The following is a 70,298-nucleotide window of genomic DNA, read 5'->3' as shown; positions in this document are numbered from 1 at the left end:
AGACCCACCACGAGTCCCTCATCCCCTGCCCTACTTGATCACGGGGAGCTTGAAGAGTCGCTGACGCCGTGTGCAGGCCAGGAGAACGCTTGACCTTATCGCGGAACGGTTTCCCGGGGACAGCTTGCGTTTCCTGGTAAACTCCAGAGGAGAGAAGCTTTGTTAATCGGCAGGGTGGTGGCAGCACATCCGACCCAAGGTGAGGCATCTGGTTCCACACACCCAGGTCAGAATAGCTGTTATAACTGAAGGAGCAGAGACCCCCAGCTCCTTTCCCTGTGGGCCAGAGAGGGATCATCTCTAGGGCAGCCCCCCAGACAGAGCCTCGAACCAGCCCCACCTGCCAACCATCTAGGAGGGAACACCGAATGGCCAAGCAGCACAAAGCACTCATCACATCATGGGCTCCTCCATACCATTTGGGGAGAGGCAGGGCCGAACAAAGCACCGGAAGCTGAGTTGGGGCAGAGACAACTCTGGCCTCGAGAGGGTTAAAAACCCACTCTCTGTCTGTGGCTCCGTTCCAAAGGGTCTCCGTTAACACCAGAGGTCTCCTGATATCTCACTCTCTTTAATAGATTTTTCCCATCGACGTCTCAGTTTATTGACTATCATTTCCTTTTCTGCAGGGGAGCTATTTTCTGGGTCACTGATCCAACCAACTTAAAAGGGGTTGCATTGATTAGGTTTTATTGGTGGTGACTTGCACGGACACTGAGCCGACTTGCTCCTACCTGCTAAGGGCTCCTTTGTTTCCCCATCCCCACTGGTTCTGTTGACTTATGGGGGGAACAAAGTTGCAGCACTCAGTTGCTGGGCTTTAAGGAGTGATGGAGAACTTCTGGCTGCACTGCTTTAAGCTCCCTGCAGCATGGGGGTTAAGGCCCTTAAACACACACACACACACACACACACATACATAGCAGAGCTTGACTAAAGATAGAGGCAAATCCAGAAACTCCTTCATTTTGTGAGCATTTACTGAGACCCCCACTGTGTGGGATCATCATAAAGAACGCCACCTTAGTAACACTGACAGGTTGCAAAACCCTTTTGAATATATTATCTCGCTTCATGCTCACATCTCTGAGAGATCGGTAGAATATGTAGTATCCCTACTTCAAGGAGGAACCAGCAGCTTCTAAAAGAACCTGCCCTAAATCACACAATTAGCTAGTGGCCAACTCAAAAATTGAAACCTTCCCTTGTCTGCCTCCAGAGTCTCCATCCTCCTGGGCTGAGAGCCCAAGAGGGTACCAAGAGGGAGAAGGCAAAATTAATATTTAATGTCAGTATATGATTATTTATGTCTATGCAGTGCATGGGCCACTAATCAACACAGAGGAGAGTGAGGCAAGAGCAGAGCTGGAAAGGCTCCCGCAGTTCCACACCCTCAATTTCCAGGTGAGAAAACATGAGTCCCAAGGATGTAAAATCACGTGCCCAATTCAGACAATGAATTCTTTCATTCATTCGTTTTCCGTGCCAGGTGCTCGTATGTGTTCTCACTAGAGCTTCCGTGGCGAGCAAGCACCTGAGTGCAGAGAAGCAGCCAGTGCCTGTGGGGACACTCATCCATGGAGAGATAGCATCTGTCCAGGCAGCCTTTGATCCTTCTCTATTCTGGGTCACTGATCTAACCCTTTCCCCCACAAACCTTCCCACCCCAGCCTGTGACTGCGAGCAGAGCGGCCCAGTTCCGGCCAGGCTCCCAGGGCACCAAGTCTCCCGACTTGGTCTTGCCCCACATCGGAATGCCCCTCCAGTCCCACCTTCCACCCTCATCTTGTGCTGTTTTAGACTCAGGTAGACCTTGTCTGAAAGGACAGCCGCTACTACCCAGAACCCTTCTGAAAGCCAAGTGCCGTGTGCAAAACAAAAATTGACTGACACGGGACTTCCCTGGCGGTCCAGTGGTTAAGACTCTGCACTTCCAATGCAGGGAGCGCGGGTTTGATCCCTGGTCGGAGAACTAAGATCCCACATGCCATGCGACGAGGCCAAAAAATAAAATATAGAATTGACTGATACAATTCAACTCAGCGAGTGAGGGGCGGGGAGTGTGCCTTTGCCCAGCCATGTACATGTCTGTGTGTTTGCATTTGAGACCTGTGGACTTCATTCAGTTCCCCACCCCCCACTTGTGTGCCTATCCATCCATTCAGGAAGCTTCTATTCACCCAGCATCTCCTCTGAGGCAAGTATTGCCCTGGCATCCAGTGATTCAGAGATGAACAAGACAGGGTCTCTACCCAGGAGTAACTTGTGGCCCAATGTGGGAGAAAAACACATGTGCAAAGAATTACAGCTATGTGTGGTAAGCACCAGAGTCGAGATATTTGCAAGGGAGAGGAGATGGGAAAGCATCTCATAAAACACCACATCTGAGCTGAGTTAAGGACAAATTGGGGTTCACCAAGTGGGCTGAGGGTGAAGGAGGATGTTCCAGGCAGTAGAAAGAAACATGCAGGGGCATGGCGTGCCCTTGGAACTAGAAAAGTCAAGTTCAAGGGAGGGAAAGGGAGTTAAGCAGGGGTGGAGTTATGGGGTCTGCAGCTGAAGGCAGGGACTAGGGGACGTCGGTCCGGAGGAGTCCTAAAGGGTGGTATTGGTGGGAGGACAGGAATGTTCTTCCTCAAATCTGGTCAACGACATCAGCTCTTTTTCACAGAAAGGCCCCAAAGACCAATCCTTTTGGTACAAATGTGAAGCTCCTTCCAACAGAGAGAAGTTCTCTTCCAGCTCTAGCTGGAATCACCATGTTTCAATCTTCTCCATCCCTCCCTCTCTCCTTCAGGCTCCTGTAATGCAAAATCTGTGTTTTGCTCCCTGTGAATGAGAGAATTTAATCATCTGAATTAAATAAATTAAATCAATTTCTTCTCCTAGGCAGGAAGCTCAGCACATCTCAGAGAGAATTCCAGCAAACCCTCCAGAAACAAATAGAGGGCCTGAGATCCACCCACATGAACAATGGCTAAAAGGGTCAGCCAGTTACCAGAAGCCGTTTTCTCTGCATAAACCTGCAGCATTACAAAATCTGGGCATTATAAATAACACATAACGGCTATCCACAGGAGGAATAGCAGCGGTGTGGGCCAAGCACTCACACCAGGGAGATGAGTCCCAGAGCCTCCACGTGCGGCACACGCTAAGTATGCCTATACACACCCCTGCCCAGGTCCCACATCCAAACTCCAAAGGGAGAGGAAAGCTTCTGGGGCCCATTTTTAAGTGGTGCTCACACACACATGTCTCACATACTCACACTCACAATCACACCCACCCACACTTGCACACACACTACATACTCTCACATATATACTCACACATTTTCTGTGCTCCAGGGAATCAAGACCAGCACCTTATATGTTAAGGTGAAAGGTGCGTATGGGCTGGTGAACTCCGGTCTCATCAGTAGTGTCCTTCTCTGCCCCAGCAGAGCAATAAGGCTTGGGTGACATCAACAATGCCTTCCCGTTCCAGCAACTAGACTTACCGAAATTTCGCTGTTTTTCCCAAGATGCTTTTGGAGCTATTTTCTGTACAGTTTATTGGAGTAGAACATCTGCCCAGAAACGTGCCCAGGTCATAAGTATAGGTTCGATGGCTTTTCACAAAGGTCATCCTCAGATCAAGAGGCAGAACATTTCCCGAACCCCAGAGGTCCCCACATGCCTCCTGCCCAGGGTAACCACTCTCCTGGCTTCTAACAGCACAGATTAGCTTTGCCAGCTTTTGAACTTTACGTAACTGGAATCAGAAGTTCACTTTGATGCCCCCTAATGGCATATCCACATCAAGAAATTCATCACACTGATGCCATTGGACAAAAGAAGCCTAGGAAACAGGAGCGCAGAGTAGCGTTTGTCACTTCGTTTAGACTAAGGATGACCAAGGGCTTTGAAGGGTAAAAATGCGCTCCATGGATGCAAGGCGTTCTCTGATTCAGCAGGCAAAACTAGCCACCCTGACTGAAGCCAGACTTCTTGCTGCAAGTAGCGGGCCCTGGAAAAGGGGACGTAGATACCACCAGACTCTTCCCTCTTTGAGCATTTTTCTAAGTGGGTTGAAACCACCGCCCTGAATGGGGACTCAGGAGATCTGGGTCGGTGTCCCAGCTCTGCCACTAACTCCGCAGTGACCCTGGGAAGCCACTTTGCCTCTCCACATCTCTGCTTTCTCGCCGTACAGTGGGGGTAAGAACGGTAATAGCTAAACTTTCTTGAGCATTCGCTATGTGCCAAGCCCTGCTCCAGCTCACTCACTGCTCTAGTCCAGGGCTCAGTAAACTACCGCCCGTGGGCCAAATCCGCCCTCGCTCCCCACACCTGTTTGTGTACAGCCTGCAAGCTAAGAATCATTCTCACATTTTTAAATGGTTTGGAAAAAAAAGCAAAAGAATGATATTTTGTGACACATGAAAATCATATGATACTTCAATTTAAGTGTCCATAAATAAAGTTTTATTTGAACACAGCCATGCACATTCATTTATATCTATGACTGCTTCTGGAGTAGCTGTGACCAAGACCTTATGGGCTACAAAGCTGAAAGTATTTACTATCTGCCTTTTTACATAAAAAGTTTGCTGAGGGAATTCCCTGGTGGTCTAGTGGTTAGGACTCGGTGCTTTCACTACCGGGGCCCAGGTTCAATCCCTGGTCCGGGAACTAAGATCCCACAAGCCGCATGGCCCCGACAAAAAAAAAAAAAAAACAAATGAAAAATGTTTGCTGAGCCCTGCTCCACACCCTCACCTTGGACCTTCTTTTTATCATCCATGTAACAGATAAGGAAGCTGAGATCCAGAGAGGTTAAGAAACCTGCTGGGGGGCTCAGCTGGGAGTGGGAGGTCTGGGCTAAGTGCAGATGGGCTGGCCCCAGTCAACCCACCCCGGGGATCTGCCCACCATATGAGGTCTTCTCAGGCAGTGGGCATGATGGTGTCACTTGGCAAACAGCAGAGACGGATAGAAACATGAGACAGGTGCCTCACTGAGCCCCTGGCAGGCGTCGGTGACTGATTCTACACTCACCCCTCAGATCAAAATGCCCCGACACCCCACACATCCCACATCCAGCCCAAAGACCTCCTGGTTAATTAACTAGTGATTTTCTACAAACTTCTACCTCAGAGGCAGAGGGTTAAGTTAACCATACTCTCCATTCATGACCTATTTTCGTAATTAGTCTTTTCAGGACCCTATTCTTGGTTTCATTCATTCATTCTCTTTTATCCCCATTGCCTATGTCCAAATGATAGTGGCTATCTTTCTGTTTGCTGAGTTCTTGCAGGATGGGCAGTGTTGTTTCACGTGCATGCAGGGTTTTATTTACATAAATGGTATTGTGTCATATCTCCATGTTTCCTACTTTTTTCCCTGGGCAACATTTTTTGCTCTGTACTCCCTGTTGAGGGATAACATGTATACAGCAAAGTATGTGTGCTTAAGTCTAAAACTCAGTTTTTTATCTATGAATACAACCTGTGTAATCACCACCTAGATCAAAAGATAACACATTTCCAGTACCCTAGAAAGCTTCCCCTGTGCCTCTTTCCCGTTAATAAACTCTTCCCTTCCCCCTCCTGCTGCCAGGGGTGACCACTACTCCAGCTTCTGTCACCACCCAGTTAGTTAGCTTGTTCTTTTTTTTTTTTTTTTTTTTTTTTTTGCGGTACGCGGGCCTCTCACTGCTGTGGCTTCTCCCGTTGCGGAGCACAGGCTCCGGACGCACAGGCTCAGCGGCCATGGCTCACGGGCCCAGCCGTTCCGCGGCATGTGGGATCCTCCCGGACCGGGGCACGAACCCGTGTCCCCTGCATCCGCAGGCGGACTCTCAACCGCTGCGCCACCAGGGAAGCCCCATAGTTAGCTTGTTCTTGAACTTCATCTAAATTGAATCATACAGTGGGACCTCTTTCACGTCTTTCATGTCTTGCTTCTTTTGTTCAACTTGTCTGGGAGATCCCTCCACGTGATCCGGGTAGCAGTCATGTGTTCTTTTTTACTCCTAAGTTTTCAAGATCTAGCCACGTGGTTCTGGGTGCATGCGGTCTGTTACTTCTTGCTGCTGCTCCGTGGCACATCCAGCCCTTTTTACCCTTCCACTGTTCCAACAAAGGACACACAGGGTGCCTCAGGGATCATCCTCACGGATGTCCCCTTATGAAGCTGTGTGAACATTTCGCTGGGATGAATACCTAGGAGCAAAACTGCTGGCACAGGGTCTGGGCAGGCTGAATGTGACAAGTTGTACCAAAGCAGAAGGAGCCGGGAGAAGCAAGAGCTGCTCTGGTGATCCTCCCCTGACCCCATTCTCCCCTCCCCCATTCCTCTCCAGGAAAAGCTTTCAGCCCCTCCTCTGTGTCTTCTTGCAGGACCCAGCTGAGCATCTCGCTTCCTGAGTATTGCTGCCTCCGCAGCAGCCTGCACCATCCTGCTACATTATAACAAGACGCTAATCAATGAACTGCTAACTCTATTGCAATAAAGGAGGGAGCCTAACCTTATATAATTCTTTTTAATTGTTTTCTCACATTACAAGGGTTTTTTTTTTTTTTTTTGCTAAACTTATTCTGCCATAAGTTATGTCATTTAATTTCTCAAAGTGCTAATAATTTAATTGCTTCCTTCCTGCTCACAAAGTGCCTATACTCTTCTCCCTCCCCGGCACGGAGATTATAAAATGGAGTTGGCAGGAATACCTAAGAGGGGAGTCTTTTTGGTGGTAGGATTTGATGAGAAGCAGCTTTCTCAGAAGTCAGTGTGTGGGGCTGGGAACCTGGCTGCAGAAGGGGCCCAGCCAAGCCTCCTGGCTAGCTAGCTCCGGGGAGTTTATGATAATCCCAAGGGAGGGGAGAAAGGGAAGGAGCTGAGATTAGAGGGGCAGCGTGAGGTGAGAGAGCACCGAGCGCAGAGTGCGTCCCTGTCCCGGAAGGCTGTCAAGGAAGCTGGGGTCCATCTACAGCAGGAGGGATTTAGATCAGACTCAGGGATGGTCCTGACAATCAGGACTCTTGAGATGCTGGCTGGACCCAGGGCAGGGTGCCGAGGTGACATCTGGTGGCAAGAACGAGCATTTATTGAATCCTTAAGGACAGTCTGACACTGTGCTCCCCTATATTGACGCATTCTATCATCACACCAGCTCCCTGGAGTAGGTACTCTTATTGCCGCTGATTTACTGGTGAGGAAACCAAGGGAAAGAGAGATTCACTTGCTCAAGTCCTATAACTTATTGGTAGCAGAGAAAACGAGTAAGGCTCCCTGGCCTGTGCTTTCATCTGCCCTGCAGTAATGCCTCTGCCATCTGTCTGGGTTGGATGGCATTGCATCTTATGTGGCAAGAAGTGGGGGGTATAGGCCTTGGGACAGGATCACAGATGAGCTACTCTTGAGGGTCCCTCCCTCCTTCCGTCCAAGGTCTGATCGGTCAGAACTGCTTTAACACCCCTCCCCCTCCACAAGCCCCTCTAAGAAACTCTAAGGTTGTGCCCAAGTCAGCTGGCATATTCCTTGGGAAATGTCTTTCTGGGGTCTGGGGAGCTGGATAAAATAGAGAAAACAATCCAATTTATTGGGTCCAATTTCCATCAGAAATCTTTTTCATCCTCTCCCCTAACCCCAACTTCAGTTCAATCTTAGCAAGCATTTACCAAAATAAACTTTGCGCCAAAAAAACACACATGTTCTTGAGGTTCCAGAGGCTCAGAAATGAGTCAGGTCCCTGCCCCTGCCCTGAGGAGCCCACCATCTAGTAATGGCATTATGGGGCGGGGCATGGAGAGCACCTATGTGTCCTCAGTGTTTTCATGCAAAAGTCAGAAGGCTCCCTTTCACCAGAGGGAGACTAGGGGTGAAGGTCGATCCTGGAGTTCTGATTTCTTCAAGTCTGTCTCTAATGCCATTTCCTCCATGAAATCTTTCCTGCCACATTTGTTCTCCCAGGGAGCCCCTTACTCTCCTTCAACTTTCTCAACTCAAGTTGCAGAGAACTCTTTTTTTTAGTACTGGAGTAGCGTTGATTTACAACGTTGTGTTAGTTTCGGGTGTACAGCAAAGTGATTCAGTTATACATATACATGTATCTGTTCTTGTTCAGATTCTTTTCGCATATACAGACTATTGAGTGGAGCTCTCTGTGCTATACAGTAGGTCCTTATTGATTATTTTATATAAAATAGTGTGTACCATGTTCACTGCAGCTCTATTTACAACAGCCAGGACATGGAAGCAACCTAAGTGTCCATCGACAGATGAATGGATAAAGAAGATGTGGCACATATATACAGTGGAATATTACTCAGCCATAAAAAAGAATGAAATAATGCCATTTGCAGCAACATGGGTGGACCTAGAGATTATCATACTAAGTGAAGTAAGTCAGACAAAGACATATCATATATCATTTATATGTGGAATCTAAAAAAATTATACAAATGAACTTATTTACAAAACAGAAACAGGCTCTTATTGCCGCTGATTTACTGATGAGGAAACCAAGGGAAAGAGAGATTCACTTGCTCAAGTCCTATAACTTTTTCCACTTTCCACAATCCCTTTCACCGCCCCCCCTAGAATCTTCTAATTTAGCCTCATGCTTACCAGCCTCCTGCTGCTGGTCCTGATATCCCCGAAGCCTGGAATACACTGTCCCCAGCCCCATGCCTGAATCCTACCCCCTTCAATGCCGGCTCCAATGCCACCTCCTCCGAGAAGTCTCCCCTGATCCTCCCAGGGAGCATGTGTCTCTCTGTCCTTGGAACACCCAAGTTCAAGCTGTGGTTAGGACTTTGGCTTCTGAAATCAGAGAAGACTGGATTCATAGGCTGCTGGCTCTGCCCCTTCCCAGCTGGGTGACCTCAGGCAAGTTCCCCCTCCTCACTGAGCTTGTGCGTTCCCATCTATAATAAGGGGATAATGACAGTACCTCTCTTCCGCACAGTGTTTTTGAGAGCATTAAGTGATTTTATACAGGCTTAGAATAGTGCCTGGTACCAAGTAAGTTCTCAATAAATGTTAGCTATTTGTATTTTACTTATAACGTTCTCCCCGTAGCAGAGAATCTTCTCTACCAGAGGGTGAGCTCAACCCACAGAAGGACCCCATGAATATGTGTTGAATGAATGAATGAACAAATGGGGAGGGGCGGGGCCAGCACTGCAGGTGTGAGCTTTCAAAAGAGTTGCTGTCAGTTCTGTTCAAGATGGTCTCCTGGGGTTGACCCGGACAGTGACCCTTCCCCGCTTGGTCCCAAGGAAATGCCACCCAGGCACAAGGTCTTCAGCTCATCTCTGTGATTCTTGGTTGTTCTTCAAGGCAAGTTTCCCAAGTATCTCAGGCTGCCTGGCCTCCTCCATGTGGATGCAGAAGGAAGGTGGGAGCACAAAGCACGCTGGCTGAACCCCTTCTTCATAAGTGGTGGAGGGCGGGTCAGGGCTGACCCCAGTGGCGCCGTGGCTGAGCTCTGCCATGGGAGGAGAAGCTGCCACTTCTCACCCCGTGGGCTAAAGTCCAGAGTCCACAGTGATGGGCAAGGCTGCCCCCTGAGGATTCTCAAACCTGCTTCTCCAACTTGTTCTGAATAAGTCTGCTTTCAGGAAGGTGAGAGCATGATGTATTGGGAGCCCCTCTTCTCCTTGTGCGGGTGTCCCCTTCCCACACCCTGGAGGGGTCTGGGAGGCAGCAGGGAACTGGAGCCACACGGCCATGCCACATGGAAGCAAACCCCAAAGCCCCTGCCTCTTTGTCACCTCTCAGTTCCACTTCCTGGCTCTCCTGACTCAGGGAGGATACACCTCCAAAGGTCCTTCTTAGCCCCCTGGACGGGGTTCCGGCTGGGAAGATGGGTCGTGGGCTGCCTCTGCCCCTGACTTTCCCAGAGATACTTGGTCCCCTCCCTTGGCTGCCCAACCTTCCACGTGGACTCCTACTATCGGTGAATTAGGTCTTCCGTCTACACTTTAGAGCAAGGCTTGGTGGACTTTTTCTGTAAAGGACCAGACAGTAAATATTGTAGGCTTGGTCAGTCATACCGTCTCACTTGCAACTACTCAGTTCTTCCATTGCAGCACAAAAGCAACCAAAGACAACACCTAAACAAATGAGCATGACTATGTCCCAATAAGCTTATTCCTCGAACTTACACTAAAATTTAAATTTCTTATATTTTCCATATGTCATAAAATATTATTTTTCTTTTGATTTTTTTCCAATCATCGAAAAAGGTAAGAACCTTTGGAGCTTAGAGGCCTTACAAAAACAGGCAGTGGGTCCAACTTGGCCCATGGGCCATAGTTTTCAAAGCTTTGCTTTAGAGGTACTGGTCTTTCCGTGTCTCTCGGGAGAGCATCCTCTGGCTGTAAACTCAGCTCCAGGGGCTGTGCAAAGCAGGTAGGTGTCTTTCATTTAGCATCAGCAGACTGTTCCAGGGCCTGGGCTGAGAATCAAAGGGGCACAGAAAAGGAGTGAGGCACCCAGCCTGCCCTCAAGGAACTTCTCATCCAGTAGCGGGGGGCGTGTCCAAGACAAGTCCAAGGAAGATTCTGATACACGGTCAAGGACAATTGGCATCATGAAAGAGACCTTACCTTGTCTGTGAATAAATAAGTTCTCTGCAGAATGTAAATTGGTGCAGCCACTATGGAGAACAGTATGGGGGTTCCTTAAAAACTAAAAATAGAGTTACCATATAATCCATCAATCCCACTCCTGGGCATATATTCAGAGAAAACCATAATTTGAAAAGATACACGTACCCCAATGTTCATTGCAGCACTATTTACAATAGCCAAGGCATGAAAGCAACCTTAATGTCACAGAGCTAGGAAGTAGCAAGGGCGGGGGGAGCGGGCGCGCGGGGGCAGAATTCCCTGGTTGTCCAGTGGTTAGGACTCCACGCTTCTACCGCAAGGGGAGAGAGCTGAGTATGCTCACGCCGACAACGCAGGAGACCAGGTCTCCCTCCAAGAGAGGTGTGCTCTGAGTGTCCTGCAGGATTTGACGGAGGGCCCTCTGCCTGGGAAAGTGGAGAGGAAGCATTTCATCTGGGCCTTGTGAGGTTTCATCCGTAGGGGAGGAAAAAAAGGGTTTCAGGTTGAAGAAGTAGCATTTGCAAAGGCACAGAAGCCCAAAAGAAAATATGTGTCCCAATTCGCAGAGACGTGGATGGATCTAGAGACTGTCATACAGAGTGAAGTAAGTCAGAAAGGGAAAAACAAATATCGTATGTTAACGCATATATGTGGAACCTAGAAAATGGTACAGATGAACCGGTTTGCAGGGCAGAAATAGAGACACAGATGTAGAGCACAAAGGTATGGACACCAAGGGGGGAAAGCGGGGGTGGTGGTGGGATGAACTGGGAGATTGGGATTGACATATATATACTAATATGTATAAAATGGATAACTAATAAGAACCTGCTGTGTACAAAAATAAATAAAATAAAATTCCAAAAAAAAAAACCTGTTAAAAAAAAAAAGAGGGGCTTCCCTGGTGGTGCAGTGGTTGAGAGTCCGCCTGCCAATGCAGGGGATGCGGGTTCGTGCCCCGGTGCGGGAAGATCCCGCCTGCCGTGGAGCGGCTGGGCCCGTGAGCCATGGCCGCTGAGCCTGCGCGTCCGGAGCCTGTGCTCCGCAACGGGAGAGGCCACAGCGGTGAGAGGCCCGCGTACCGCAAAAAAAAAAAAAAAAAAGACAATATGTGTCCCCGGGTTGATGAACTTGGGTATTAAGCGTGGGACTGAGGAGTGTGAACATTGTGGAGACCAGGTTTAGGAGCTGGGATTGCATCCTACAGACAATTGGGAGTCACAGGGCAGGGTGGAGTTGGGAGGGCTCATTCTGAAGAAATTACTGCAGCCTTCTGACTTCTTGGAAATAAGAAGTGAAGCAGTGACTATTATAACTTGTGTATGTACACACACACACACACACACACACACACACACACACAAGGACCCACGATCCCCCTTCCTCTGATCTCCTGCCTCTTAACTGGATCCCCATTTCTCTGCCAAAGGAGGTGGAACCCCTTGTCCCTGGAAGCATAGCATCCCAACAGCCACTGCAGACTAGACCCTGGGGACCTCAAAGCCTCTTCCCCTAGAATCCAAATGAAACTGGCCACCAATAACCAGTAGATGAGAAAGGTCACTGCCTGTAAACTGGCACACCCAGATCCACGGCCAAGCAGCTGTGGAGGCTTCCCAGGACAGCAGCGTGGAGGAGATGAAGGGGAAATAGGGGAATATCAGCTCATACACTGGGAGCCAGAGAGGCCTAAATGGAGCAGGCCAAGAAGTGAGGGTGCACCGGGGGAAGGGGACAGCCAGAGAGACTTTGCACATACATTTACAGAGAGAGATTGAAAAGGGGCTTGTTCTTGTTAACTCGGCATTTTCTACCCATTATCCCTAGACCTGAGCCAAGGTAGATCTTATTGTCCCCATTGCACATATAAGGAAACTGACGCTCAGAGAGATTAATTGACTCACCCAGATCACAGAGCCAGTCAGAGGCACAACCAGGATATTTGTCTCAAAACCCTTGCCGAGTAATCAGACACAAATTGTGCTTAGGGCAAAACAGAAGCACCAATTTTTTCTTTTTTCCTTTGCAATATTTTGGTATTGGTAATCATGATGAAAATCCAGCCTTGTCTGGATTTCCTCTAATTTATTCTATGGTTTATGTTGTTTTTAATTGTATGGGAGGTGGCGGAGATGGGCAAAACCATCTTAACAGTACATATAACAACCTCTAGAAGTTCTAGTTCAGTTTATTGAACTATTTGTTCTCTGGTGGGGCCAGGCTGTGTCAGGATGAAGTTTCTTTGCCTCTTGGTACTTTCATGCCCCCCCGTGTTCACAAGTCTACGCCATTTGTATAAACAAAGGAGAGGAGATTCAGGTATGTGTGTGAGGTCTGCAATTGTTGTGTATATGTGTATTGTTTGTCTCACCAAGAAGGCACAAGAAATTGAACGTGTCATCTCGGCTGCCTCTAGTAAGGTAAAATGGGTTGCCAGGGGAGAGACTATAAAATTTCACCAGAGAGCATTATACGACTTTTGAATTTTGTACCAAATGCATGTCTTACCTATTCAAATAAATAATGGTTTGCAACATTTACAACCTTGTTTTAAACAAAAACAACATAAAATGTGAATTCAACAGCTTCTGTTTTCAACTCTGCAGACACAACCCTGGGGGTTGTGACACAACGGGGACAAGAAAAACAAAGGTCTGGTTACTACCTTGAGGAGGCAGAGAGAAAATTACAGAGAATCAAACACAATTTAAAATCACACCAAATGATCCTGAGAATAAGAATCCAGCCTGGGAAGCCAGGAAAGCCAGAGGGACAGAACTGGGTAGAGAAGTGGTCGGTACCAACGGGCGAGGTGGGGGCAGGGGCTCCAGAGGCCAAGCCCCTCCCAGCAGGAGTTTGCACGGTGGATCGGGGGAGACATTTAAAGAGAGGAGCACAGCCAGAAGATTCCTGCCCTTGAGATACACCAGTAAGCTAAGAAAGAAGGTGGGGCCATGAAGAACCAGCCCCTCACACATCACTGGAACTTCAGGGGTCCCTTCCCCAATCAAGATTCAGTTTCTTTGTCTATAAAATGAAAGGTTTGGCCCAGAAAGATCTCCAGGTGCCTCGCAGCTCTAATATTCTCTGATTTGATGGCTGCAGCCTCCTGCAAACATGCATAAAATAGATTAGTTTTAGCGGTAGTAAAAACAAAACTGAAAATCAGATTTATCATTTTAATTAAATATACTTTACATTCTCAATTTCTAGGGAGCAAAATGCTTCCCCCTGCATTAGTTTTCCCTTTGTGGGAGACTTTCGTGTCTGATATGCAATTTAAGAAAATGCCGAACTACCCCCTAAGAAGATACACAATTAACAAGACCCTAACAGGTATTAACAGGAAAGTGGGTCTTGTAGGGGGAAAAAAAGAGCATAAAAAGGAAATGTCAGGGAGGGAAGGGTCAGGTGGGTCAGGATATCAGAGGACTGGGGATCAGGCTGGTAAGAACAACATGCTTTTGTCTCTACGGGTCTCTCAGAAGCGGCTGTCCCTGGAGCTGGGTGGAGCTTGAACAGGGAATCAGGAGGTGGGAGTTTGGTCCACTCTCCCATCCCCCCCCACTCCCCACCCTTCGGTGATAGAAGGCCAGTTGCTCTCTGAACTTTAGAGTACTCAACTACAAAATGGAGCTAAAAATACCTGCTTTGAAGAATGCTGGGAAAAGGTAATTAGATAACATATCTGAAAAGTCTTAGGAATACAATAAAATGTAAAGCACGTAAGCACACGTGAAAATATCATATTTTGGAAACTCAGATTGGGATCCAGAATGCCTGGGTCCCATCTGGTGAGGTTCTGTGTCCTCTTTGCATGCTCGCCCTAACATCCTTCCTTTCTGCCATCCTCTCTCCACCCAGGTGCTTGGTCCCCACGGAGTGAAAAGAAAGCAGCACCTTCACCCAGGGCGAGCATCGTTTCCTGGGCTCTGGGTTCCATGGCCCCAGATCATAAATTAACAACTGTGGCTGTAAATTACCGGATAAATCTGGACTGGGGTCGCCAGCAGGGATAGCTGAGAATCAACAGGAAAAGTAAATCTACAACGGCGCTTCCCGAGTTGCGGGGAAGCCCTTAAGATGCCTTAGGGGGAGTCAGAAGAGTTTCTGATTTGAAAAAAAAAAAAAAAAAAAACCACTCAGAAATAAAACCAGGAATCCCCACCACCACCACTATTTCCTCCAAAAAGAGTCCAGGAGAAGTCAAGCCCCCAGGCTTCTGCCAGCTCTGGGTTCCCTGCCTCTGCCTTAGCCAGCTGGGGCATTACTCGTGATGACAAGAGCAAATAATAGACGCTCTCAGAGAACTGGGGAGAGACTAAGTGGAACGAACGGCATTTAATCTTTAAGGAGAGAAATCGCCTCCCCTTGGCAGTGCCCTGCCCATCAGGAGCTACGGCCCCTCATAATTCAAATCCGCACTTAATTAAAAAGGGGATCATCCTGGATTCTGCCCAACTGGCACCAATTCCACTCTCATCCTTCAGCCTGCTGACATTTGTCCATTTGTCTCTCTTTGACAGAAAGGGAAAAAATTCGAAAGGGAAAAAAAGATCCTGTTCCATCCTACAGCTTTCAGGGAGGGCCTGTTCTTGAGCTGGGCTGCTTCGTCTAAAGGCCGAGGGTTGAAATCTAAACTAATAGGGGAAGAGACAGAGCAAGACAAGGAAGACTTGGCATTTGGGAGAGTCCTGAGCGGCTGCAGCAGCAAAGAGGAACAGCTGAAGTCACCAGCACCTTCTAAAAATAAAAGTGACTTTCCTCAGGGGCACACTTTGACCTCCCAGACTCTTCCCAGTGTTAGGCGCAAACTTTCCTCCCATGACAATATCCCAGATGAAAAGAGGACACATTTATTTAGCCTCATTTAAAAATATTGAAATGTTCCTCAGTGGGTGTCTGACCAGTTCTTATACGGTTCCCCAAAAGGTGACTCCCAAAGGAGGAGTCCTAAAATCAGCCCCTCCCAGGGACTGCCCTGGCCCAAGGAGGTCATTGTATCTGTCCCTCTACTCCTGAGAATCTCACACCCAATTGAGGGTCTCTCGGGGAAAGCAGAACCTCCCGTCTCAGATTCCTGACTGTGGCCCCTCTCTGCTGTACGAGATCCCACAAGAGTCAGGCTGTGGTGATCACCTCCTCTTGTTTCTCCCAGGTTTCCTGAGTACATCCCACCCCTACAACACCCAAGGGAAAGAGAGGCCCGGTTTCCACCCATGGCCTCATTTTTAGGCCTTTTCTCCTGAGACAGCTCTCCTCTACCAGGGTGCCCTCCGGAGCTGCACAAGACATCTGCTTTACCCCTACATTTCCTCCAGGCCGACGATGTGCTCCCAGCCAAATGGCTGGAGGGAGGGCCCGCCCCCTTTTCTGTGGGGCTCTCGAGAGGTCTCCCACTAAGTAGAAGGTGGAGAGAACAAGGGGAGCAATTGCTCCACCCCCTCCCAAGCAGAGTCTCCAAAAGTGCTCTTTCCAACCACTTTTAAGATCATATATGTTGACAAAATGTTTGTAAAGACATCTAGGATAAAAGACATTAGGGCAGTGGTTCTTAACCTGGGGAGATGGGGGATCATAGACCCATCTGTGATGGTTCCAATAAAAGCTCTGGACCCTCTCCTCAGCCAAATGCATACACGCCTGCACACACTGACGCAGACAGTTGGTTTCAAGATATAGCCTTATCTGGGCTTCCCTGGTGGCGCAGTGGTTGAGAGTCTGCCTGCCGATGCAGGGGACACGGGTTCGTGCCCCGGTCCGGGAAGATCCCACATGCCGCGGAGCGGCTGGGCCCATGAGCCATGGCCACTGAGCCTGTACGTCCGGAGCCTGTGCTCCGCAACGGGAGAGGCCACAGCAGTGAGAGGCAGCGTTACCCATGGACCCTGGGCTGAGAAGCCCTGCCGTTTAGAGGAAGCAGTGTGAAAGAGTGGGACTGTGAGACAAGGACGAAACGAAATCCAAGAGTGGCACTCTTTTCTTGGTGACCCACCGGCCCGTGGCGAAGACCCCATGTTCTCCCACCCCCACCAGAAAATAGGCCCTGACCCTATTCTCTGGTTCATTCCCCCCTGGTGACAGCTCCAGTTTGGGAGACACTAAAGAGTCACAGGTTACCTCTTGACCCTGTTTATCTCATCCATCTGGCCTTACTATTAAGCGGGGTTACCTTCTAAATACTGCCCTTTAAGCCTCTGAGACTCAGCTCTTCCAGACACTGAGGAAGCCAAGCCTCTGAAGGCATTTCCGTCTTCCCCGCATAGTCGCGCTGGGCAGGTCACCCAGCATCCACCGCTACATTCTGAAAGGTCATCTAGGAGAGCCTGCTTCTCTGATGGCTCCTGGGCCCTTCAGGTCTAATCCAGGTGTCTCCCTCCTCATCCCAGTGCTTGGAACTTCCAGCTCTCAGACAAGTCCCAAGCTGCCTTTGTTGGACGTTTGCATATCTAAAATCCACATTTACATTTTATAACTTAGACTCCTAGGAAACAAAGTCAGAGTCCAGCCCCAATATTCCAGAGAGATGGAAGCATTAACCTGCACAGCCCCCAACCAGAGGTGTGTTGGGGGGTGTCAGGGAGTATGTTGTATGTGTCCTCCATGAAGCTGTGTGTCCAGGAAGGGACTGTGAGCTTCCTTAATCTGGATGTGTCTATGTATACTCTCTGGCTCAAGTGTGTTCTCCATCCCTCCTGCTGTGTATTCACTCAGATGTAGTCTTTGGGCCCATGAGTCGGTCTGGGGAGTTCTCAGTCTGTTGAGCAGATCCTTGGGGTAGATGTGTGTTTCCAAGGCCTCAGTTTCCTCGTCTGTAAAATGAAGATGACTCCCCACAGGACTGCTGTGAAGGCTGCGTGAGTAAATACTGGCCAAGTCTTTGCAGCAGGGCATGTCACATGGAAGTTCTCAGTAAATATTGGTTATTGTGATGTGATTGCCAACAGAAAAAAGCTCTGGACCCTCTCCTCAGTAAAACGTGATTTCCAGCCCCTCTATTCCTTCCTCTCCCCAACTACCTCAAGCCCTGGAAGAAGCTCAAATGTTCCCCCTGGAGATGTCACTGCTCTCAAAACCGTGAAACCCAGATTGGGACTTGAATCCATGATCTTTTTTTTTTTCTTTTAATAAATTTATTTCTTCATTCATTCTTTCATTCATTCATTTATTTATGGCTGCATTGGGTCTTCACTGCTGCACTGGCTTTCTCTAGTTGCGGCGAGCGGGGGCTTCTCTTGTTGCGGGAGACTCTAGGCGCGCAGGCTTCAGTAGTTGTGGCACACAGGCTCAGTAGTTGTGGCTCACGGGCTCTAGAGCGCAGGCTCAGTAGTTGTGGGGCATGGGTTTCATTGCTCCACGGCATGTGGGATCTTCCTGGACCAGGGCTCGAACCCGTGTCCCCTGCATTAGCAGGCGGATTCTTAACCACTGCGCCACCAGCGAAGTCCCGAACCCACGGTCTTTTTTTTTTTTTTAACATCTTTATTGGTGTCTAATTGCTTTACAATGGTGTGTTAGTTTCTGCTGTATAACCAAGTGAATCAACTATATGTATATATATATCCCCATATCCCCTCCCTCTCACGTCTCCCTCCCACCCTCCCTGTCCCACTCCTCTAGGTGGTCACAAAGCGCCGAGCTGATCTCCCTGTATGATGCAGCTGCTTCCCACTAGCTATCTATTTTACATCTGGTAGTGTATATATAACAGTGCTACTCTCTCACTTCGTCCCAGCTTACCCTTACCCCCCTGTGTCCTCAAGTCTATTCTCTGCCTCTGCGTCCCTGCCCCTAGGTTCATCAGAACCTTTTTTTTTTTTTAGATTCCATATATATGTGTTAGCATACGGTATTTGTTTTTCTCTTTCTGACTTACTTCACTCTGTGTGACAGACTCTAGGTCCATCCACCTCACTACAAATATCTCAATTTCGTTTCTTTGTATGGCTGAGTAATATTCCATTGTATATATGTGCCACATCTTCTTTATCCATTCATCTGTCGATGGACACTTAGGTTGCTTCCATGACCTGGCTATTGTAAATAGTGCTGCAATGAACATTGTGGTACATGACTCTTTTTGAATTATGAACCCACGGTATTTTAATTGAGATCACACACCTGGTCTCAGGACTTAATGAAGCTCAGGTTCTTGATGTCTCATCACAGAAAGAATTCAGTGAGAGACAAAGTGATAGGTAAGAAGTGGATTTATTTAGAGAGAAATGCACTCCACAGACAGAAGGCGAGAGCGGCCTTGGGAGAAACACACTCCACAGAGTGTGGGCCATCTCAGAAGGCAAGAGCGGCCTCGAGCTATGGCATGGTTAGTTTTCATGGGCTGAGTAATTTCATAGGCTAATGAGTGGGAGGATTATTCCAACTATTTTGGGGAAGGGGTGGAGATTTCCAGGAATTGGGCCACCGCCCACTTTTTGGTCTTTATGGTCAGCCTTGGAACTGTCATGGCGCCTGTGGGTGTGTCATTTAGCTTGCTGATGTGTTACAATGAGCATATACTGAGGCTCAAGGTCCACTGGAAGTCAAATATTCTGCCATCTTGGACCTAGTTGGTTCTAACCAGCTTTCATCATAGCCTATGGCTATGTTGTTTTTTTAAAGGCTGTGCCCTGCCCCCTCCCCTCCAGTTTCACTCTGAGCCTGGATGTTGAATCAGAGGCCAGGTGACAGCAGTGGCGACTCAGCCAGCCTGCTGAGCCACAGCCGGAGGAGGAGGGCCCCTCAGCCACGACCCTGGATGAGGAATGAAAAGGAAGCACTTACTCTCCAGGGAGCCAGGGGGCCTCCAGAAAAATGGAAGAACTCAGAACAAGAGGGGCACCCCAAAGAGAGCCCCAGACTGGAGTGCCCTCTCCAGGACCCACCAGAATCTTCTTCATTGTCATGGAAACTACATCAGAGCTGCCTTCCTGGAAGCTGCCTTTACTCCTCCCCCACTTCTCTTGGCTCAGAGACACAAGCTCCTCCCTAAACTGGTCCCATCCAGCTTAAAGCTGAGATTTGCTTGGGCTTGTCTCTCCTTGCTTGGGGAGGGTTCCTTGCTAAGCTCGATTAGTTTGGTCTTTATTGTACCTACTCACTAAACAACTATTTCCTGGGACCCTCATAAGCTTGAAGTAAGCTGGGGAAGACTTAAAGAGGCAAATGAGATCTTTTCCAGGCCCTGGAAAGCTCTCCATACAATCGGATGACCACGAGGCAGAAAAAGACTTGACAACAGAGATATAGGCAAGAATGTTGTAGGGTCTTTACGGAACTGATTCAGGATATCTGGAAGGCTTCCTGGAGAAGAGAGGCAATAAGCATGAATCTTAAATATTTCGGCAGAGAAGAGAGGGAAGTTTATTTTCATTTGCCCAGGATGATCTCCTGAAAGGAGCCCTAAACAGGTGCTAGAGGTTTGGTGTTCTAGCTCTGATCCTGACAACTGAAAGAGCTTGCATGTATCATTTCCTTCTCTGAAGCTCGACAGCCTCATCTGTAAAGTGGGGGTGTTAGATTAGATGAATTTTGAAAACAGGCCTGAGGTTTGGTCACTCTCTTGAAGTGTTTATCACAAACAGGCAGGAAACAAAATCAGGCTCTCCTCAAAGGAGGGCATAGACTGTAGACCCAGATTATCTCAGGAAAAAAAAAAAAAGACCTGGGGGATGTCATGTCCTGTGTGCCTCCATGGCTCCAGCCTAACCAGCACAGCACACCAAGTGTCTATCTTGATCACAGCTGCCTACCTGGCACCCAGCACTGTGTCTGGCACAATAAATATTTATTGAATGAATTGGTAAATGAATGAGGTGACAGACTATGAGTAGCTTTTGGCTAGAACTGACAGCAGTCCTGCCCCCAGATCATCAGATCCCTTGGGGCTTTTGCTCCCTCATACCTTGTGTTTGCTCTCAGGATAAGAGGAAAGATGGCGGAGAGAGAATTGCATTTTCAGAGGTCCATGCCGGGCCTCTAGTTTCTGCTGCAATCAATAGAAAGTGGGTCACAGAACAGCTCTGTAGAGAACAGACCCTTGAGAAAAAGTCTGGATTCCGTGCCAGCTTACATCTATTGAGGGCCTACTGTGTATCAGTTGTTGTCACATAGCTTTAATTCATTTAATTGTGGCCTCAAAGGGCTGTACAGGAGACCATAGGGGATTGCGGGCTGCAAACCCCAGCGGCGCTGACGGAGTGACCTCCGCAAAGCCACTGCCCCTCTCTGAGTTTTCATTTTCAGTCTCTGTAAAATGGAAAAAATAGAACCCCTTCCCCAACTTATGGGAGTGAAATGAGCACGTGGAAGCAGAGCGCTTCATAAATGCTCTTTATTATTGTTGCTCTGGGCATGGAAGTCCGCTCGCTTCCCCCCAGGGCGCACACACAGATATATTCACACTCCCACGTACACGCAGATGCACAGAGATGTGTGCAGACGCCAGCCGGAGGTGCTAGCCGAGCCTCAGGGCCACAGACGAGTCCCGCAGAGGAGCCGTAGGGTCCTCGACTTCCCCCGTTTTCTCTCAGCTATTTATGAATGAGCTCCGGCCGCGAGTTTATTTTTTTATGAATGGGAGCCCAAGCGGTGAATGAAGCCGGGAGCCAGCCCCTGCGTTCTGATTGGCCCCCGCGGCTGGGAAACTCCGCCCCTCCGGCTCGGCCGGGCGAGTCTCGGGATTGGCGGGCGAGCCGGGCCCTGGGGTTTCATTCACAAAAGTCAATGAAACAAAGGGAACGGGGTGGGGGGAGAGAGCCGAGGCCGAGGCGAAGGAAATGCACCAATCAGCGGCTCCCCCGGGCTCACAACTGTCGGCGGCGCCCGGAAAACAAGCCGGTGCGCGGGGGACCCGGGGCCGGGGCCGCCTCGCTCCGGCCTAGCCCCGCGGCCCTCAGTGGGGTCCCGGGGTATGCTCGGGACCCTCCGCTGCTCCAGCACAGACGCCCGGGCCTCAGGTGAGGCTGCGGGAGGGAGAGGGAGGGAGAATGTCTGCGATTCCCAGCCTCGCCTCCAACACGCACCACACTCTCACCGCCGCCTCCGCAGATTCCAGGGCAAGGGGTGGGAGAAGCTGGGATTCAGGGTTGGAGGGGGCGCCAGAGTTGTGGGTGTGCGAATGGTGCGCTCCTCGCCCGCTCCTCCGCGCGCCAGCGCACACGCGCGAGAGAGCGAACACACACACACACACACACACACACACACACACGTCTTATGTAACTGAGCCTGGGCAAAGCAGGGCTGCAGAAAGCAGCCGAAACGGCGAGCCCGGCTCCCAGGAGCAGGTGGGACCTCCTTTGGCGGGAGGGGAGTGGTGGCGGCGCTAGGCTCGGCAGGCGGAAACCTCCCCATCGCCTAAGTGAGTCGGAGAAGTTTTGCCGTCGGACCCAGAGCCTCGCGACTGCCCCTCCCGGTCGCCCTTCCCCACCCCCACCTCGCTGCCTTCCCCCAGACGGTGTGCAAACGCAGCTCCCCCGCCCCCAGGTCTCTGCCCCCGCGCGGGGCCCGGGCCGTGTGGCCGGAGGGAGCGGCCGGATGGAGCGGAGGATGAAAGGCGAATACTTGGACCAGCAAGTGCCCTACACCTTCTGCAGCGTGAGCCGCCGCGCCGGCCTCCACGCCCGCCCCCTCCCTGCACCCCGCCCCTACCCACCCAGCGGCCCCAACGGGGTCCAGGGCTGCCCGCCCCGGAGTCACCCCGGGACCCCAGCCCCGCCCCCCAGACCAGGCGGCCTCAGGGTGACTCGGGGGCATTCTTCCCCTTCTCCGCAGAAATCTCCCGGAAATGGGAGCTTGCGCGAAGCGCTGATGGTCCCGCAGGGGAAGCTCATGGACCCGGGCTCCCTGCCGCCCCCCGACTCCGAAGGTAAAGAGACAGAGCGACAAACCGCTACCCTCCCCACCTCACACACCCCGAGGGCTGACCCTGGAGCCCCCGCCCTTTTCCCAAAAGGACTCGCCCTCCAAGGGACTCTGGTCATTATCCGCCAGTACCCCCAAGGGGGAGGTCATCCGGCTCGCTAGGGCTCCCGCTCTCTCACGAGCACCTCCAGCTCACCTTCTCCAATTCCATTATTCACCCCTCAGATCTATTCCAGGATCTAAGTCACTTCCAGGAGACGTGGCTTGCTGAAGGTGAGTGGTTTTGTGACCTTTACTATTATTGGGGTGGGGGATGCTCTCTACCCCTACTATTCCAGCCTAGCCCGCTTCCTCTCTCCTCACCCTCAAGGGCCTCTGCAAGGCCCCTTCCCCACGTCCCCTGCCTCTCCACTCTTTCCAGCTCCCAGCGTGGTTACTTATATTGATATTTATTTTCTCTGCCCTGAGCCAGGCTTGTGTAACTAGGCCTGCGGATGAATCAGACCATTGTGTGGGGTATTTGCCTATTTGAATGGAACTTGGCCCCAGGCCCGTTTTCCTGGTTGAAATTTTCATTTGCAAAGTTTGTTTGGCACCAGCCATCAGGCCGAGGTGTAGGTTGGGGTGTTGCGGGAGTGGGGAGTTTAAGAAACAGGAGGAGGAGAAGTAGAGATTCATTTGTTACTTGCTTTCTGGAATTGCCAAAACATTCATTGTTACACCCTTGGTTTCTCTTCTTCCCAGCCCGCAGCGCCAAACAATTTACTGTTTGAGCCAAAAGAACTGCAAAAGTTTAAATAATTCTTTTTTGCCTCACTTTGGCAAAGCAGCCCAGGGCTTCTCCCTCAAACAGCCTTGATTGTAATTCTAATGGCAACTGATCCTCCCGCCTCCTTGCCTCCTGACTACCTCCCTCCCCAGGCAAATTGCCCCTCCAGTTTGCTGGGGGCGGGGGTGGGGTCAATAGCGAGGCCTCCTCTGGGTAGCGAGGTGTGTTGGGGGGGGGTCTCCTGGTTGGATTCCTTGGTGTGTTTGGGTGGGGCCTGAGGGTGTCGCCGGTGGGGCTGCAGGTAGGAGGCTTATGGTGTTTAGACAGTCTCTGAGAGGGAAGGGTTAACACCCCCATCTGAGGGTCCCTTCAGTGTAACACTGAAAACCAAGAAACTACAGCACTAGGAACCCCTTCTTGAGGGCTTTTCTCTTCTTTGGGATCTCCCCTTCCCTCCACCTGGGTATCTTTGACGATTTTTTAAAACTCAAACCCAGCTCCTCTAGAGCCATCTTTAAAACCTTGGGGTAGAAGAGAAAGACCCCTGACTAGGTGAGACTAGATCTGTCTTGACGACTGTGGTGTCCCCAAAATATGTACGCTAACAGACTGACTGTTTAGCATAGAGCAAGCACTCAAGACATTTTGTGGAATTCGAGGCTGAACGGCCTCGTGGGTGCTGGAGGGATCTGGGGGTTCTGGGGGAGATTGTGCACGTCTTGTCTTCCCCGATTCTGCAAGCCCTGTGTGCCCAGCTGCGAGTTACATGCAGAGCTATGCCCAGTCCTCCCATCTTCCGCTCGAGGTTTCGGAGCTGGGCTGGAGCTGAAGGACGCAGCGGTGTCGGTTTCCACCGTCTCTAAAAGACTTCCTTTCCCAAAGCCTGATTTCTGTCTGGCTTGCCAGGCTCCTCGTCTGTCAGCTGAGGGTCCCTAGGCTCCCCAGGTGGGCAGCTCCCGGGGCTGTGATCTAGGGGTAGGCTCAGAGGGTGGCATTTTGGAAGCAGCTGGGTTTGGAATGGGAAGGGGAGGAAAACGTTCTCATCTGCTCTCAACCTTGGAAGCCCCACCCCTTGGCGGTGGGGGTCTAGAAATTGTACTTGTGTCTATCTGCATGTGTCAGTGTGACAGCCAGTGTGTGTGCTTCCTGCTGCTGCCCTGGAAGTCCCTGTACATTTAAATCCAGTGGGTGGGGAGGTGGGGGTGGGGATCGCAAGACGGAGGTGGGGGGGGCCGCTGGGGTCTCCTTGGTTCCCCGTCCTTCCTTCTGAGGGAGCAGCTCAGGTTCCCAGCTGGCGATGGATGGCCAGGCGTGAGGGGGGGATGCTGAGGCCGATCGCTCCTTCTTGCTCTCTCTGCGGAGACAGATGCAGCTGCCGGGGCCCTGTCCCCCTGCACCATCCCAGCAGCGCCCCAGCCTCCTCTCCTGCCTCTTCCCACCAGGTCAGTGACCCCTGCAGCCCAGAGGGAGTTTTGGGGTGGCAGGGAGGGACTAGCTCCTTTGGAAACTTGCCAGTGGTGGGGTGCGTGGGACTGGAGGCCAGAGCCCATCCTCCCTCAGCTTGATTTCCCCCTAAAGCCCCAATGTGGAGAGACGCAGTGGGTCCTTGAAGTGTGGGTGAGGCTGTGAAGATTTCGGGGGAACACCAGGCTGGATTCTGGCGGAGGCGGTTCTGGGTGCGGTGTCTGGTGTCCGTGCAACATTGAGGGGGAGGGGGAGGGGGGCTCTGTAGAGGCAGCTCAGACATCTTTGGGTTGGAGGTTTTCTAGATGGAGAGGGTGGGGGTGAAGTGAGACTAAGAAGGTGTGTCTGTTTTCGGGGTGCCTGGGATCTGCTGAGTTGCTGGAGAAATAATCAGGCTACTGCAGGGAAACCCAGGCTCAGACAGGCTGAGCCCAAGCTGTGTCTGGCTATGGTTAAAGATGTGCCGCTTCTGGACAACGGTTCCTTTCCGGGCTTGTCGGGAGCCCACAGGAACCCTCAGAGACAATGATGTTGGTCTCTTTGGCGGTAAGGAACATTGACTCTGGGTCATGTATGTCCTTTGTATGAGGCGGGGGTCCATAACAGGGTCGGTGGCTTCCCAAAAGCTCTGTGGATAGGTTGCAGGGGTCCTTGCGCCCTCTAATATGTGTATAAAATTGTTGGGGGTACACCATACACAAAGGAATGTGAATTTTTCTAGGAAGAGAATGATCCATAGCTTTTATGAGATTCTCAAAGGGGTGGGTCTGTGCTCCCCTTGCCATAAGAATAATTGCTCCCAAATCTTCCTCCAAGGTCTTCAGCTCCCTTGCCCCTTGGTTTTCCCTCATCGTATTTTTAAGTCCAAAAAGAGAACCTGTGTGGGAAGGGTATGCATAGAGGATGTGTTTCATCCATGTGCTGGCGTGAAGTAGAAGGCATCAGGGTGTGTGTGGATCTGCGTGTGTGCACGCTGGTGCTGCAGTCTGTCTGTGGGGCGATATGGGGTTAATCCCCTCTCCCAGTCTTTCCTAGCTACAATGCCTCCTTCTACATCTTTCTGTCTCCTCCCCTTCCAGAAGGCTCTTGGGGACAAATGTCCCCTCCACAGATAGAGAACTGGTTCCTTCCAGCACACTGCCAGGGTGGGGGCGGGGTAAGGGTGAGAGATGAGGCCAGTGGTGACACAATGGAGCAGAAGCTCCGGGGAATGGCCCCCCTTCCCCCTGGGGCTCCTTAAGAGACCCCTTCACCCTGTAATTGCACCCTAGGAGGGGGAGAAGGTGATGGGGCATGTATCATATAGGTGGGTGGTTTGCCTGGGGTGGGCTTAGCTACTTGGTGATTTTCACCTCCCAGCTCTCCTGGAGCCCAGCTTGGGAGGCCCCTAAGCCCCTTCTCTTCTCCTGACCCCCGCCCCCCATTGGAGGGATGTTCCCTAAAATTCTCTCTTTTTGGGTATCGTGCTGGCTTGGCACATTTCCCGTCCCCTCCTTAATCATCTACCATGTCCCCAGGCAGATAAGCTCCACCTTAGTGCCAGGATGGAGTTGAGGGCGGACCCTGGCACACTGGCTTGGCAGCCAGAGCTCAGCCAGCTCAACAAATACAGAGCGGCTGACACTCAAGACCAAACACGGCAATTAGAAACTCTCCTGCTGTCCAGGAATGAGAGGCTCCACGTTACTGTTCCTATTCCCACCCTTGACAGTCTCTGTGCGACTGAAGCCCTGTCCTGCCCCTTTGGGAGAAGCCGGCGTTCCGGAGAGGGGCCAGGCAGGGACTGGGGTTCCCACCACAGCCCCTTCTTGCCTTGGCTGATTTCTCATGGCCCTGGGATGAAGATGGTGCCACCTCTTTTGAGGTGTGGTCAGTGTGCTGGGGCGGGGGGGGCTCCTCTGGGACTGCTGTGGGGACTGGGGGTTCTGGTCAAACCCTCAGGCCTGAGGCAAGAGGAAAGACAAGATGACCCCAGGGCTCTCTAGTGTCACGTGACCTGGTCTGTGACGCCAGCAGGAGATGCCCCCAGCCCGTTACCTCCGTGGAAACCGGCAGTTAATGTAGCCCCAGAAGCAGACCTATGTGCGTCAGCCTCCCCCGTGTTCTGCACCTCCTCCACCCTTGGAACCCTCCTTGCCCAGGTGGCAGGGAGGGAAATATTGTCCATCTTGCTCTTATCACCCCCATCCTGCCACTCTGGGGGTCTTGTCTGTGGGTGGGCCAGAGGGCACAGCAGGGATGGGCTTGGGCCTTGCACCCCTGGGCAGCTGAGCAGGTTTTGCACCCTTCCCTTTATCCAGTTTTCCAAACCTGCCTATTCTTAAGAGCTACCAGGGGCATGCGTTAAAATACAGATGCCTGGCCCCCACCCCGGGCTTATGGAATGTGACTCTCCAGAGGAGGGGACTGGGAATCTGTTGTTAACAATGCCCCGGGATTCTTGACTGGGCCCAGTCTGGGAATGGTTGCCTTTGTGCCCTAGTCGCGCTCCTGAAAAGATGTGCTGTGTGGTTTTTTGGTCTATTTGTTTTTGCCACGGGATTTCATGCCCTAGTGATCTATTTGATCACTTGAGGATTGTTCTATGCTTACTTTTCTTTCATAAGTTCTTTAGCTGCTAGTGGTTCCTGATTCTTAAACCCCTCAGCCATTGGGTTCCCTCTGTCAGGAAGTCACCTACCTACAAACGTATATTTTATTTTATTTTATTTATTTTTTTATTGAAGTATAGTTGATTTACAATATTGTGTTAGTTTCAGGTGTGCGGCAAAGTGATTTGGTTATACATGTATATATGTGTATACCTATATTTTTTTATTCCTTTCTATTATAGTTTATTACAAGATATTGAATATAGTTCCCTGCTCTATACCGTAAATCCTTGTTTATTTTATATATGGTAGTGTACATCTGTTAATCCCATGTTCTCGATTTATCCCTCCCCCCCACCACGCATAAATGTGTATTTTAAAGCACTTGACACCTCTGATATTTAAAGTAAGTTGGTGAAGAATCCACTTGCCAAGCAATTGATCACAGCCTAAAGCATCCCTTGTGAGATGTGCTTTTCAGGGGACCTGCCTCTAATGTTACCTGGTGGTGGAGAGGGGGAGCCCTAAAGGGGAGGGAAGGGCTGATTGGTTAGGATCTCTTCAGTTCTTGCTCCCAGGCCCATGTTGCTGGCTCTCACCGGCCTGAGGACAAGGCGTCATTGTAGTTTATTCATATAGTTGACAAATAATGCATTGAGTGTCTCTTCTGAACGAGACCTTGTTTGAGGGATGCTGGGGAGTCAGACAAATAAGACAGACAAAGCCCCTGCCCTCAGCAAGGTTAACTTTCTGGTAGAGGAGATGGACAATAAATTACACATAAGTTACATGTGCGTAAATTAATAAGTTCAGGTAGTCATATGTGCTAGGGAAAAAATAAAACAGGGATGCGATCGAGAGCCAGGAGGGACCACTTTGGTTTGGGTGGTCAGAGAAAGCCTCTGAGAAAGCAAAGTGAGCTAACACTTCAAAGGCCAGAAAAAAACAGGCCAAGATGTGGGGAAGAGGGTTCAAGCTGGTCAAGTTTGAGGACCCAAAAGGAGACCAGAGCTCTGGAGAGTAACAGGCAAGGAGAGGCAGGTGAGAGAGGTAAGCAAGAGCCAGAAACTTGGGCGCCACAGAGGCCAAGGGCAAGAGTTTGGGGTTCATGCTTTAAGCAAGGGAGAGAAGTGATCGGATTTCTGTTGTAAAAAGATCCCTCTGACAGTTTTGGGGAGAGTAGATGTTGGGAGTTCTGATAACATGTCGTGGCTGAAATCCAAGGAAGAAGTGATGGAGCCTTGGCCCAGGAGGGAAGCCATAGAGACTGGGGTGTGTCCTGTATAGACTAGGACGAGTGGCCATGATCTCCAGCCATCTCCTCATATCCCACACCCTTACCAGCCATTCTCAACTCTCCGGTCATTTTATCCATGAGTTTTCCTATTGTCCAATCTGAGAGCAGTCTCCAGGGAACAAAAGACCCCTCTCCATGGGTTCCATTGCTTCATCTTCAAGCCAGTCTCTTCCCAGATTGATAGGAAGTCCCTCTCAGTGTCTACCCTTCCCCTTCCTGCTGTGATCTATTTATTCCTGAGAGAGGGGCAAAAAGTGGGCAAAGACTCTGGGGTCAGGAGAGGTGCTGAGCTGTATCCCACCTGAAGGAGTTAGTGAGCCCAGGATAAGAACTAGAAATCAAAGCCCGGATATCCAGTCTGGAGGCCATGGATGAGCTGTTGTTCTATTTTAGTTTTCCTGCCTAATCCCCAAACTCAACTCTACCCACGCTGGCACCCTGGGAGTGCTCCTCAGAGCTCCAAGCTTGGGAACCCTTCTCTCTCTCCTAGTTGCACATCAGAGCGATAAGGCACCTGACCTGCCAGTGTCCCCAGCCTCCTCTCCCATTGTCATCCTCTTATCGCCTCTCTTGAACCATTCTCTTTCTTCCATTCCATCTCCTTTACCAGGCTCTAGATTTCTACCTTTCACCCGGGAGGTTCTATAAAAGGCAGATTCCTGGGTCCAGCCCAGATTCAGAATCTTCCCATGTGATTCTAAGTCTACAGAATCTCACTCCTTATAGTACCTGCCCACCCCAGATGTGACTCTGCTGGGAGCTTTGAGGGAGCTTTGTAAACTCTGAGGGGCAGGGCTGTCTTCACTCATAAAAGTGGAGGGAAAAAAAGACAAAGCATCTAGGACAAAACTCTGGAATCTGCTCAGACGGGTTCTGAGAACTTGCAGCCTTCCCTCCAGGGTGTTAATGGAGCCCAGAGATGGAGGTCGCTAGGACCTGGGGTGGAGTTGCCCACAGTCCCAGGAAAGCTGTTTCCCCGCTTCGGGCTGGTGCTAATCTGCAGGGCTGCAATAATGGTGTCTGCCAGGGGCTGCCAGCCAGGGCCCCACCCCAGACTCACCTCTGGCCTCTCTCTGCAGCTCAGGTACCGGACAGTGATGAGCAGTTTGTTCCTGATTTCCATTCAGAAAACTGTGAGTAGAGGGCCCTGGGTAGAGGGAATGGGGAGTAGGGGAGGGCAGGAAATGAGTCATAGGGATAGAGAATCACAAAAGATCAACTTGTTCTGTCCTCTAGAAGAGGGTGAAGGGCAGGGCGCCCCATTCTTGGGTTTGGACTCAAAGACCAAGCAATAACTGGGAGATGAAGACCTTGCTTCAAATCGGGGCTTGCCCATCCTAGCTGTGTGACCTTGGAGCAGACACTTCATCTCTGTGATCCTCCATTTCCTTATTTCTGAAGCGAGGGGCTTGGACCAGTGCGGCAAGGTCCAGTTCTACCATTCTAAGTTACTTTCATGCAACTGGGGGCGATTTTGCCCCCCAGGAGACATGGGGCAATGTTAGCTGACATTTGGGGTTGTCACAACTGAGGGTGGGGTGCTATTGGCATCTAGTGGGTAGAGGCCAGGGGTGCCGCTAACATCCTACAATGCTCAGGATAGCCCCCATGACAAGGAATTATCTGGCCCAAATGTCACTAGTGCTACTGTTGAGAAACGCTGCTTTAATGTCAGATACTTTGCTCTCAACTATCTTCAATGAAATGAAAACAGGGCACAATGATCGACGACAGAACAGTCGATTGCAGGTTTTGACTCTCTGACATTCACTGCCTCGGAACCAACTCTGCTGCTCAGCCTGGTGGCTGGAGTTGGCGAACCCAGCAGGGGCCACAGGAAAGGCCAATGTTCTTCTCAGATAATTAGGAGCGTGTGTATGATGCTAGTCAGCTGACAGGCAAGTGGGCTAATATCCAACCTTAACCAGAAAAAGAAAGATTCTTCATAGCCCCAAAGAAGAAAACATTTTTCTCCCTTGGAATTTTACAGGGCAGTCAGGAAAACCAGAGGCCTTTCGTTGGAGGTGCTCACCCCTAGAAAGGTGTTTGGGGGGTGGGGGGATTGCGTTAAATGTTGAACTTCAGACAGTTTCTTTGGTTCATATTGGACATTAGCCTGAGGTATAAAGCTACACATAATGTAAATAGCCCAACTGTTCTTAGAAGTGTCTGACAACGGAGATCCAGAGAAGGGGGATGAGGCTGTACTGGCACCCAGCTGATCCTTGAAGAGCAGAAGGTGTCCGAAGCTCTTCCTGCCTCTCCTGTGACACTCTCTGGCCTTGCTCTGCCTCTCCCGACCCCCACAGTAGCTTTCCACAGCCCCACGACCAGGATCAAGAAGGAACCCCCGAGTCCCCGCACAGAGCGGGCCCTGCCCTGCAGCAGGAAGCCGTCCCTCTCCTACCACCATGGCGAGCAGTGCCTTTATTCCAGGTGAGCCCCAGCCCCGCCCTGGGGAAGGGTTGGATGGAGGGTGGGGGTGGGCACCTGTGAGCATTGGCAGCAGTTGAGATGCAGGTTAGACACAGAAAGGATTTCCGAGCTCCTGTAATGGCAGTAATATAGCTCAGGATTTCCTGAGTAGTTAGGATGAAAAATGCAGCAGCGGGTTCAAGGGATGTGTGTTAAGACCCAGGCAGAGTGTTTCCACTGGAGAAGCTGCTGTCTGACCCAGCCCAGCTGCTCTGGGCTGGGGAGAGGTGTTCTAAAGATTACACCCAGCTTCAGGATTAAGAAAGGAGAAAAACAAGTTCATTTGGGGCTGAGTCTGGCTCATGCTGTTCCTTTCCCGGCACCCTCTACTCTCCTCCCGTAATCCCTGTGACCTGACTTCCCAGGGAGTGAGGCGTTCAAAGATGCTCGCCCAGCTTCTCTGCCCCCTCACCCCTGTCTCCCCCTCACCTCCAGTGCCTATGACCCCCCTAGACAAATCGCCATCAAGTCCCCCGTCCCTGGTGCCCCCGGACAGTCGCCCCTGCAACCCTTTCCCCGGGCAGAACAACGGAGTTTCCTGAGATCTTCTGGCACCTCCCAGCCCCACCCTGGCCATGGGTACCTCGGGGAGCATAGGTAAGGTGACAAGGAGAACCAGGTCTCACCAGTTTTTTCTCAATCCCTGAGTGTTCTTCACTGCCCTTAAGAAACCTGGCATGGGGGGAGGTAGGGAGGAAGGGGTAGACATCCCCCCATCCCCCCACCCCGGAGCCCACTCTGTAAGCTCTGGGAGCAGCAGGCACAAGGAGGGCTTCGTTTAATCTCTTTTCTTCCTTCTCCATCCAACCACATCCAGCTCTGTCTTCCAGCAGCCCCTGGATATCTGCCACTCCTTCACACCCTCTCAGGGAGGGGGCCGGGAACCTCTCCCAGCCCCCTACCAACGCCAGCTGTCGGAGCCCTGCCCACCCTACCCCCAGCAGAGCTTCAAGCGGGAATACCTTGACCCCCTGTATGAACAGGCCGGCCAGCCCGGCCAGCCGGCAGTGGGCCAGGGTGGAATCAATGGGCACAGGTACCCAGGGGCGGGGGTAGTGATCAAACAGGAGCAGATGGACTTCTCCTACGACTCAGGTAAGAGATGCTCCCGGGAAGGAGATGGAGGGGTTTTGGTGGGATTGCTGGGTGGGGTGGCATGTGATCAGTTCCATTAAACCCAGAATGTCTCCCCACAATTTTTTTTACCTTCCCATCCATTTACCAGTTCATACATTCAACCCACCCACCTACCACTTCTTTTCATAGATTCAAAAGAACTGTCACTTTTCAATCAGCGAACTTATATTCAGATAAGAGATAAGTGACATGTGCAGGTCCTTGCCCTCAGGTAGCTTGTGACTTGATAGGAAAGTTAAGGCATTTCTTCCTATTTCTATTTAGCAGGTGCTTGGGGGTTTAATTACCTACTGAGATTTAAGTACTGTGCCAGGAGCATGAGTGTGTGCAGTTGGAGGACACAAAGATGAATAGGACGTGTCATTGGTCCCTGTCCCCACAGAAGCTTAAAAATACAAAGGGATTTTAATGAGGAGAAACATGAACTTGAAACTAGCCAGGTTCACAGTTCCCAGTTGGAAGGCGGGGTTAACATGTGGTTTTCACATCCTGTTCCGAGCCTCCAGGTTGGAAGGACCCGCCATCCTGGCCGGACCGGAAGTAGGGACTGCTTTAAATTCTAGTTCCACCTGGCTGTTGACAGGAGTGAGATGCACTCAGCTGCTGTGTTCAAAAACAGCTACAGCTCAAAACCCCATGCGCCCAGGAAAGGCCCAGAAAACCTTGTCTCCTGTTAACATTGCTACCAGCTCCAAATTTGAGTTTATCTGCAAACTTGCATTAGAAAAAATAAATTCAGAGATTAGGGTAGGCTCAGAGCTGGCCAGAGCTTTTGAATTTCTCTTTTCCTGGTGCCCAGTCTTTTCGGGGCAGGGGGGTGAGCCCCAAATCCTCCAGGCTGCCCCAGCAAGAACCAGAAGGGTGCACCCACCTCTCCTCAAGCCCGGGCCCTAAGCCTGAGCCTTGCCCGGCAGTGAGATGGAGGAAGGAGGAGGGAGACGCTCTTGCCGCCGACCTTCAAAGGATGTAGACCGGAGGAGATCGTGTTACATGCCCTTGAACTCCTGCCCCTCCCCCTTCAGCTTTCGCTGAATGGAGTCAGGAATTCCATTCACAAAATGGAGGCATGAATGAGCCCACCCTCCCGCCTCCTCCCGGAGGTGTCGGGTTTCACCATCTCATTCATAGGTGGGAGTGGTGGGGGTAGGGCGGGAAGGGGCTGGCACTTGAAGGGCTGGCTTTGCACCGGGGCCGCCTCCAGGTGGGGTGGGGAGGTGTCAATTCCGTGGAATGGAATGAAATAGAGTGGACTGTCTGCTGTCAGACCTGAAAACACACAGCCCCGTGTGCCCACTGCCTCTTCCACAAATAGATGCATGCGTGTTCTCTCTCTCGCCCCCCCACCCCCACTCCTTTCCTCCCTCTCTCCCTCCCTCCCTCACACCCGCACTGGGCTGGAACCTGCCCTGCTGACCGGACGTCAGCCCATTCCAAGGAATCTTAGGCTGGGACACTGAACCCTTTCCCCGGAGGTTCATCTCTACCCTCCTCCTCCCCATAAACTCACAGGAAACAGCTGCTCCCTGGAATCCTGGGCCTTGTGGAGCAGCTTTGCCCAGCCCCAGCTGCTGCCATCCAGGCCCTCTGGCCCCGCCCTCAAGTTGAGGGCTTCCGGCTTCTCACTCCCTCTGGGGGGAACTTCCCCTAGGATTCGGTGGTAGGCAGGCCTCTTGAAAAAGAACCGGAAGGCAGGCTGGCAGAAGGAGTTCTTGAATGTGTGCAGGACTGCCGCCCCTACCCCAGCTACCTATAACATCGCCCTTTTTTCTTTCTTCCCCCCCAGACGTCCCTGGGTATGCTTCAATGTACCTTCACGCAGAGGGTTTCTCCGGGCCCTCTCCAGGTGACGGGACCATGGGTAAGGCAGCCTCCTACCTCCCCTGCCAAGCCCTCCAAGTTTGGAGGAGGGAGTCGTGCCTTGGGGGAGGGGCTCCTGGCCAGGAGTCCCTCTGGACTCTCTGGGGTCTCGTATCAGTGAGCCCCCAGATCTGAGTGATCCCTGCAACTTCCTCCTCAAGGCTATGGCTATGAGAAACCTCTGCGACCATTCCCAGATGATGTCTGCGTCGTCCCTGAGAAATTTGAAGGTCAGAGAAGTGACCTTTCATGCCCTCTCTGTCCCCCAGGAATCACATCACATTTCATGAGAAAGGGCCTGGAGAGACCCCTGGGGAGAGGGGACCGGGTTGCTTGGGGGACCAGAGGGCACAAGCCCTCCACCGCCTGTTTCCCGTGTTCCCCAGGAGACATCAAGCAGGAAGGGGTGGGAGCCTTCAGAGAGGGACCGTCCTACCAGCGCCGGGGTGCCTTGCAGCTGTGGCAGTTTCTGGTGGCCCTGCTGGATGACCCGACAAATGCCCACTTCATTGCCTGGACCGGCCGGGGGATGGAGTTCAAACTAATTGAGCCTGAGGAGGTGGGCCTCTCAGATGTCCCCACCCCTCCTCCCAACGACTTCGGGGCCTGGAGATGAGAGGACCTGGGAACTGGTGGCACGTGCCTTCACCAGCACCGCTGCTTTATTTAACCTGAATTCCTGCCAAACCAGGGTCTGTGGGCTGGTGCTTAGCTGCAGGGCCAGCTGAGCATTTGCACCAAGAATCTCAAGGACTCTTTCTGACCTGCGCCCCATTATTTCCTCCGCTGAGCTGCCATCGCCATCCCCAAACCCTGTCTCCTGTCCCCAGGTCGCCAGGCTCTGGGGCATCCAGAAGAACCGGCCAGCCATGAATTACGACAAACTGAGCCGCTCACTCCGATACTACTACGAGAAAGGCATCATGCAGAAGGTCGGGGTTAGGGGTCCAAGGACAAGGGGGTGGGGGGCAGTGGATGTGGGAAGGTGATGGGGGCAGGAGAGCATTCTCGCAAGTTTGAAGGAGCAGACAGTGAACCAGTCAGAGAAGTCAAACTGTGGACAATCCCAAGATTTCCCTCTCCCAAAACAGTGATACATATAAATGGTAATGGAAAAGCCTAAAGCGTGGAGAGGTTGAGATTAGAGAACAGGAGCTTCTTAGAAGAAACTGCTGGAGGAGAAATGTGCCCCGGGCATCTGTAGGAGGGCTGCTCTCCCCACCCCAACACTGACCCAGCCCTCTCTTCCCACAGGTGGCTGGCGAGCGTTACGTGTATAAGTTTGTGTGCGAGCCCGAGGCCCTCTTCTCTCTGGCCTTCCCGGACAATCAGCGTCCAACTCTCAAGGCTGAGTTTGACCGGCCCGTCAGTGAGGAGGACACAGTCCCTTTGTCCCACTTGGACGAGAGCCCCGCCTACCTCCCAGAGCTGGCTGGCCCCGCCCAGCCCTTTGGCCCCAAGGGTGGCTACTCTTACTAGCCCCTAGCAGCTGCTCCCCTGCTGCCGGGGGTGCTGCCCTGTGTACATAGAGCTGAATTTGGTGTCAGGGAAACTCCCACTCTGAAACCCACAGATGTCGTTGGAGCAGATCCCCTCTGCCCATCAGTCACTCCAGCCCAGACTCTGAGCTGCTCCCCAGAGTTGATGGGAAGGGAAAGTGGAGACACTGCGAGTGTGAAGGTGGTGTCTCGGAAACTCCTCCGGGGACTCCACCTCTGGCCTCTTCCTAGGTCCTGCTTAGAGGCCAAGCCCCACTCCCTCTCCCCCATCACAGAGAACAAGAGTTTGTTCTGTTCTGGGGGACAGAGAAGGAGCTTCCCCACTTCATCCTGGCGGAGAGGGAGACATTGAGCTCCCCTGATCTCCCATGCTGGGGAGACAGCAGCCTGCATCCTGCACTCTGCTCCAAGCTGTGGCCCTGGAGGGTCCTACTTGGCAGTTCTTGGTGCTCTTTGTTCCTAGAGCCGGGGAAGCTGGAGTGAGGAACCTGGGATGGGGGAGGGCTTGCCAGGGGGAGGAGGGATGGCTGGGCTCTGCTCGCAGGGCCCTCTGCCTCTCCTCTGCCTTTTCCTAGGCCCAGGCCTGGGATTTCACCTCCATCTCCACTACATCTGCCAGACCCTAATAAAGGCCCCTGCGTCTCCTGTGAGTTCTCCTTTGTCCTCTTTGCTGCCATGGGAGAAGGACCTGGGGCTGGAAAGAGCTCTGGCCTTAGGGGCACGTAACCTGAGTTTGGGGCCTGGCCCTGACACTTAACTTCCCTTATGGGTTTAGGAAAAAACAATTGACCTCTGACTTTTTCCTCTGGAAAATGGGCTCAGTGATACCTGCTCTTTCCCCCTCCCAGGATTATCGTGTGAGGACTGTCTGAAATAATGGACAAAGGGTACTTTGTAATCTGGCCTAGTGCCCGCTGGCCACCTGCAGCCATCTCCCTGTCCAGGCTGAGGGAAGTAGGAGCCTAGTAGAGCTTTGAGGGCCTCCTGGGGCTTCTTGAGGCAGAGTTTGGCCTGTGGTTTCTGTGATCACAGTTGCTCCCATGACCATGCTACCCATGTGTACCCCAACTGTGTGTCCCCTCCCGCCGTGGCTCCAGGTTGCTGTTTTTGCTGAAGGTGAGGACAGAGTTTCTGCGGAGAGGATCTGGAGAGCGGGGAGAGAAGCAAGGCACCCAGGCAGGAGGGTGCAGGGAGGCTGGAGCAGCCCCGAGCCCTGGGTCCTGGCTAGTGGAGGAAGAACAGGCCAGACCTTCGCAGGAAAAGGGAAGGAGAAACAGCATGGATTCTCCTTGCCCAAATTTGGGGGAAACCAGAACCCTGGGCCGAGTTTTTGGGGTTCGGGGAAAGGCCAGGCTGCAAAAGTGACACCTGGAGAGGAAGTGTAACAGTAGATATGACAACGGGGTGGCTGTGTGTAAGGGAAGGGCAGGATGGGCAGTTCTAGACCCAGCCCCTGTGTAAGCAGCTTCCTAGGAGCCAGGCTCAGGTGAAAACGGGTGCTCTCCATCCAGGTACATCAGAACTGCGGGGAACCACAGCTGCGCTGAGGCAGGGCCGGCCCAACCCCGTCAATGCTTCACCCTCAGCCCCTGCCCATTGCTTACGCCAAGATGGCAGAAAGGGATGCCACTCGAACCCTACCCACAAATAAAAAGCAATGTTATTTTTTTCCCCAGAAACAGAAAACAATGCTGATTTTCATAATTTAGAGCAAGAGACAGAAAATTTTAAGAAACAAGTTTTTAAAAATATATGATTTAATTGTACATGAAAGCCAGGGTATCATGGTGGGAAGAGGGGTAAGTCAAGTGGAAACCCTGAGGTCCCCAGTAGGCGCACATGAGGAGAGACAGGAATTTAGGTGAGAAGCAGTGTCCTGGAAAGGTCTCCACAGGCTGAGACACGTGACCTCTGCCCTCTGAAATGCGCGTTGAGACACTCCTCAAAACTCTTGTTCAAATCCTTACACTTGGAGGGCACTGCTCCGAGTGGAGACAGCTACCAGATCACAACCACGACCACTGGAGAGAATTCTCTGGCTGATGGAGAGACAGCCAAAACCAAATCGTGCTCCAGAATGGATGAAGGTGAACCCTGGACCAAGGCACGTGACCCAGCAGGAGAGCTGACACGTGGCCCGTGGGGATGTTCCCCCGACACACAGACAGGTACAAGACTCGGCACATGTGCAGGGGCAAGAGACTCCTGAGCTAGGCTCCCACAGGGGTGGGGTAAACAGCATACTCTTAACAACCGAGAAGACTCCAGCTCCCTGCGTGAGGCCCACATCCTCTCCTGGGCTGTCACTCAATCTCGGGAAATACTGGTTCAAGGAAGAGAAACGGGGGCCCCACTGTGTAGGAGCAGCAGGCGAGTCCTTCCCAAGCTGGCTGGGAGCCCCCTTCTCCCTCTGGGCAGGCTCAGCAATACTGCCTACATGCTGTTTCCTGGTGGACAGTCAGAAGGTCAGACCCCAGCCATGTTGTCACAGCAGAGACATGACCCCAGCTCTTCGGGGAGATGTTCAAGGAACACCCACAGAGCTGGTGTCCTTCTTTTTGCTCAACTAACCCAGAAAGATGACCAGCCTGCTGTCTCTCACCCTTGGCCTGTTAAACATCCCCTTTTCAACTTCAGCTTAAAACCCAAACCTCCTTCCTTGGGGGCGATGACTTCAGAGGTGCGAATGCCGTCAGTGCTGGTAACCCAGCTGGGAAAGGTGGGCTGCCAAGCCCAGAGTTTGTTCCTAAAATGGTCGAGCTGGGTACCCAGCCCCTGCTTCCACTTCACTTTCCTCGGTCCGTCCCTGCACTACCTCTCCCTATAATACCTTAAAGGTTAGCACGTAAAGATCCCCTGCCCTTAACTGCTGGCCTGGGCTTCCTGAGAGGCACACTCAGAACCGTAGGAGCTCACTCAGCTCAGTAAAGGGGCGGGGACCTACAGTCAGCAGATTCTGCTGGGTTGTTTCTGAACTGTGTCTTCAGGGTGGCTGGTTTGCTGCTCAATGACAGCCCACAGTCCTTTATACCCTAATATGTCATATGGTCTCTTTTAGTGTCCGGCGTACCACTGTATAGTAGTTCTAGTATTTACATCATTACTTACTGGTGTGAGGAGGTAGGAAGCAGTGCGGACCATAACATAGGATGTCCCCAATCCCCCGGGGGCTTCTCTACAAGACCAACTTCCCAGAAGTTCCACAGCCTGGCCCAGCAGCACCTGCCTGATGTTCTCCCAAGTCCAAGCCCAGAGGCTTCTCAGGAAATGTGAGGAGGGCACTTGGAGGTGGCCATTCCCCAGCAAATGCTAGGAGAAAACCACCAAGCACGAGGCCAGGAGCACAGATCCTAGGCAGCACAAACAGGCTCTGAGAGGTGCTCTGCTGATTTTCAGTTTGGGGGTGGAGGAAGGGAGGCTTTGACCAAAAAATCCCTTTGTCAAAGACCTCAGGAGGATAAAAATAAAACCAAAATAAACTGAACGTCGTGTCATTACTTACATGTTTCAAAAGGAAATAGGACACGTGCATGTTGTGAGCATGGCAGGCGGGAAAGGGAGCCAGGGAGAGCCTTCTGTATTCAATATGCGGCATCTGTAACCATTCAGGCGCCCAAAGTGGAGCGCCTGTGCAGTGGATGTGGTTAATCACAGGGCGGTCCACGCAGAGCCGGACCAGCGCCGGTGCTGAGAGATAAGACTGGAGGTCTGGCTGTGCGTCACCTCCCAGCCCAAAGAGGCCCCGGGCTCTGGTTTCAGGGGACTCTCCACTGAAGCCACAGATACTAACCCTCCCCACCCTCAGCCCAGGCCAACACTAACCTTTCAGCTAGAAGAAACAGCCACAGAAAACCAATTTTGTTTCCTTAAGAAAATAAATATTTGCAGGAGGTTAAGCAAAAGTACAGGGGCTGGACAGGGGCAGGAAGCGGGGCCAACACTTTCAGCGAGCTCTGTGGCTCCCTCCTCCAGAGTACCAGCTAGGGCATCAGGGCCCTCACTGAGTCCAGGTACCAGGTGCTCATGACTCCCCTTTCCCATCCGAGGGCTGCAGAAGTTTCCCGTCTTGGAGATGATGCAGTGTACTCCCATGTTGGCTGTGAGCCCTGGCTGAGTGCCTTGGGGTGGTGGGGCTTGGAGGCTCTGATCAAACCAGGCGTAAATCCCTGTTTCTATTTTACCACCAGGGAAGAAATGAGAGACAAGTTTAGGAAATGCCCAGTTAAGATAGTCAGTCACTGGACAGCTGTATCCTCAGGATCAGCTTTTCATCAGCAAGAGTGAGGCCAAGCCCTGGCCCACTGCTGCAGAAGAGACAAACAGACTCTTGCCTCTCAGCGCCGCCGGAAGGCTCGGGATATTCTCCAGGCGTTGGGTTCCTCATAGCGGTTGTACAAGGGTTCAAGTCGTTGCTGCTTCTTCTGCTTGCTTAGCTTGGTCGGGTCAGAGACCTTGAAGAACGCTGGAGCAAACTCCACGAGCCACCGGGGGTCAATGGTGGTGACCTCACGCATGTACTCCTTCGTGGTCAGCACCAGCTCGTGGTACACCACCCTGAGCGGGGTACAGAGAGAGGGCTCAAGCCTCCGATACAGGCCTGGCTTCACGGCACCCTGGTCCCTGGTGGGCCTCAGCTGAGCTTGCATTTGACCCTCTTACCTCTCCTGCCTGACCCCTGAGGAGACTGCAGTCTCTGTTTATGATAGCCACACCCCAATACTGAGGAGCCTGCACACCTCTAACCACAGAGAACTGCCAGTTCCAACGATTTAAATGACACGGAGCCAATCACATCCCTTCTCTGGACCTCGGATTCCTGCTCTGTGAAATGGGTGGTTTTCTGGGCTGTATCCATAGAACTCTAGGGCCCTGAAGAGGACCTCAGAGGCTGCCACAAGGGGATGGGGAAAGCCAAGCAGGCAAGGCTCTACATCTCAAGCCCTCTTCTGCCACCATGGTGGCACCGTGGTTTTTAATTGGTTTTATGTTAGGGTGGGTAAGATTCCAATTTTTTTTAAAATACTACTTGAAAAAAAAAAATTTTTTTTAACCACCTCACTAGATAATCTCTAAGATCCTTCCTAGCTCTTACCCCCATGATTTTCTCTAAAAAGGGCCTCGGGACTTCCCTGGTGGTCCAGCGGTTAAGGCTCTGTGCTTCCACTGCAGGGGGTGCGGGTTCAATCCCTGGTCAGGGAACTAAGATCCCACGTGCCGCACAGTGCGGCCAAAAAAATAAAACTAAAAATAAATAAATAAATAATAAATTAAAAGGGCCTGATATTGTGTCTAATTCAGGCTCCTGCTTCTCTAGAAATATGAGCAATATTAGAATAGGAAGTGCTGGGGGTGGGTGAGGATACAAACACAAAAGGCCAGTAGATCCACAAGTTCTCTCTGCCCACCTACCATTCGGGCTGTCTGTTGAAAAGAGCACTGGAAGGATGGATGTAGACCACCTGCTGGTCGATCAGTGTCCGGTAACCCTCCTGTGGGTCTTTCTTGGCAGCGTTCCGGAAGAATCCACTGCAGATGGCCTTCTGCACTCGGACTGTGGACTTACCACAGGAGACCACATCCAGCTTGTGTCTAGCAGGAGAATAAATCAAGAGAGGACAAAGGTGTGAGACTATTCTGCTTTCAGAGGTTCTATCTTCTGGAATGATGGTACCCAACACATCCTTCTTGGGGTCCCCAGAGTTGGCACCAGGACCCTGCTTCCAGCCCTTCCAGGGGCAGCTCTACACAGCGGGCAAGATGGAGGCCATAAGAGCCAGACACTTTGCTTAGGTTGTAATTCAAGCGAACTAATAATGTTGCAGACGCTCGTAAACAAAGAGCATTGTCAACAACTAACATATCATCTCCCTCTTAGGAACTTTCTGAAGTGATTCTCAGCCACATCCTTACCTGGGGAGGAGTACAACAAAGACGGAAAAGCTGGAGGAAAAGAGTTATGTGAGGAGCAAGATGACAGGTGCCTACAGCTTCACAGGTTCGTACAGAGACAAACAGACACGGCGTTCAAGGAGGTTCAACTTGAACATGAGAAGTCACCGGGTGTTACCTGTCCATTATGCCCAACATCTGCTTGCGAATGTCCTGGGCCCGGCGCAGAGAACGAGCCTGGATAAAGTTCTCATAGCACCATGGGTTGGAGAACTTATTGTTCTTCCAGGAGTTGTACACGGCCAGCAGGGTGAGGTGGTCCCCTTCGGTCTGGTGGAATTTGGCCTTCTTCTGATCTGCAAGGGCTTGTTTATCCTGCAAGCAGTGCGGAGAGGATCATTTTCCACCCCACAGCTACTAACTGAACATCCAGCAGTGCTGGGGAGCCCTCTGCGGCCCCATCAAGTGTCCACATTAAGCACTGTGGTGGCAACAGGCTGATTTCACCCAACTTCACCTGACCCCTATCTGAATGTGGGCCTGAACTCCCTACCTTGGGCCTGTAGAAGACGTTCTGCACAGACAGCATGGACACAATGGTCAGCATTTCCTCACTGCAGCCTAGATGCACAGACATGATCAGCATTTTGCACAGCATTGGCTCCAGGGGGAACTCTGCCATCTAGAGGGAGAAGAAGAAACTACAATTGCATCCCTGGGGAAGACCCATCTGGGGTTGCTAGTGTAAAAACACCGGTCAGAGTGGGTAACAGACCACAGGAGGTTTACCTAAGCACTATGGTGTGGGATGCCTGGCTCTATCAGAAGACTTTTTTATTTTTAATTTCCCAAATAAACCCAACAAAATGTATGTGACCAAGAATATAACTACCGTTGGGATAGGTGGGAATTTTGCAGACATCTTTTCAAATTAAGGCTAGACTCAATAATATATCATGAGGTAAGATTAACTGAATAGAATTTCTTTTTCTGTAAAGAAGAAAGAGTTTTAAGTGACAGCGGAAAATCCAGGTTAAAAACAGGCATGTAGAATTCTACTCAAAGCTTATCCAGGGCCTCAGAGTTTAATCTTTTAAACAGAACAGAGTATGGAAGGTTAGCCAGGGAACCTTCCCCAAAGCACCAGAAGTTAGGTTCTGTCCCCTACCCTGCGGCCCAGGCGAGTAAGTAGGCCCTCGTCGTCCAGGGCCCCCAATGTGTATAGCTGCTCCATGGCTGTGATCAAGGTTTCCATTGGCGGGGCATCCATAAAGTCAAAGGACAGCAGGTCATTGATGCCCATGGCCTAGAACAGAAGAGAAGAATGTGTGTGATGGGAAGGTCAGCCTCACCAGTGTTAACATGGAGGGAGACTACTTGTCACCTTCTCTCTTATATCTTTGACTGCAATTAGGAAGCCACTAGTAGGATCAGCAGGAATCTCCAGGAATGCGCCACACAAAACTCAAGACTGATAGAAAGCATATACTTTCTCGGGAAACTTTAAAAAACACTCTCTCAGAATGACAGTATGTACAGCTTAACGACAAAAAGATAAAAATTTAAAAATGGGCAAAGGTAGACATTTCTCCAAAGAAGATATAAAAATGGCCAACAAGCACATGAAAAGATGCTCAATATAACTAGTAATTAGGGAAATGCAAATCAAAACCACAATGAGATACCACTTCATACCCCCTAGGATGGCTATAGCTATAATTTAAGAAAGAAAAAAAAAAAAGAAAGAAAATAACAAGTGTTGGCAAGATATGGAGAAATAGGAATCCTCATATGTTGCTGGTGGGAATGTAAAATGGTGCAGCTGCTAAGGAAAACAATTTGGTGATTCACCAATAACTTAAACAGAGAATTACGAAATGATCCAGGAACTCCACTTCTAGATATATACCCAAAAGAACTGAAAGCAGGGACTCAGACAAACACTTGTACGTTAAGTTCACAGCAGCATTATTCACAATAGCTAAAAGGTAGAAACCAGCCAAATGTCCGTCAGTAGATGAATGGATAAACAAAACACTGTATATACATACAATGGAATATTATTCACCTTTAAAAATGAAATTTTAACACATGCTACAACATGATGAACCTTGAAAACATCATACTAAGTAAAATAAGCCAGATCAAAAGGACAAATATTTTATGATTCCATTTATCTGAGGTACCTAGAATAGGCAGATTCATGGACACAGAAAGTAGAATAATGGTTACCAGGGGCCGAAGGGAGGGGAAAAGGGATAGTTTAGTTAAACGGGTACAGAGTTTCGATTTGGGATGATCAAAAAGTTCTGGAAATGGACGGTGGTGATGGCTGCACAACACTGTAAATGTACTTAATGCCACTGAACTGGACACTTTAAAAAGATTACGGTGATAATGTATTGTGTATTTTATCATAATTAAAAAAAAAAAGACAACAACCAGCTTGCCCTGTCTCTTGCATACACAATTTCTCCTGTGCACCTAGGAAGTGCCTTGTACCATGTTAGGTGGCAGGGATATAAAGGCGACTAAGACATGGTCCCTGCTCTCAGAGTTCACAATGGTGAGACACGTGGACACAAAACCACCTGCAATCTGCCTGGCACAGAGTGGGTATTCAATACATTTGTTACCAAATTTGATGACTAAGAGAAACAAGTGAATGATGCACTATCCAAGTGTGTGTAAAGGGAGATGTGGCAGGACCTACGCTTTCTGTTTCTTTCCCATAAAGTGATGGTGACCATAAACACAGCAGGTGTTCAATAAATTCTTATTGTATAAGAACTACAAGGAATTATGTTAGCAATCAGTAAGCACTGTGCCCAGTGCCTTTACCTGCATTATCTCCTTTATGTTCACAGGAGAGACTATTAACAGCCCCCGCTTTTGAGAGGATAGAGGGCAGAAGGCCGAGCAGATAAATTTGCCAAGGACACACAGCTCGGAGCAGAAGTTTGAGCCACAGATGCCTCTCTGTTCTCACTCCAGAGACTGGAGCAGGTTTTTTTTTTTTCTGAAGCTCTGTTTTAGCCTCTCTTACAGGGAATGAATAATAAATTCCAACAGAGCACTCGGCATCAGCGAAGTGCCAGGGCTCCCGCACAGCATCAGTGTGGGGGGGGGGGAGTGCCAGGGCTCCCGCACAGCATCAGTGGGGGGGGTGCCATCATCTAGGAAATTACTCATGCAGCTCCCCCTGCCAAAAGACAATGAAGGTCCTCACAGGGGACTGAGAGAGGAAGAGCAATGATTCAGAATGAAAACCAAGTCCCCAGGGGGCCAGGCTGAAATCTGTACTAACAGTTCCCCTTTTTGGATTGGGGGTTTTGCTTCTGTTCTAAAAGAACAGAATTGGATCTGAAAGTTAAAGGGTTGAGGGAAGTGAGTTTGTCCACAGTTTGGCACTGATTCGATTTTTCCTAATATCCTGTTTGAAAATGCTCCCAACTAAAACCTTTTATAACCAAATACCCTGCTGGTTACGATGGCGAGAAAAAAATGTCACAGCACACATGCCAATTTAGCCCCAGCCCCGCAGCAGAGAGGCTGTTATCACAGCCGTTTGCATTCCACTCAGAGGGACTGGTTCCATGAGGTTACTGAAGTATAACAAGGTTCATAAAACTGAGGTTCATTTACGGAGGCCACGGGACTGGAATGTTCTACCAAAGCACTCTAACAAGACAGTGGCTTCCACCTTGAGTGAGAGCACCGTGCTTGCTAAGTTGGTCCTCTGGATTTCCGGCACGTTGGTGGTCAGCATTTCATCTCGGTAGGCACGTTCTGTGTACAGCCTGTAACACTTTCCTGGGCCTGTCCTCCCAGCTCTGCCAGCGCGTTGCTTTGCCTGAGCCTAGAGGAGTGGGCATATAAAAATAACATATCTGTTAAACATTGCTTAACAGCTTTACCCAGGCAATCTGTTAAAAGAGGGGCACTCAGCAACAGGCAAAACCTAAAATGGGGTTTACTTCACTTCCTTTAGGGTCATTTCCAAGACTACCTACCAACGTTCTTATCATCCCCTCTCCAACACTCAGCATTTCAGGAAAGTTTGTTCAAGTGAGGCCAAATACAAGCAAGTGAATAGAAGAAATATGGTAAAGATCACAGAAATATACCTTCAAAATAGTGTGGCAGGGGCTTCCTTGGTGGCGCAGTGGTTAAGAATCCACCTGCCAACGCAGGGGACATGGGTTCGATCCCTGGTCTGGGAAGATCCCACATGCTGCGGAGCAACTAAGCCCGAGCGCCACAACTACTGAGTCCACGCGCCTAGAGCCTGTGCTCTGCAACAAGAGAAGCCACCGCAATGAGAAGCACGCGCACCACAACGAAGAGTAGCCCCCACTCGCTGCAACTAGAGAAAGCCCACGTGCAGCAATGAAGACCCAACACAGGCAAAAAATTAAAAATAAAATAAAATTAAAAATATTTTAAAAAAACACAAAATAGTGTGGCACATCATAAATGAGAAAGCATAAAACAAAATGACAAAACCCACCCTCCACAGTGATGACCAAATGTAAGTGAACTGAAAAAATATAATGTTAATCACACCAGTGAATGAGTCTGCAGCTGTTTTAAAAATTCGGTTTGAGATGCTCAATGACAGGAGGAAATGTTCACTCACAGAGGTGAAAAAGCAAGTTGCCAAACAATGTAATACTAATTTTATTTATTTTTTAATCTTAATGCAAATATACAAACTACCAGAAGTAAAAACGTAGGAAAAAAATACCTTAAAATGTTAACTGTGGCTAATTCTAATGGTAGGCTTGTAGATGAGTTCTATTTTCTTTATCAAATATCCAACAATGAACATATATCACCTTAATAATCAGGAAAATTAAATACTTAATTAAAAACCGCATACTTACTACACTACTAGAATTGCAACCTGAAACAAACATGAAAAAAGATGGGCAAGAAAAACATCAAAATGATGACAGTGATTGGTGGTAGTAGGACTATGGGTAACTTCCAAAATAATGTAATATTATTTCTGAACTTATGGGAGAAGGGCGCTAATTTTTGAAATTAAAAAAAAAAAAAAAGTCAGCCCTAGTTGCTAGGAAACAGTGAATAGCAATCTGAAGAGGGCTGTTTTCTGACAAAACCATCTGTCTTATAAATAGTATCAGGATTTAGAAATTCCTCTGCCAGCTCCAAACCAAAGGACGGATTATGAAAGGTCACTACCCACTCAAAGGCAGGCAGCAATCACACACCGTGGCAGATTCCACAGCATTCTACAGGTGTCTCTCCAAATCAGGGAGAGCATATAATAATAAATAATTTCTCCATCACTGCGAGTTGCACGTATCACCCCCAGGAGAACTGTACAGAGTACACATGCTGGGGCCAGGCTGCCCTGGTTTAAATCCTGGCTCCACCAGCTGTGTAACAGGCAAGTCACATAACCCCACTGGTTGTCAGTCTCATTTATGAAATGAGGATAATAATAACATCTACAACAAAGGATCAACTGAGAATATAATGAGTTCATGTATGTGAAAGTAGCTGGGACAGTGCCTGGCACTTAGGAAGTACCCTGCAAGTCTTAGCTATTATTACTAAAGTTTCAAAATGAAAACAGCCTTATGGTATTATAAATTATGAAAGTAATACATACCTCTTACAGAATATTAAGACAATACATATAACATATATAAAATAGATAACTAATAAGAACCTGCTGTATAGCACAGGGAACTCTTCTTCACTTTGCTGTACAGCAGAAACTAACACAACATTGTAAAACAACTATACCCCTATAAAAATTTTTTAAAAAAAAAGACAATATATAAAAGTACAGGGAAGAAAATGTGCTTTACCCATCAGCACAGTAACCAGCAGCACCACCAAGAAATAACCCTGCTAACATTTCGCCAACATGCTTTCAGTTGCAGGCACGTTTACATACACTGTGCACAAGCACACACATTTTTAAACAAAAATTGGATTATACTACTCATGCTATTTTGTAGCTCACTTTTTTCAAACGATATACCAGAGTTATATGCTTATGCCATTAAATATAGATACACACCACCATGTTAACGTCACATAACATTCTATGGAATGAATTTACCATATTTTATTAAACTACTTCCCTTTTGGAGCTCATTTAGAATTTTTCCAGGTTCCCTCCAATATAAACAATGCTTCAGTGAACATCCTTTTCCATTACCTTTGGATATGTGTTCAATCATTTCTAACTTTCAGATATACTTCTAGAAGCAGAACTGTTAGGTTAAAGAAATGAACTTTTACATTTCGGATACACTGTGGCCAAACTGCCTTCAAAAGGGAAGCCCCAGGCTATTCATTTTTAAATATAATTTAGGTAGGAAATTATTCCATAATTACCAAAGAAACATATTATCATCTCATGAATTATTACTATCTCAGATATCTGTGGCTAAGTGCAATACTTTAAAATATATGTTCTTACCACTTATATTAGATCATCTAGGGTGCTAGGATTCAATTTCTTTTTTTTTTTAAGTTCCAGTTTTATGGGGCTTTTTAATGTTGACACACAATTCTGGAGATTAAAAACAAACAACACAAAATCTCCCTTATCTCAAGAAAGCAGCCAGCATCTTAAAACAATAAAATTCAAAATACAAAACCATAAAAAATTTCAGAAAAGCCCTAACCAGGATTTTCAGAAAAGCTGCCAGTAGAAGCTGCCATACCTGAGAAATAGGAGTTACCACGAGCTGGTCGATCCCGGTCTTAGAATTGTAAACTTTCTGCTTCACGAATCCAGGGTCCACCACATAGTAAATGCCGTCAATAGTCAGTGACGTCTCCGCAATGTTGGTGGCAATCACGACCTGCACGCAAGAAGGACACAGCTGGATTGAGCTGCCCAGGCTCAGCCCAGAGGTGTGAGAGGAGACTTCTGAACTCAGACACCTTCCCAAAGGGATTGTGTGGCTCTCCCTCTCTCTAGATGATTAGAGAGCACTTAACCTCAGTTTGGCCTCAAATGGGCAGAAGGGGAGGTGCCTTCATCTTAAGGGTTAGGTTGGGGAGGGAGTGGTACCTGAGAGAAGTGGAGTAGGAAAAAGCAGTGGCCAATCAAAGCCAATTTCATTTGGTGCAAATGGTTACATATCTCATTTTCTAGATCCAATGTTGATTACTACAATTTTAATTTTCTAGCACGCTGGGAAGGCAGAGATTTCCTGGCATCACATGTGCCAGTGCAAAATGAGATTCTTCTTCCCCCACGGGGACATCTGGACTACAAAATGGGCTGTTTGTGTATGTGGAACAAGAGGGAGATTTTTTTTCTGATCATGAAATGAACTATAAGGCGGCAGAGGAATTGCACAGTTTGCGTGTATGCAGCAGTATATGTGATCTAGAAGATTATTGGTCTCAGCTTGGCACTGCCACTGTTCTTCCACCCAGAGGTTCAGATAATAAAACACAAACGCTCAGAAAAATCATTGTTAGGAGGCACCAAAACATCTCACCCCATGCCAGCATCTTACCGGCTCTGAAACGCTTCTACCTGCCAGAGAGCTGCAGAAGCCCTCCCGGAGAGAAGTGTCATCACCAGGAACAGAACAGAGGAGGAATCACTGTCTTCCCACCAAACCTGCTCCTCCTCGTTTCCCTCCTCAGCACCATCTTCCATCCAGCTGCCCAAGCCAGAAACTGGTAGTCATTCCTGACTTCTCCCCTCTGCCCTTCCCTAAACCTCCAGGCATCCACTATGTCTTCACCGTTCTAACTCTTTAATGTTATTCAAATCCTTCTATCTTCCAGATGGTTACTAGATTCATTGTGGTGGTCATTTCATAATATATGCAAATGTCAAATCACTTTGTAGTGCCCCTGAAACTAACATAATGTTGTACATGAACTACATTTCAATTAAAAAAGAAAATCCATCTGTCTTCCATTCGTAGGTATATACTCAAGAGAAATGAAAACACATGTCCACACAAAAACTTGTAAACAAATGTTCATACCAGCATTATTCATAATAGCTAAAATGTGGAAACAATCCAAATGTCCATCAACTGATGAATGAATAAACAAAATGTGGTACACTCTGTTCTACAACAGATTATTCAGCAATAAAAAGAAATGAAGTGTTTATACATGCTACAAGTAAAAGAAGGTAGTCCGCAAGGACCACATATTATGTGATTCCATTTATATGAAATGATGAAATGTCCAGAATAGGCGAATCCAGAGACAGAAAGTGGATTAGTGGTTCCCAGGAGCTGAGCAGAGGGGTGGATGGGGGATGATTGCTAAAGCGTGCAGGGTTTCTTTGAGAGGTGATGAAATTGTTCTAAAAATTAACAGTAGTGATAAATGGTGATTGATTAATGATTAATAATGGTAATTAATGGCTGCATAATTCTGTGAATATACTAAAAAAATTCTGTGACCATACTAAAGTGTACTGAATTGTATGCTTTAAAGGGACAATTGTATGGTATGTAAATTATACCTCAGTGAAACGATTATTTTAAAATCCATCTGTCCCCTTTCCCACTGCCTCAATACACACACTCACAGTCAATTCCAGCTGCTGGAACTACACAGCTCCCTGAAATGGCCACACTCTCTCACCCCTCGGCTATCACAGCCTGTTCTGTCTACTCAGAATGCATGTTCTCCTGCCCTTCTCGTCTAGATGAACATCCACGTGTTCTTCAGGACTAGCTTAGATCCTCACTTCCTGTAAGAACACTGGGTTGGGTGCTCCCCCACTGGGCATCCAGCACACCAGCAGCACGTTCACACTATATGTTAAAGGCCTGTCTACCGGTGGATGTCCCACAGCAGATAGAAGCCTGTCCTCAGACTGCAGCCCTGGTGTCTACCCCAAAGCCTGGTAGATGCTCAAAAAAATATCTGTCGAATGAAGGAAAAGAGAGGAAGAAGAGCAGGATCACATACAAGACCCCCATTCCTTAACAAACTGGTTGGACCACTTTCTAAGACATAATAAACAAGACTCACATACACCTTAAGCAAGCCCCGTTAGGGCCAGCTGTATACAGCACATGGTCTCAGAGCACAAGAGCCTGTGTTACCTTTCTGCTGCCAGGCGGAGCTGGGTCGAAGATTCGGGTCTGCATCTCACTGGGAAGAGCAGAGTACACTGGAAGGATAATCAACTCTGGAACATCGGGTCCCAGGGATTTCATTCTTTCATACAGGATCTCACAAGCAGTATCGATCTCTTCCTGACCAGTCAGGAAGACCAGGATATCACCTAAGAGGAGAACAGAAGCATTGACTTTCTGTGTGTGTGCCCTATACAAAGGCCACAGTGACATTCACCAAACTCCAAACGATGGAAAACACACTCATATTCTGACCTCTAACAAATCAAGAGGTTTTCATCTATCCATGTTTATTCATTTGTTTTTGGTTTTTTAAATTTTTTAAAATTTGTGTCTATATTTAAATAGATGCATTTAAACCCTACACACCATTATTTATATTTTCATCACCACCATTTCAAACAGGCAAGCCTGAGACTTACAGACAGACCAATATTTAAAAGGCATTTTTTTAAACGTCTAAACTACAGATGGTTTTTTCGTTTTTTTTGTTTGTTTTGGCCGTATCACAAGGCTTCCAGGATCTGAGTTCCCCAACTAAGGATTGAACCCGGGCCCCCAGCAGTGGAAGCGTGGAGTCCTAACCACTGGACTGCCAGGGAAGTCCCTAAAAGGCATTTTTTAAAAGATGAGCAAAAATACCTACATTAGGACTTGGTCTAAGAGGAAAAAATGCTCTTTCCCCCTACCTGGTGGCTCTGTTAAATGGATCTGCATGACAGTGATCAAGCTGGCATCCAGATAATCGGTTTCGGGTTCCTTTGTATACAATATTTCTACTGGGTATGTTCGACCTGGGATGGTGAAGATGGGAGCCTCATAGAAGTACTGAGAAAACTTCACCGCATCCAAGGTGGCTGAGGTGACAATCAGCTTCATGTCCTGCCGTTTCTGAACCGTCTAAAGGGAAATGCAATGTAGCTGATGAAAAAGGACTGCCCAAAGAGGCACAGGTACTCAAATCCAATTCCCAGAATTCAGTTCCCAACAGGTAGAATAAGGGTCACCAAAGAGCACCTAGTTACCTTTTTCAACAATCCAAAGAGCACATCAGTGTGAATTGTTCTCTCATGTGCCTCGTCCAACATGATGATTGCATACTGAGTGAGGTCGGGGTCAATCAGGCACTCTCGGAGCAACATCCCATCCGTCATGTACTTGATAACTGTTTCGGGGCTGGTGCAGTCCTCAAATCGAATGGTGTAGCCCACCTAAAGCAGAACAGAAGCTGAAAACCTTAAGACACAAACCTCTCCTTTTTGCAATCTCCAGGCAAGATTTTAGCCCAGGCTATTACCCATAATCTTAACAGACAGAATTTGACCAAGATGTACAATGATTTCCTCAAAGTAAAATCTGCCTTGGACTTGATCCTGAACAGATCAGTGATGACCATGAGAACCCTCTCTCTCAGGAGAAACCTGAAAAAATGTAGAATTGCTCCCATTTTAGAGACAGAGATCTGGGCCTTTACACTTTCTTCAGGCATTTTCAGAATAGCTTCGCCAACCACTTACCTCTTGGCCTAAGCAACAACCAAACTCCTCTGACACTCTTTTGGCCACTGACATGGCTGCAACTCTTCTGGGCTGGGTACACCCAATCTTGCCCCTGGAAGTGTAGCCCGCCTCTGCCAGGTACTGGGTGATCTGCGTTGTCTTCCCAGACCCTGTCTCTCCGATGACAATCAGAATCTGATTGTCATGGACAGCCTGAAGACAGCCAAACATAAACACGGTCATTAAAACCTGCCGCACATTACTCTGGAGTAAAGCAAGTGATTATGCTCTAACACTAAAGGAGAAGGAGGGGAAACAGTAGTATACACACGGAAGATGACAATCAGAGCTTAAATTATTTTTAATGACGCATAGAAACAAATGCTAACAGTGATTTTCTATGAGCAATGCTCTTTCTTATTTTAATCGCATGTATGACAAATTAAAAACTTAAAACTTTATGAGAATTCTCTTTTTAACTGACTCAAAATTTTTTTAATTTATTGGTTTCCTTAAGTTCATAAAAACACAAAGATGATGCTAAAAGCATACCTATCCAGATAGACCTAATATTTTATATACGTACATGTATTTTTTTAAGTGTTACACAAACATGGTTAAAGAATTCAGTAGTAAATAAAAAAGTTAAATACAATGTTCCTTTCTACTGCCATTCCCAAATCTATAAAGTCACTTTACCCCCTAAAGTCACCTGATTTCTACACTGTTTATAACAGCAAAGGACATCCATCAACCTATACATGTCTATTAACACAGGACTAGTTAAATAAGCCAGAGCACATCCACATAACAAAGCACCTTAAAAAAAAGGGAACAATGCTGAGCTATATCACTAAGGGGAAAAAGCTAAATACAGAGCAGTACATATAATATGCTGTCATTTAGAAACACATACAGCTCATATAAAACATATAATATCTGTGTTTTCATATATATTTGTACTTCATTGTATATGTATAAGATGTCATTGAAAGGATTCCCTGGAAACTAGTAAGCTCAGTTGCCTCAGGAAGGTTTAGTGGTCTTAAATCAGATCTCCAGAAAATGGAAATAAGTATCTGAAGCAAAGATTTGCCTCAATGTCAAGTCAAGCATCCCCATTATTCTTATTGTCCAGAGCTATTTGTCTGTGCAACACAATACTCTGTCCACTTGCTCTAAGGATCCCTAGTTCAAACAGATTTATTTCCTCATAGGAAAAAAAAAATGTGTAGACTAATATATACATATTTTTTAAGTACTTGGAAATGTTTTTTTCCTATCACCTTCGGAAAAGCCACTTCAAATGTGCTAATTTCAATTAAAACATGTCATCCTCTTTTTAGAAAACACCCTGACTTCCCCACTAACACATCATAAAGGGCTTCTCACCTGGACCAGCTGCTCCTTCAGTTTGTAGATGGGCAGGCTCTCTCTCTGTTCAATGATTGACATCTGGGTCTTTTTTCCATAAGAAGCTTTGTTGCCCCCAAAGGCATGCTTCTTCCACTCGGGAATGTCATTGGGCATCATCCCAATACCCCTCATGTTGGCAGCAATCTGCCTGCCTTCCGCTGCAAAGGAAAACAGGCGACTTAGTATCATCCTCATGCTACCTCACTGCCCTCTCCCCCCACACTCAACAAATCACATTTCTCCAGTACATCCCTCCTCTCTGCTATCTCTGTCTTGAAGCCACCATCTCTCTCCTCTGAACTATTATAAAAGCCTCCTAATTCACCGCATGTGTCTACTCTTGCCCCATCCAATCCATTTTGTAGGGCACCCTCAATAATCCTTTGGAAATGCAACTCTGATCTTGCCACTTCCCTGCGTAGAACTTTGCACCATTTCCCCGTGAACTTTAGGACTGAGCCCTAACTCCTAATGCCATCTCCAAATTCCTGGCAGCCACAACTCACCCCCCACCTCTCTGCCCATCATTCTCTCTATTCCAGCTACACAGGTCTTCTTTCCCACATCACAGCCTCAGCACAGGCTATTCCTCAGCCTGGAACATACTCCCCAATCCCCATGCCAGCCCCTTTGACAGACTAAGTCCTGTTTATCCTTCGGGTCTCCACCTTCCCAGGGAAATGACCCACCATAGCCAACTATACTACCTGTACTTCTTATCTATGTAGCACTCATCGTGATTTGGTCAGTAATTTGGTAGTATTTGGTTAATATCCATTTTCCCCACTAAAATGTGAGCCTCAGATTCCTTCACAGTTGTATACCCAGGCACCTAACACAACAGTAAGTATTTGTTATGACTGTATCCAGCAGTCAGTTAATATTTACTACACAAAGATTTATATGAAAAGAGAAGTTTCAAAGCTGTATTATCTTTGGAATAAAAATTTTTAAGTTACTCAGAAGAAAACAGCCAGTCTAATGATTTGACCACGGTTACGAAAACATTTAAAAAACAAAACAAACCAAAAACGTGCTCTAACTGAAGGGAAAAACTAAATCACCAAAGCCAAGGCTAAATCTTTAGTTATGTACTGGCAGTGCCTTCTCCCTGTGTATGTGAAAGTTCAGATTTTTTTTTTTTTTTGGAAAGTCCACAGTCCCCTCCCAGAGTCCTACCATCAGGCAGAGGATCAACCCAATGTTTATTGAGTCCCATGGGAATAGAATCCATCTCTGCTTCCCGCTGGGCCTGCTTGAGTTCCCGCCTTTCTTTGGCGAGGGCACTCTGCATCATTGCTGCTTGGGAGAGGGAACCATCCGGGTTCTAGTGCAACAGAGGACAAAGCAACATCAGAATGGGATCTCAGCATGCATTAAATATCCAGGAAATAAAATTCAGATGTTAAGCCACTCAAATCTAAAAAGAGGCCCACCCAGAAGAAAGTTCATATTAACACACCAGACTGCATGAAAGAAATGGATAAACTGTACTATATTCAGAGAAAATGAACAAGGACAATGATAAATCACTGAAGAAATTAGGGATTTGGGGCTTGAAGATGGGAACCCCAAGAGAATGGACATGTAAGAAACAGATAAGAATTATTCTGTATGGTCCTGAGAACTAAAATTGAGACCAATGAGATGCCTCAATAAAACATATTCAGGTCTACCTAAAGAAGAACTATTGATCAGATCCATCTGGGGATGGAATGGGTCTCCTCAAGGGCTGGTGAATTCACCAACATTGTCAAGCAGACATGAGAAGACCACGTGGGAGGAACACTGAAGGAGGATACATGGGCGGATTACAAGCATCAGCTGGGCTGGGAGATCTTTAAGATACCCTTCTCCAAACCTAAAATTTTATCATAATTATTCAGTGAATTCTTCTCCTCACACTGCGCATCACAAGCTTTCTACTGGGGGGCCCAATTGCTCAAGTGAACCCTTCAAAATTGCCCTTGAATCTGCAAGGTAATGACTCAAGCCCTAAAGCCTGGGCAAAGGCAGTGATGGTAGATCCAGCACTCATATTTACCTCTGCTTCCTCCCAAAACACACTAAAATGAGAGTATAAGAATTTAAAAGGCAAAAACAACAAAGCCAAGTCAATCTTCCTCTAAAACAAAAATATTCTGGACCCCGACCAACAGTCACTACTACCTCCCGTAGCCTGAATTCTGCTTACTCAGATCTAGTAACCTGCTCTGAAAAACTGAATTGCCGCTTTAGGAAAAGAAGTTCACTTGACACATCCAGGTTAGAGTCTCAGTGTTTCTCACCTTAACAATTTTGATAGGGCTCATGTCCATGCTTTGCTTGGTGTGCCCTCTCAGGAACGGAGGCTCTTCCTCAACCAGTTCAATCTCAAGGTCCTCATCTAAAAGTCCCCCAAAAGAAGAATTAGCCAAAGAAAAAGAGAGAAATGACTGATCGTTTTCACCAAAACAATACATTTCCACAAGCATCAGCAATCTTTATCAAAGATAGCTCCCAAGGTCAAAACTGTAATGCAGGTGTCTGTTTCCCCCTCCACCAGCCATTTCTAGGGCATTTGTGCCCCAGCCCAAGAACTGATCAGAGCTTTCTTCAAAAGAAGTTAAGCTTGTGGAAAAACGCTGTCTGACACTCTAAATGGCACTAAGGCATTTGCCATCCAACTTCATATGGAATAGCTCCTAACCCACAATAGATTAGGGAAAAAAATTTTAGTTGGACAAATGGACAATACCAAATGCTGACAGGGATGTGGAGCAACAGAAACTCACTTACACTTGTGGTAGAAGTGTAAATTGGTACAAAAACTTTAGAAAACAATGTGGACTCCCTGGTAAAGTTGAATACACACATTTCCTACCACCCAGAAATTCTCCTCCTACATGTTTAGGAAAAAGAGACGGTCTTGCATATGTGAATTAAGAGACAAACACAAGAGCTTCATAATAGAACTATTCATAAAGGTAAACAAAAAAACCGAGAAGACAGCCTATATGCCCATCAAAAAGTAAAATGAGTAAATAATGCTAAATTTATATACAGAAAAAGTCAACAGCAATGAAAACGAGTGAAAAATAACTATAAAAATCAACATAGAGGGACTTCCCTGGTGGCACAGTGGTTAAGAATCCACCAGCCAATGCAGGGGACACAGGTTCAAGCCCTGGTCCAGGAAGATCCCACATGCCACGGAGCAACTAAGCCTGTGTGCCACAACTACTGAGCCTGCGGTCTAGAACCCGTGAGTCACAACTACTGAGCCCGCATGCCACAACTACTGAAGCCCACGCGCCTAGAGCCCATGATCCACAACAAGAGAAGCCACCGCAATGAGAAGCCTGCACACTGCAACGAAGAGTAGCCCCCACTTGCCACAACTAGAGAAAGCCCGTGCGCAGCAACAAAGACCCAACACAGCCAAAAATAAATAAATTAATTTAAAAAAATCAACATAGATAAATATGGAAAGAATGATGGTGACTCAAAAAAAAAAAAAAGTTCAAAAACAGACAAACTGAACAATACAATGTTTAGGGATAGATATACAGTAGATAGTAAAACGCTAAAGGAAAATAGGATATAATTAACGCAAAATTTAGAATGGTGGTTGCCCAAAGGAGGAAGGAGGAAGATCTAATCAGAGAGTGGCATGTATGGGTTTCAAAGGTATTGGTAGGTAAAGTTCTACTTAACTGGGTGGTAGGTACACAGATGATCATTTGTTATTGTTATATAAACTATATAACTACATACACAGATGTTCAGTTATTGTTATATAAACTATATACACTTTATTAAGGAATTTATTTCACCATTTTAAAAAATTGCCTATGGGCTAAGTCAAAAATTATTCCAGGGCAACTCAGAGGTAATCTAGGCGGATCCAGGGTTTACAGAACAATTACTAAAAATGTGAGACCAAATTCACTCCACAAAATACAATTATGGCTTTTTATATCATAAAAACTGATTATAAGCAACAAGTGTAACAATATATACATATTTATCAGAAAAATGAAGCTTTTTGCTTCCATCGTAAGGAGACCCTTTTCCTTTGAGAGATGAGTGGTGAGACCCAAGGAACAAATGAGTTTAAGCACTGGGTTAAACTACAAATAAACCCTATCCACGGCTCAACTTGCCAACTGTCCTCCCAACCCATCATCCTGCTCCATCTAAGTGGCTGGTTACCTTCTTCATCATCCACTTTAGGGAGAATGCCAGTCTCTTCATCAAAGTCTGGAAACTCCTCTTTGGAAAGGACATTGGCAGCAATCATCTAGCCAAAGGATAAAAGGAAGCATTTGTCACCTGCTAGATCAAAACTCTTCTTTGGTAGGAGAGTTAATACAGAGATTTCATGTAGGAAACCAAGGTTTTTTCCTCTGCTGATCCAGGACTGCAGGGCCTTGAACACCGTATATCCCATCCCTAGGGGGGCACGACAACATGCCCCCAAAAGCACAGCTCAACGGTCTCATCCCCAGGGTGTTATCTGCTCCCTCCCTTGACTCCACAGCATTCTGCACACCCCTTATTATGTAATATGTAAGTCTTCCCAGTTATTTGTTTCAATCTATCTCCTCCCCTGGAGGAGAGATCCTCAAGGGTAGGAACCATGATAGGTCCTCATAGCCCTAGCATTTGCACAGTGGCCTGGCCAACAGCGTTTTTATGTTTACTGACTAATGATGAAAACAAGAATGAACATTTATATAACACATAACACAGGAAGGCACTAACCTAAGAGCTTCACTTCTACTAACTCGTTTAATCCCCACAATGTCACCACTGGCCCTGTTTTACAGATGGGGGCGTGGAGGCACAAAAAGGTAGTGTAACCTGGCTCAGGATCACAAGCTAGCAAGTGGCCTAAAGTCACCCAAGCCATCATGCTCCAGGGCCCGCACTCCTAAACACCATGCTACCTGCTGAATGACTACGTGGCCGTAAGAGCAAATGGCCCCAACCTGCTTGATCTCCCACTTCTCCGGGTCAGAAATGCGGGTAAGGCGCTTGCGCTCCAGCGAGTCGTCCTCTACTTCAGGGGCACTGACAAGGGAGAGGTGGGTGGGTCTATCCGGATTCCTCATAGAGGTCTCCTCGTTGGTCTCCCCAACAAGATTCCGTCGTCGATTTGGGTTTAGATCTTCTCCAGTCTCTTGATCCACATCCTAAGGCACAAAAACAAGGGACATAGCCTACCTGCCGTCCTCTTATGTTTCCCTGGCCATCAGTTGTGGAAACCGGCTGGATATCTCACCTACCTTCATGCTCAAGCTGGTCTTGGTCCCAGTGAAGGACAGCACTTTGACCTTGACCCTCTGGCCTTTGCTCACCACATCAGCCACATTGGCCACACGGCCTTCCCGGCGGAGCTCAGAGATGTGCACCAGGCCTTCCCACCGCTTCCTAAGGGAGAGTCACACACATCTGGAACATGCCTAAAATACTTTTTCCCCAACCGATTTCCACCCTTGTTGGAAATGAACAAAGGGAAATGGTCTTAAACTCAAGAGGAAAGTTCCAAGAAGGTGGCCAAACAATAAAATAGGATTACCACCCTCCCAGAGAAAAAGTTGGGGGCCAGGGGGCAACAAATTCTCATCTGTCTCAACCAGCAAAAGGGCAGATCTCCCGAAGGCAGAGGAAGGAATAAATGGCTGTATGACATTTCAAATAAAAAGTCAACTTCTAACAATCTGATACAGTAATTTTTTAGAATGTGAAAATCCCGTGATAAAAGAAATTCTGTCCTTCAGTGGTGTGAAAGAAGAGTACCAGCCATTACCTTAGTCCCTCCAGCTGCACAAAGCATCCAAACTGCATGATGCTGGTAACTTTGCCGTTGTAAACGTCCCCGATGGCGGGCTCTTCTGGGGGAGGGCGGTCCACGTGCTTATCCCGCCATCTGTCCAGATTCCTCTCCCCATACTTGTCTCGGTCTTTCCGGTCTCTGGGGGGACTCTGACTTCTGCTCCTGGACCGATATCTAGACTTCCCCTTATTCCTCTCCCGGGTCCTGGAACGTGATCGAGAGCGGGACCGGTGTCTCCGCTTATGGTCTCTATTGCGGTCTCGGTCTCGGTCTCGCTCGCGGTCTCGCTCTCGGCTCCGCTTCTTCTTCTTTGTCTTGTCCCTAACAAATCAACAAATACCTGTCTGAAAAAGAAACTAGCCCAATTCCATCTTTGCGTTCCCAAGCACCCAGCACAGTGCCATGTACATGGCAGGTACTCACTAAATGCTGAACTGAAACAGAGTTTCAATAACTATGACATCCCTGCAGGCCAATAAAGGAGGCCACAAACATATTCATCCTCTTTCAACCTGGATTTCTATCTTCTGAACACCTCAGCATGTGCTGCATAAACATTCTCGACAGGGAGCAATGAAAATAGATGCAACAGTATGGTACGTGGCCAGTCTAGATTCTGTAAACTTGCCCAAAATTTTGCTTGGCTGGTCCAGAATTCAACTATCACCATATCCTAAACTTCCAAAGGACAAGACGCTAGGGACAAACCGGTGCTCAGCATCTCTGTGCTTCTCCTGGCCTGCTGCGCTGGGCATCAAGGCCTCCAGTTCTTTCAGGACATCCACAGCGACTTTCACATCATCCTCATCCAGCATGGTCTACAGGGGCAGAGGCAGCCAAGTTAGGAGAAGAGGGGACAAGAAAAGTCACTCAAGAATCTGTACTTCAGGTACCTCTACAAATCTAACACCCCCTACATTTCTGACCACTTATGTAAAGAAGCAGAGAGGACAGAGATTTCCAACACAATTTGAGAGAGAGGAAGAAGGTATGAGCAAAGGTTCCTGGAAATCATTTCTACACTTGGCAAATCCCCCTTGTCCTTAATACAAGCCTATGGAAGGCAATTAGATATCAGTCCTCCCGTGAAAGCATGAAATGAGGATTATAAACAGAAAACAGATGTCAAAATTTTTTTCTAAAATTAGAAAAATTAAATGACATCTAAAATTAGATGTCAAAATCTAATTTCGCACATCAGGCATCTGTTCCAGAACCTTAAGTTGTTTCATACTTGTTCCAGATCCCCAATCACTGCTTTCCCAATCCCATTTCCCTAAAATATGGTTCTCTGAACCCTTTAACACTATTCTATACAACAGTATGTGCTCAGGGAGTGACCACTTTCACTTTGAAAAGTATGTTACAGTGTAGACAAACTTAAAATTAATAACTAATGAGACAAAGAAAAGGGGTGAGGAGGGGGGAAAATGCAGTTACAGCAGACACCCTCATCCTCATGCTCTCATGATAACAGTACCCGAACTGAAGGGTTGTCTGGTTGGCAAAGGACTGGAAAGAGTTCCTTCAGCTTTTCTTTTTCAGTTTTGGGTTTAACAACTGGATCTTGTTTCATTAAAGCGCATGAAGGGGTTAAAAAAAAAAAAGATATATTTAATACTCTTAGTGGTTAACAAAAGAACTTCAACATTAGATTTGCATCAAACTAAAAACAGAACATTTTTCTACATATTACTCACATACATTACTATAAACGTAATTCAATTTTCAAAAAAAAAAAAAAACACTGATTACAAAACCCTTAACAAACTATCCTGGCGTGGCAGTGGGAGTATGATTCAGCATTCATTTGATTGGTTATGTCTTATCATTTTAATTTTGTCTTAAGTCACTTGAAAATTTTACTAGAACATTTACTTGCTCAGCAGCTGCTCCAAGGGAAATAAATGCAATTTACAGGACGCTTACAATCTAAACTATTCTGGAGATGAAGCTTGGCTAGGAGCTCTGCTCACCTTTGTTTGTGGAAGGCTTCGCTGGAGGCCGCATGGTTTGTATGAGACGCAGCAAGTTACTAATAAGAGAATCCTTTGAAAAGAAACAACAAAAATTGTCAGCTCCTGGATCAGTGCTTGAAAACACTAAGAAAAGGGGTGAAAAAAAAAAAGAAAAGGGGTGTCCTTTAGAAAAGGGTAGTTATGCACCTGAATTTAGCTAACTGGGACAGATGAAGCATACAGCGTCAACCTAATATGGCACGAACCTAGTAACATAGCCTCAGAGAAAGCTATTATTTAGGACTCTTTGGGGGGAAGTAATTTAGTTCCCATCAACCATTTTATTTCCCATGGTTTAGAACTACCTCTCAAACCTAGACTCTTGCTTTTCACTTCCTGATTCACAGAACAAGAATGTAAACACCCATAAGGACTTAATAATGGAAATCCTGCCCCATTTTCCTAGAAAGGTGTCACAGGTAATTCGGTTACATTACCACTGCTTAGTGGCATGAAAACATCACACTTAATGGCTTACTTGATTGGCATGTACTATCAAAATTTAAATCCAACAGTGACATTGAAACAAAACAGGGTTCTCTACATACACATACCGTGAATTCTGCACCATTTTTGACCAGTGAAGCCTTAAAAGTATCAAAGGTGGTATTTTTCTCAGCAAGACTGATCACAAATTCAGCTGCAAATGAGAAAAGGGATTACAAAAGAAGAATGGAGACTTGAGCAAGAAATCAATTTCAAGTATGTTAAAAATAAAACCAGGGCTTCCCTGGTGGCGCAGTGGTTGGGGGTCCGCCTGCCGATGCAGGGGACGCGGGTTCGTGCCCCGGTCCGGGAGGATCCCGCGTGCTGCGGAGTGGCTGGGCCTGTGGGCCACAGCCACTGGGCCTGCGTGTCCGGAGCCTGTGCTCCGTTGCGGGAGAGGCCACAGTGGTGGGAGGCCCACGTACCGCAAAAAATAAATAAATAAACAAATAAATAAAACCAGTTGGGTTATCCAACAGTCATAAAAACCGACGACCACCATTCAGTAAGGGTAAAGAAAGAATTTAGACTACCAAGATTAGCCATGTATAGTCTAGTTAATTTTCATAAGTAAAAACAAGAAATGGCTCATCAGGCCCTTGAGTGTATTTAAGGGAGGAAGACCTCCTTGTCCCAGATCACTGTACTCTCTTCATGAAACTGCTAGATATGTACTCCACCATATAGATTCTAGAGGCAACCACGTCCAAGAGCATGAGCCCATGTGCATGTGTACATGCACGCACACATGGACACACGCACAAACAGGATGCTTTCTACAGTTTCTGAAAGGACACACCTGATCTATATATGAGGGCCAGGCAGCTGCTGGATGGTACAACATCAGAGTCGGTGAAAGACTCACTTGCCCCTCTCCCCCTGATTTTTCTCTACAAACCGGCTTCGTTTTGAAATTTCTAATATTAGAACTATTTATTTTTTTTGGCGGTACGCAGGCGTCTCACTGTTGTGGCCTCTCCCGTTGCGGAGCACAGGCTCCGGACGCGCAGGCTCAGCGGCCATGGCTCACGAGCCCAGCTGCTCCGCGGCATGTGGGATCTTCCCGGACCGGGGCACGAACCCGTGTCCCCTGCATCGGGGACTGCACCACCAGGAAAGCCCTAGAACTATTTATTAATTACGAGACTTTCAGGAGAAAAGTGCATTATGATAGGCTGAAATAATAAGCCTCACACTGTAAGTTCCACATGAAAATTTTAATGATTTCATTTGGATTTCTTTCTTTTTTTTTTTTTTGCCGCACCACTCCGCTTACGGGATCTTAGTTCCCCGACCAGGGATTGAACCCGTATCCTCCGCAGTGAAAGCATGGAGTCCTAACCACTGGACCGCCAGCAAATTCCCTTCATTTGGATGTTAGTCCTTCAAAAATAATAATAACATGGAAGATCTGGATAGCTAACTTATAAACTAGTAACACCATACCATTTCCATGCTGAAATTTGCCTTTACCTTTTTTATGACATTAAGTGAAAGCCAGATGCCATCAGCTTTTTTTAAGTAACAAGTTAATAACAACATCCGTGGTTAAGACTTTTCAAACATCTACTACATGCCAGGCACTATGCTAAGTGTTTCACATGGGTTATCCCCATGGTTCTCACAACGACCCGCACAGGTAGGTACCATTATTGCCCCTGTTTTACAGATAAGGAGGCTGAGGGTTCGAGACAGTGACTTACCCAATAATAATTGGTGGAACCAGGACTGGAATCCAGAAATCTGACTTCAGAGCCCAAATTCTTTAGAGAAATGTGGAGGGAGAACTAAGTCACATGGTGCTAGTCATACAATGCTCAAAAGAGCCAAGCCTAAAGCAGCCAGCAGCATATTCATGCTGCAGCCGTCATTAATGAGGATTTTGTTTTTAATTTTCAGAATTATATGAGGACATCATTAAATTAACTGAAGTATCAAAAACTGGATCAGTAATTAAAAACAAGCTCATTGTTGAAAACAGGAAAAACAATGAGACTGATTTAAATGATAATACATCAAGGTCAAAATCAAAAGAATCAAGTCAACAAATAAAACACAAAAGAAGTAAATATATACCTTTTTGTTATTAAAACCAACTCTGGCAATTTAGTTTCATCAAAACAATATTGTTTATCACACTTTTCCAATATTAGTATTTTTAATGTTACTGTTTTTGTAATTCTGTGTTTAACAGTGTGATACTGTGGTTTATAAGAAGAAATACATATTTGGTCTCCATTCCTGGCATGGAGCTACTAAAACCCTTGGAATTTCCTAAGTGCAGAGAGTAAGTTATCTTTTTTTTATGTCCCTGAGATAACCTTAGGAAAGCCCCTAGGTAACTAGGATGAGGGCTAGTTGCCAGGGAAACCAATCAGGAGATTAGAGGGCTGGAACTTTCAGCCCCAACCTGATCTCTGGGGAGTGGAGAGGGGCTGGAGATTGAGTTCAGTCATCAATGGCCAATGATTTAATCAAATGTGCCTATACGGTGAGGCCTCTATAAACACCCAAAAGGACAGGGTTTGGACAGCTTCCAGGATGGTGAACACATGGAGATTTGGGGAGAGTGGGGCACTCAGAGAGCATGGAAGCGCCTCTCTCCTTGCCACATACCTTCTATTTAGCTGTTTCTGAGTTATATCTTTTTATAACAAACCAGTTAGGGACTTCCCTGGTGGTGCAGTGGATAGGAATCTGCCTGCCAATGCAGGGGACACGGGTTCGATCCCTGGCCCGGGAAGATCCCACATGCTGTGGAGCAACTAAACCCATGAGCCACAACTACTGAGCCTGTGCTCTGAAGCCTGCGAGCCACAACTACTGAGCCCTTGTGCCACAACTACTGAAGCCCACGCGTCTAGAGCCCATGCTCTACAACAAGAGAAGCCACCGCAGTGAGAAGCCCGCGCACCACAACCAAGAGTAGCCCCCACTCACCACAACTAGAGAAAGCCCACGCACAGCAACAAAAGACCCAACGCAGCCATAAATAAATAAATAAATATAATAAACCAGTTAGTAAAATGTTTCTCTGAGTTCTGTGAGCCACTCTAGTAAATTAATCAAACCCAAGGAGGGGTCGGTGGAACCTCAGATCTATTGCACCTGACAACTTGGACTTGCAAGTGGCCCTCGAAGGTGGGGGCGAGGCAGTTTTGGTCTCAATAACCTTTTGTTTCCTCTAAAAGAGGCTAAGGCATTATTAGTACACTGTAGTTCAAAAGACAGAGAGAGAGAACAATGTAAGCGCACTGACTGAGAGAATCTACCTTGTTCTCTACTGTAGTCCTAAGCCCCTAGCTCAACAAAGGTTTGCTGAATTAAGGAACATATTACCCAGAGAGATGGCAAATCGACGAGAATATCACCTCACTATTATCTAAAAGAGAAGACCGAGGAAAAATGACACAGGATAGGTACATCTTGATGGGAGGCAAGAGAAACGTGAACTAAAATATACAGGTGCTATATGCTAACCCTGTGAAGAACACGGTATCATACCTATTTCACAGATGGGAAACACAGCTTCACAGAAATTACATCTTACCCAAGATCACACATCTAACTTCCCTGACCCCTCTTTGTCATGCATGTGTCCCTTCCCTTCCATCCCTCCAATTGAGGACTTCATCTTCATTTAGAAAACAGAACAGTCACATTGGAACTCTCTCCCTCATCTCCCTACCACCAGTCCCTAAATCCATCTGCATCTACAACCATATTCTGTCCTCCTTCCTGTTAAAATGGATGAAGCGTCCCTGTACCTGTCAAAAAATCCCTCCACTCATGCTCTCGACCCCATCCATCCCTCTGCTTTCATAAGGACTCCACCTGCCTGTGGCCTTAAGCTGTAGGACCCCAGTCTTTTCCATTTTCTCAGTTTGGGTTCTCCCTGTATACAGTTTGTCCCAAGACGTCTAATGTTTGACAGACACTAGACATTGGTGCTTGAGAGATAGTATAAGCATGAATGGTTAAGAGCACAGTTAAAGCCACAGACTACAAAAGACCTGGATTCCAGGCCAGGCTCGCTCACATTTGGTATGTGATCTTGAGGGGTGTTACTTAATTACTTGGAACCTTGTTTTCTCAAACTATAAACAGATACTATCTCACAAAGTGGTATGAAAACCAAATAAGATAATGTAAGTAAAACACTGAGCATAATATCTGGCATGTAATGAGAACCCAATAAGTGTCTGCCATGAACACCATCATCATGTGGCTCTACGTTGCTGTTGTTAACGCTGTTTAATTGTCTGTGGCTGAAAAAAACACAAAGAGACGGCCGCTCCAGGTTTCACCGACAGCTCTGGGAAATGGTTTCTAACAGCTCAGCCCGGAGGGCTCTCAAGAGGAGGCCACTGCCGCAGATTGCCTGGGCCAAGTCTCTGACAAAGAGACAGACTCACACGGACCCACACACTCGGTCCATCAATCCCCTTTCTCCTTCCCCTTCCCTCAAGCCCAAACCCAGATGGCGCAGAGACTTCCGCGGACTCACCCAGATCCTTGTCGTTGATCCCCAAGTGATTGTCCAGCTCAGTGCAAACCTTCGACACTAAAGACAGATACTCGAGTTTGGCTAGTTCTTCCGCGGGGCCCAGCTCTGTTCCGGGTACGGCTGCCGCCGTGGCCACGACCACCGCCATGGCTACGATTTGCCCCGGGCCCCTCACTGCCAGCCTTCGGAGCTACTGTACCCGCCGGGCCCCTCACTGCCGGTCTTCCGAGTTACTCCCGCCCCGCTCCAGCTTCCTCTTCCGGGTCGGCGCACTTCGCTTTTGTTTACGGTAAATTGATATCACCAGGAGCTTCTCTTGGCGTTATCGGATGGACCATAGAGATCAGACAGGAAGTGCTTAAGGAAAGGACGGCTGAGTGGATTACTTTGCACACAGGCAGGCGCCCTCTACAGGCCAACGAGGTTCTTGGCCGGCTCTCAGGCTTGGAAACGTTCATTCTCCACGCGCTTCCGCCCTACGTCGGCAGAGGGCGACCGGGGCCTGCGCAAGGGGATCTGGGGAAAGGGGGTCGCGACCTCCCCCCATCGAACTCCACCCCGCCGAACCGCGCTTTAGAAGCCTTGAAAAAGGTACCCGAATTCAAGTATGGAAAAGGCAAGATTCGCTTTACAGCAGATCCCTATATTCCTGGGGCTTTGCTTCCGCTTGGGTCATGACTATCTCAAGCGATTCTGTAACAAACCAGCAGGCGATGGAGTCTAGTTCTGTCATTAACTCATTTTACAGACGAAGAAACTGATGCTTCCACTATCTGAGTGACCTTGGGCCAATTAATCTCTTGGGGCTTAGTTTTCTCATCTGTAAACTGGGACAATGTTGCTCTAACTAGGTTTAGGTGATGATCAAATGAGATAACTGTACAAGGAGCCTGACTCGTAGTAAACACACTACAGATGGCAGTTGCTATAATCCCAAAGCTGAGACAATGGTCACCGTAAAGTCTGTCAAGCGTAAATCTCCTCAGTCTGAGACCCCAGAGAGCCACCTGGCTCCTCTCTTGTGAAAACCACTTCTCAACCCCCGATTTTCCGAATGCTCATACCCTCAGTCCTCTCAGAACTTGTTCCCCCAAATATCAGCTGTGCTGTGAACCCGAAGTCGATAAGCTCAGGTCTCCCAGCTTCTGCTTCAGGCCCCCTTTTCCTATGTGACAGACGTGAGGATTTTCCCACACTACACTGCTCTGCGTGATGAATGAGGAAACAGAGGCACCGCCAAGTGAGTGGCTGTCTGGTCAAAAGGGAAGAAATCAGACCCTCTTGCTTCTGGCTTCAGGCTACATTACCCTGCTGCACCTTTGAACTCTGTTCCTCCAACATCTCACCGTGGACTAAAGAATAGCAGAGGGAGAAAACCCCAGAGCAGTAGCTCTCACTGCTTCCGAGAGCTCCATGTTTCCACGTTCCTAAGGAATTAGTACTGTACCCTCTGCATTCTTCCCACTCCCCCTTTCTCTTCCTCCTTTCCCCCATGAATGGGGTGGAAAATCCTGCCCTTGATTCAGTGAGCTCAATTGCCAGCCTGGAGTTACGATACCTGGGGCTTATTCCATTGAATTCTTTTCTTTGTGCTTCTTTGCCTTTCAAAATATATATAAATTAATGCTCTGCTTTCCTCCAATATTTAACTGGATGGGGGGAAAAAGCGTGGAGTTTGTTTTGTTTTAAAAGCTCTGTGGGAGGGCTTCCCTGGTGGCGCAGTGGTTGGGAGTCCGCCTGTCGATGCAGGAGACACGGGTTCGTGCCCGGTCTGGGAAGATCCCACATGCCGCGGAGCGGCTGGGCCCGTGAACCCTGGCCGCTGAGCCTGCGTGTCTGGAGCCTGTGCTCCGCAACGGGAAAGGCCACAACAGTGAGAGGCCCGCGTACCTCAAAAAACAAAACAAAACAAAACAAAAGCTCTGTGGGAAAAAGAGCTATAGAACCATAACATGTAGTAATGGTAGCAGTACTATAAGAACTCTTTGAATTATTTGGGAATTATTGAACACACATCTCAGTAGTAAATATTAACAGCAAAACTGACTAAATTTTATTTGCATATGCCACTAAGTACACGTTTTCAGAAGTCAAAGTTTTTTTTATGCAATACACATATATTCTGTAATACCAAGGAATTTTTTCATTTTTTGAAACCAGAGGAAAACAACAAATGCATAGATACTGATAAATTGACAGCCCAAACACAGATGCATGTGGAATGCTCCTCTGTCTCCCCATGAAAGACACTGGACCAAATGCAGTTCAAAAGTGAGTCCATGGCAGGGAGGGATAAATTGGGAGATTGGGATTGACATATACACACTACTATAAAATTGATAACTAATAAGGACCTACTGTATAGCACAGGGAACTCTACTCAATACTTTTTAATGGGCTATATGAGAAAAGAATCTAAAAAAGAGCAGATATATGTATATGTATAATTGATTCCCTTTGCTGTACACCTGAAACTAACACAACATTGTAAATCAACTATACTCCAATAAAAAATTGTTTTAAAAAGTGAGTTCATTCTTACAAGGATATATTTAGAGCACAGGAAATATAGCCAATATTTTATAATAACTATAAATGGAGTATAACCACTAAAAATTGTGAATCACTATGTTGTACACCTGAAACATATAATAATGTACATCAACTATACCTCAATAAAAAATAAAATTAAAATAAGTTTTTAAAGTGAATTCATTCTGGGAATTCCCTGGCGGTCCAGTGGTTAGGACTCAGCACTTTCACTGCAGAGAGCCTGGGTTCAATCCCTGGTCGGAGAACAAGGATCCCACAAGTGGAGCGGCACAGCCAAAAAAAAAAAGAAAAAGTGAATTCATTCTCATTGTCCTTTGGATATGTTTTTAAATATTAAACCAGATGTAATTAATTGCCTGTTATTATTATATTGCTTTCCTTGGACAGCCTCCATGTGGCCCCTTTAATACAGCTGTTGATAGTTCCCATTAAATAATCTACCTTCACAAAACAATATTTAAAATATCGAGGAACTTCCCTGGTGGTCCAGTGGTTAAGACTCCAAGCTTCCACTGCAGGGGGTACAGGTTCCATCCTTGGTCGGGGAACTAAGATCCCACATGCCATGTGGTGTGGCCAAAATAAATAAATAAATAAATAAAATAAAAGACTGAAACAAATAGCTTATGCTTAATCACTACCACCACCCGTGATGGATAAGAAATAATTTCCCACTGCCCTCCTATAATAACAAGGGCTTTGCTTTTATGCCTGTTCCTAGACTGATGTATGTGTTCAACCCTACCCACAATTCCCACATTATTTCTGTTTTGTCCCAGAGACTGGTCCCAGCTTCTGGCATTGGGGTAAGAACTTGGGGCTTGGGGGAAAGTAGGAAGCAGAGAAGAAAGTCTTGAACCTCTTGGCAGCCCTAGATTGGCTGGATGGAAAGCAGAAATAATCTACGTGTGTGTAGCTGAAAGATGGCATCCTCAGGGAAGTTGGTGAGAAAAACCACAGGACTTCCTGTCACCAAAACAAAATGGTAGGCCTTCCCTGGTGGCACAGTGGTTAAGAATCTGCCTGCCAATGCAGGGGACACGGGTTTGATACCTGGTCCAGGAAGATCCCACATGCCTCAGAGCAGCTAAGCCTGTGCGTCGCAATGGCTGAGCCTGCGCTCTAGAGCCCGCGAGCCACAACTATTGAGCCCGCATGCCACAACTGCTGAAGCCCGTGTGCCTAGAGCCTGTGCTCCGCAACAAGAGAAGCCACCGCAATGAGAAGCCGGCGCACCGCAATGAAGAGTAGCTCCCACTCGCCCCAACTAGAGAAAGCCCGCACGCAGCAACGAAGACCCAAAACAGCCAAAAATTGAAAAATTAATAAATAAATTTATTTTTAAAAAAGAGAGAGAGAAGCCACTGCAATGAGAAGCCCGTGCACCGCAACGAAGAGTAACCCCACTCGCCACAACTAGAGAAAGCCTGCACGCAGCAACGAAGACC

General features: G+C 48.0%; 2 protein-coding genes across 7 annotated transcripts; one reads left to right on the top strand and one right to left on the bottom strand.

Annotated features, from left to right (window-relative positions):
* Positions 1 to 21,143: 21,143 nt before the first annotated feature.
* ETV4 (ETS variant transcription factor 4) lies at positions 21,144 to 36,679 on the top strand. Of its 3 annotated transcripts, XM_089900007.1 has the most exons (12): positions 21,144 to 21,436; positions 22,082 to 22,192; positions 22,370 to 22,463; positions 22,685 to 22,732; positions 29,660 to 29,713; positions 30,890 to 31,016; positions 31,491 to 31,652; positions 31,873 to 32,150; positions 33,976 to 34,050; positions 34,211 to 34,608; positions 34,880 to 34,981; positions 35,304 to 36,679. In XM_089900007.1, the coding sequence occupies exons 1-12, from the start codon at positions 21,173 to 21,175 to the stop codon at positions 35,526 to 35,528; spliced, it is 1,938 nt and encodes a 645-aa protein (XP_089756133.1). In that variant the 5' UTR covers positions 21,144 to 21,172; the 3' UTR covers positions 35,529 to 36,679. The 3 variants fall into 3 exon arrangements, with proteins under 3 accessions (XP_089756133.1, XP_089756132.1, XP_089756131.1); XM_089900006.1 differs by lacking the exon at positions 21,144 to 21,436 and having other exon boundaries at positions 22,045 to 22,192; positions 31,509 to 31,652; XM_089900005.1 differs by lacking the exon at positions 21,144 to 21,436 and having other exon boundaries at positions 22,045 to 22,192.
* Positions 36,680 to 37,287: 608 nt separating this feature from the next.
* Positions 37,288 to 66,517, bottom strand: DHX8 (DEAH-box helicase 8). 4 transcript variants are annotated; one of them, XM_089899987.1, is made up of 24 exons: positions 66,298 to 66,517; positions 61,859 to 61,944; positions 61,263 to 61,335; positions 60,767 to 60,852; positions 59,995 to 60,104; positions 59,260 to 59,607; positions 58,736 to 58,880; positions 58,439 to 58,642; positions 57,660 to 57,747; positions 55,754 to 55,851; positions 54,645 to 54,792; positions 53,442 to 53,623; positions 52,068 to 52,262; positions 51,576 to 51,761; positions 51,240 to 51,450; positions 50,518 to 50,699; positions 48,148 to 48,288; positions 45,141 to 45,296; positions 42,606 to 42,743; positions 41,991 to 42,119; positions 41,616 to 41,812; positions 40,958 to 41,137; positions 39,880 to 40,102; positions 37,288 to 39,720 (listed from the first exon to the last, which is right to left on the bottom strand). In XM_089899987.1, the coding sequence occupies exons 1-23, from the start codon at positions 66,443 to 66,445 to the stop codon at positions 39,883 to 39,885; spliced, it is 3,651 nt and encodes a 1,216-aa protein (XP_089756113.1). In that variant the 5' UTR covers positions 66,446 to 66,517; the 3' UTR covers positions 37,288 to 39,720; positions 39,880 to 39,882. The 4 variants fall into 4 exon arrangements, with proteins under 4 accessions (XP_089756113.1, XP_089756115.1, XP_022420827.1 ...); XM_089899989.1 differs by adding an exon at positions 63,494 to 63,553 and having other exon boundaries at positions 37,288 to 40,102; positions 61,263 to 61,388; positions 66,298 to 66,389; XM_022565119.2 differs by adding an exon at positions 63,494 to 63,553 and having other exon boundaries at positions 37,288 to 40,102; positions 66,298 to 66,389.
* Between the last annotated feature and the right edge of the window lie 3,781 nt (positions 66,518 to 70,298).

The sequence above is a fragment of the Delphinapterus leucas genome, chromosome 19 (assembly GCF_059928025.1).
Source record: "Delphinapterus leucas isolate spDelLeu-1000000601 "Yukka" chromosome 19, BTC_Dleu_Yukka2, whole genome shotgun sequence".
NCBI classification, from domain to species: domain Eukaryota; kingdom Metazoa; phylum Chordata; class Mammalia; order Artiodactyla; family Monodontidae; genus Delphinapterus; species Delphinapterus leucas.
This window is presented reverse-complemented; position numbering and strand designations above follow the sequence as displayed.

Excerpts from the sequence above, each read along its gene's own strand:
- ETV4 (XM_089900007.1), top strand. The coding sequence starts at position 21,173 with ATGGGAGCCCAAGCGGTGAATGAAGCCGGGAGCCAGCCCCTGCGTTCT. Across the intron at positions 22,733-29,659 it reads GGAGACGTGGCTTGCTGAAG|CTCAGGTACCGGACAGTGAT; the intron begins GTGAGTGGTTTT and ends CTCTCTCTGCAG. Across the intron at positions 29,714-30,889 it reads TGATTTCCATTCAGAAAACT|TAGCTTTCCACAGCCCCACG; the intron begins GTGAGTAGAGGG and ends CGACCCCCACAG.
- DHX8 (XM_022565118.3), bottom strand. The coding sequence starts at position 66,445 with ATGGCGGTGGTCGTGGCCACGGCGGCAGCCGTACCCGGAACAGAGCTG. Across the intron at positions 48,289-50,517 it reads CTCCGCCTGGCAGCAGAAAG|GTCGTGATTGCCACCAACAT; the intron begins GTAACACAGGCT and ends TCTTGCGTGCAG. Across the intron at positions 45,297-48,147 it reads TGGTAACTCCTATTTCTCAG|GCTCAGGCAAAGCAACGCGC; the intron begins GTATGGCAGCTT and ends CCACTCCTCTAG.